This window comes from Mytilus trossulus, chromosome 4, assembly GCF_036588685.1.
Source record: "Mytilus trossulus isolate FHL-02 chromosome 4, PNRI_Mtr1.1.1.hap1, whole genome shotgun sequence".
Taxonomy (NCBI): domain Eukaryota; kingdom Metazoa; phylum Mollusca; class Bivalvia; order Mytilida; family Mytilidae; genus Mytilus; species Mytilus trossulus.
Window position 1 is genome coordinate 77,334,175 of NC_086376.1, and position 72,089 is coordinate 77,406,263.

At 31.7% G+C, this 72,089-nt stretch overlaps 5 protein-coding genes and 1 long non-coding RNA gene across 6 annotated transcripts in view; 1 reads left to right on the forward strand and 5 right to left on the reverse strand.

The window, feature by feature from the left end:
- LOC134714201 (uncharacterized) overlaps positions 1 to 1,175 on the reverse strand; it is a 3,652-nt gene extending 2,477 nt beyond the window's left edge. The window contains exon 1 of the long non-coding RNA XR_010106510.1: positions 976 to 1,175. This is a non-coding gene — a long non-coding RNA (uncharacterized LOC134714201). The remainder of the gene's footprint in view (positions 1 to 975) is intronic.
- A 3,434-nt stretch (positions 1,176 to 4,609) lies between these two features.
- On the reverse strand, positions 4,610 to 14,337 carry LOC134714204 (sulfotransferase 1C2-like). The gene is made up of 6 exons (XM_063575444.1): positions 14,192 to 14,337; positions 9,473 to 9,676; positions 8,563 to 8,877; positions 8,129 to 8,235; positions 6,916 to 7,093; positions 4,610 to 4,784 (listed from the first exon to the last, which is right to left on the reverse strand). Exons 1-6 carry the CDS (start codon positions 14,217 to 14,219, stop codon positions 4,672 to 4,674), a joined length of 945 nt encoding a protein of 314 aa, XP_063431514.1. The 5' UTR covers positions 14,220 to 14,337; the 3' UTR covers positions 4,610 to 4,671.
- Positions 14,338 to 18,713: 4,376 nt separating this feature from the next.
- Positions 18,714 to 28,140, forward strand: LOC134714205 (sulfotransferase 1C2-like). Its single transcript, XM_063575445.1, has 6 exons — positions 18,714 to 18,833; positions 20,732 to 20,935; positions 22,073 to 22,390; positions 24,819 to 24,925; positions 25,845 to 26,022; positions 27,372 to 28,140. Exons 1-6 carry the CDS (start codon positions 18,797 to 18,799, stop codon positions 27,485 to 27,487), a joined length of 960 nt encoding a protein of 319 aa, XP_063431515.1. The 5' UTR covers positions 18,714 to 18,796; the 3' UTR covers positions 27,488 to 28,140.
- A 2,042-nt stretch (positions 28,141 to 30,182) lies between these two features.
- LOC134716815 (ctenidin-1-like) lies at positions 30,183 to 30,581 on the reverse strand. The gene has a single exon (XM_063579825.1). It carries the CDS (start codon positions 30,579 to 30,581, stop codon positions 30,183 to 30,185), a length of 399 nt encoding a protein of 132 aa, XP_063435895.1.
- Positions 30,582 to 44,048: 13,467 nt separating this feature from the next.
- On the reverse strand, positions 44,049 to 51,823 carry LOC134714206 (acanthoscurrin-1-like). The gene is made up of 2 exons (XM_063575446.1): positions 51,691 to 51,823; positions 44,049 to 44,858 (listed from the first exon to the last, which is right to left on the reverse strand). Exons 1-2 carry the CDS (start codon positions 51,745 to 51,747, stop codon positions 44,481 to 44,483), a joined length of 435 nt encoding a protein of 144 aa, XP_063431516.1. The 5' UTR covers positions 51,748 to 51,823; the 3' UTR covers positions 44,049 to 44,480.
- A 19,192-nt stretch (positions 51,824 to 71,015) lies between these two features.
- Positions 71,016 to 71,507, reverse strand: LOC134716816 (acanthoscurrin-2-like). The gene has a single exon (XM_063579826.1). The coding sequence runs from the start codon at positions 71,505 to 71,507 to the stop codon at positions 71,016 to 71,018; it is 492 nt and encodes a 163-aa protein (XP_063435896.1).
- Positions 71,508 to 72,089: the final 582 nt, after the last annotated feature.

The following is a 72,089-nucleotide window of genomic DNA, read 5'->3' on the forward strand; positions in this document are numbered from 1 at the left end:
TGAGTTTGTTTGGAAAAAAACCCACATAACATGATGAAGTGAAGATTTGTTAATCTTTAAGAAGTATTTTAACTTAGAATGTGTAGGTAAAGATAGGTATATTTCTACTAATTAAAATAGTGTACCCTTAATTTTTTTTTTATAGAAAGGGGTGTGTGTTTGTGCAATATTGTTAACCTGCTATGGCCCTTTTCAAAGTGTTTTTAACTGTTATCTGAGATCAATTTAAGCTGTTTACTGTTTTCAACCCACTTTGTTTACTGTTTTCAGTATTTTTTGCATTTTTTGATAACTGTGTTTGCCAAAATCGAGGTGTTGTTAACATCATAACGGAACCTCTATTGCCCCCTCTTTATATAATCATCAAAAAGATTGGCATTGACATTTTAAAAGTTGGAACTCCTGAAAATCATTTTGTGCTGTTATCATCTCTAGTTGAACGTTATAATTGAAAGAAATTTGCTCACAAAGGGCCGTATTTGAGTTTATGTCATCACTTGGCGTCTATTGTCCTCTGATATCGTCGTCGTAAACTATCGCACGAATCTTCCTTTTTCTGATTCAGTTACTGTGAAATATAAATCCCTAAATTCTATGTGAATTTAGAGCAGTTAACTATGCTTTGATAAAACTTTGGCTATGCACTTTTTGTAACTCCGGCGATATAGGTTATGATTTTATAATTCCTGATTAATTTTGATGTTCTCAGTTGAAAAAAGAACGTAAATTATATTATGTAAGTGTTTAAATAGACCAAGTACTATGCTAAAGATGTCCTAAAATAGAATTACATCATAGATTTGAAATATATAAGTAGTAAGTTAAATTCTAGTTGCAGTTCAAGGATTTAAAAAAAACCAAGCTTATGAGTTCAGATCTAATTTAGAAATAGGTCATGCAAAAGAAATGCATTAAAATCATTAATATCACACTTCGGAATTTAAGAAACGGATACAAAATTTGAGGAAAACTCACCAAAATGATACTTTCCTTTAGCTATCATTTCCCACTTGTGAAAATAAGTATGTTCACAATTAATCAATCTGCTGTCATCCACTGACTTCCGGATTAACAAGTGTTTGTAACAGCAGTGTTGTATGCTGGGTAATTTAAATTTACTGCTTAAATTAAAATGATATTAAATTGTGTGGTAAAATGATCATGAATATTTGACTTGATAATGGAAAAACTAAAATGAATCCGACACTTTTGCGTTTTAATTGCTCTCTATGATGTTATTTGCATATAAGGGGAGCAAAAGTTAATTGGGGTTGTTAATATCTAACATGATTGACTAACATATATATATATATATATATATGCGAAAGCAAATTTACAGATCTAACATTGTTGGGTTGATGTTTAGACGAGTTATATATGAATGATAACTCCATCTTCATTATTAACTTCGAGCGTTTGCAAGTGTTTTTCTTTTAGTAATTTGAAGTTATTTTACAAATATTGTAAATTTTCATTGTGATTTGTCAGTTTGTTTCAAAATTAAAGTTTTATTACTCAGTTTCAATTGCAAAGCCTTTTAAGTTGAAAAAGTTGCTACGTGTCAATTGTAACTCAATTATATAAACTCGCTGTTTTGAACTGTAAATAGGCCTAAACAATGGGACAACTCCCTACTAAGAAAACATTTTTGGTTGGGTATGAACTTATTATTTTCGACTTTTTACATGTAACGGCTCCTTTTTATTAGTTTAGTTTTAATTTCATATGGCTTCGGATATATGCCTTAAGATGTTGATGATTACCGTTCATTATTAAAACCTATAAAGGAGTGCATAAGTTGAACTCATCCCTTCGAAAATTTGACGAAAACCATAACAAGTTGGATCACCGTTACTGAATATCCGTTTTATGTTCGTGTTGCTCAGTCTTTTTTCTATGTTCTGTTTTGCTTACTATTGATTTTGTGTTGGTCTTTGTTTTTAGCCATGGTGTTGTCAGTTTATTTTCGACTTAACATGTCCCGTTGGTATCTTTCGTCTCTCTTTTATAGACAACAAACGAATCAGTAACTGTTCATGTTAGCAAACTATTGTGATCACTTAGCTGGTGACAGCATCGTAGACGAAATATCAACTTACAGTTGTATCAACCGAGTGGTATACATATAAGACCATAACTACGGGAGCTACAAGGGTCGCCATAGTAGCAGTGGATTTGAAACTGATCACAGAAACGAGATATACATTCACAAGATGATCATGCTGGCATGTGTAGTAGTATTGTTTTAAAAAAGATTTACATGCATTTGGTATATAAATTGCATAATCCCAGTCAGTAGAATAATTTATACAATGTACAAGATGAATGTGATTGAAAACCGTCGCATTTTCATTGTCTACACTTATATCTTTTTGGTGACGGTGTACCTTAAATAATCATCAGTTACAGTTAAATTGATATAGGGAAGGGTTAGATTCATCTTAATTTATATGTGACTGACTTTATGCATAATGTTCCTAGAAAGAATGAAAAGATGCTAGCAGTTCCGCCAACTTACATTTACGCTATGTGGATAATGTCTTCTCAATAAATTATAAAAAGCTGGGTTACTATGAAGAACTCATATAATACATCCAATATTTCTCATACATAAATAAGGTCGTTATTTTTCTCGTTTGAATTGTGGTACATTGTTGAATGCCGTACGGTGACCTATTGTTGTTAATTTCTTGGTTTTTTTGTCTCTTTAGTAGAGCTGTTTAATAAGAAATCTTACCGCATCTTCCTTTTAACAATGAGTGTCGGTTGAAAACAGAAATTTATAACAAAAAGAGATGATTTCTTTGGCAGAGGACTGCTACTCACAAGGAAGCTATTAAACCTAAAATTCCTAGTGGTGAATCATACTCATTCCCTTAGAAATTGTACAGACGCCATCGCGAGTTAGTTGACCCCTTTTTTTCCAGAATGTGACCTATCTAGTTAGACTTATCCCCGGGTTTTTACTTATATGAACAAAACGACTGTTGCAACATATGCGACAGGATCTGCCTAACCTTCCGGATCAACTGAGATTACATCCGTTGTTTTGTTGCTCAGTCTTAATTTTCGATTTTGTGTTTTGTATAGTGTTGATTGTCTTTTTGTTGTTTTGGTTTTTGTGCAATGGCGTTGTCAGTTTATTTTTCGACTTTGACTTTGAATGTCCGCTTTATATCTTTTGCCTCTTTCCTGTCGATGTAGATTACCTAAAAATAGTTCGTCAATGACCTACTGTTTGTCAGAAGTGTTCTTAAAATGTCTAAAAGAAAGGCTAAAGGTACCAAAGAAACGTCAAAAATAAACAGACAACACTATGTTGATTGGTTGAATGTTAGTGTTTTAACGAAAAATTTTAATCGCCACAAAGAAGCCGAGTGCACAGAGAAAACCATTGACCTTTGATAGGAAAACTGCCGATTTAAGTCAATTAAGGTTTCAGTTGATAGCAACCGCACCAGCGGGTTCCGAATTGACAACTGCAGTGTTGACTGGCCAGTGAGTACAGTAGTAGAACTATTTTGACATACCAAGACAACTTTGCCACCGAGGCCCCTGGCTAAATAAGAAAAAAGTCTAACAGACAAACAAAAGTACACAAAACACAACATTAAAAAAAAACCTAAAAACTGAGCAATACGAACCCCAAACAAACACTGGGGGTGATATCAGGTACTCTGGAAGGGTAGCAGATACTGCCCCACATGTGGCACCAGTCGTGTTACTCATGTAAGTGCAAACCGGTAATAATCCTCAATATGTAACTCACATTCTGTAAAAGGGTTCGAAATTAAGAACATGTCCGCATTGATAAAGATGACAACTAAAAACGCAATCCCTACATCTCTTTTCCATTTCATAAAAAAAACTTATGTGCAGTTTAATGTTTCGTTACTTATTCCGTAACTTTAATTTTTACGGATTAAGAAACAAAATGTGGAACTGCACACAAGTCGTAGCTCTGAATTGGGAGTCGTCAGATCTTGCTGGAGTAATTTCTGGTGTACCACCGAGGACAGTCATGGATCGGACCATATTCTTTTTTTCTAGTATACATATACAAATACTACTAGACTACAATCTAAAAAATAGTCTGGTAGTCTCCAAGAAAATCTGATGCTACAACAAAATAGGAAAAAAACTGACTGATGGCTTCCCATCCAGACAAACGTGCAGTACTAGTAATAACCACATCAAACAAACAAGAAAAAACCAATCGAACACAATTGACTTCATAATGTAATATACATCTGGTAATGCCAAGACTTTAGTTTCATGTGTAGATTTATTTTGGTAGACTATTTATCTGTGCGTATTTTCTCGATGGTGCTGTCTGTCTTTCTTCGGCTGAGGGTTTTATTACACCTCATTGACACCTATACCGGGTATATTTCATATTAAGTCGTAATAAAGTTGGTACCTAATACCTCTATCTAAGATATGCATATATAAAAGTATATTATTATTACCATATATTAAATTACAATAGTTATTTAAAAATTCAAGATGTTTTCTATCTCGTTAAATTTACGTATATCCACTATATTTGTTTTCGAATCTGATAAAAGACACTAAAATAAATACTTAATCATCATAACTTCCAACAGAGTACATCTAGAAAAATGCTTTTACTGAAAATTTAATAGGAAATAGTAAAGTATCAGATCCTTTTTATAGTTCGTATGTAAAGTTTACTTGTTCTCCATTCATTTTTTTCTCCAACAGAGTTTCAAATTGTTCATTCTGTGCAACTGTAAAATGATTCTTCCAATCCCCAACAGCACCTACAATGGGCAAGAATAAATAGTTCAAGTACTGGTAAGATGACATATGTATTCAACATGATGAAGATCACGTGATAAAGATCAACTGTATCAAGAGTCATATAAGAATGATTGTAAACATATATAGATTCATGAAAACAAATTCACAGGTCGTGTTGACAAGTTTAATTCAAAAACCTTTCACTAGTCAAGAGGAACATGAGTCTTCATACGAGACTGATTTCAACAAGACTGAGTTTTGCATATACTTATTATAAGCATGTTTCACCGAACTTTGTAAAAAACGGTTGTTAAAAAATAAAAAAAACCCAAATAAATCAATTTGAGGTAAGAATATATTTGATAGATGTATTTTTAGCTCACCTGGCCCGAAGGGCCAAGTGAGCTTTTCTCATCACTTGGCGTCCGTCGTCCGTCGTCGTCCGTCGTCGTCGTCGTCGTCGTCCGTCGTCGTTAACTTTTACAAAAATCTTCTCCTCTGAAACTACTGGGCCAAATCAAATCAAACTTGGCCACACTCATCATTGGGGTATCTAGTTTAAAAAATGTGTGGCGTGACCCGCCAAACCAAACAAGATGGCCGCCATGGCTAAAAATAGAACATAGGGGTAAAATGCAGTTTTTGGCTTATAACTCAAAAACCAAAGCATTTAGAGCAAATCTGACATGGGGTAAAATTGTTTATCAGGTCAAGATTTATCTGCCCTGAAATTTTCAGATGAATTGGACAACACGTTGTTGGGTTGCTGCCCCTGAATTGGTAATTTTAGGGAAATTTTGCTGTTTTTGGTTATTTTCTTGAATATTATTATAGATAGAGATAAACTGTAAACAGCAATAATGTTCAGCAAAGTAAGATCTACAAATAAGTCAACATAACCAAAATGGTCAATTGACCCCTTTAGGAGTTATTGCCCTTTATATTCAATTTTTAACCTTTTTTTGTAAATCTTAGTAATCATTTACAAAAATCTTCTCCTCTGAAAATACTTGGCCAAATTAAATCAAACTTGGCCACAATCATCATTGGGGTATTTGGTTTAAAAAATGTGTGGCGTGACCCGGCCAACCAACCAAGATGGTCGCCATGGCTAAAAATAGAACATAGGGGTAAAATGCAGTTTTTGTCTTATAACTCAAAAACCAAAGCATTTAGAGCAAATCTGACAGGGAGTAAAATTGTTTATCAGTTAAAGATCTATCTGCCCTGAAATTTTCAGATGAATTGGACAACATGTTGTTGGGTTGCTGCCCCTGAATTGGTAATTTTAGGGAAATTTTGCTGTTTTTGGTTATTATCTTGAATATTATTATAGATAGAGATAAACTGTAAACAGCAATAATTTTCAGCAAACTAAGATCTACAAATAAGTCAACATGATGAAAATGGTCAGTTGACCCCTTTATGAGTTATTGCTCTTTATAGTCAATTTTTAACCATTTTACGTAAATCTTAGTAATCTTTTACAAAAATCTTCTCCTCTGAAACTACCAGGATAAATTAAAACAAACTTGGCCGCAATCATCATTGGGGTACCTTGTTTAAAAAATGTGTGGCATGACCTGGCCAACCAACCAACATGGCCGCCATGGCTAAAAATAGAACATAAAAATAAGTTAACATGACCAAAATGGTCAATTGACCCCTTAAGGAGTTATTGTCCTTTATAGTGCATTTTTAACAATTTTCATAAAATTTGTAAATTTTAACTAACATTTTCGACTGAAACTTTTAGGCCAAGTTCAATATAGATAGAAATAATTGTAAGCAGCAAGATTGTTCAGTAAAGTAAGATGAACAAACACATCACCATCACCAAAACACAATTTTGTCACGAATTCAAATGCGTCCTTTGTTTAATATTCACATAGACCAAGGTGAGCGACACAGGCTCTTTGGAGCCTCTAGTTATTTTTATGCAATCTTATCTTGGCCTCACACACAAATAGATTCGAAGATATTTGATTTCAAATGAAAATACGGGTATTTGATAGTTGACTTTAGTCAATATTAACATGGGCATTGATTTAAGAATAAAAAAAAAAGAAAGACGTTTGTGGTATCTGATTTGTTTTTACCAAATATTACATCTTATTAGTATATGACAATGTGTTATTCGTGCCCTCATACCTTTCCTGTACAACTTGGACACCTGATCAGAGTTAATTATGTCAGTTCCACTTTCTCTTAACTTTTCCATGTCTCGCATTTTGTCCAAACTACATTTCTCTTGTATTTCTTTTAAAAATGTTTCTTCGCGTGGATAACCTAAGAAGTCGGAAAGTGTGAACAAACTCTGAAGGGTTTTCTGTAAATGTACAAATAACATATACATTGTATATTTATAAAGCATGACTTTCAATCATATAATTTTAAGCATTTTACATTTGAGATCACAACTTTGTGAAGCCAAATTTGTAAATCATTTATTGGCTTTAAATTGATGTCAAAACAGTTAACTGAAAACGGTCGAGTTAATATTTAATAATTATATCCAAAGAGAGATAACCGTTAGTATTAATAGATTCTGAAAACTGCATGCATTTACATGCATTACAATAAAACACCTAGAGGTCCATATAATGCTTAATAATGTCATTTATATGAATCATTTAAGTAAAGAATGTCATATATTTCTTAGTATTAGTTTTGAACTTATATTTCAGTTTTATGCATCGTGGACCATTTTAATATTTGGATTATGAAAATCAAAATGATAACTAATTTTGGGTAAATTTTGCACTATTTAGCATTTTTCACTCAATGTGACAAAAAGGAAAACGCAGTCAAACATTTGAATTTGGAAAAAAAATCGAATAACACTTTTCTTTCTAGCCGTCTACACTGTTCAACCATGAAACAAATAAACAGAAACAACTTTTGGTTCATTTTTATTGAAGAAGTCTGTACGACTTAATTATTTTTTATGTCGATTCCTTGTATATTATAGTTTTACGTGTTGTTTATTCCTTAGGTTTTTATGTTGTGTCATGTTGTCAACGTAAATTAGTTCCACTTTACAGAAGTTCCAGTGGAAACTTTATCTGTCGGAACAAGTATTCTATACCATTTATTCCGTTAGAAACATCTACTGTAATATTTATTCCTGTGGAAATAAGAATAGTTTTTCCATTTGGAACTTATATTATGAAGGAACTTTCATTCCGTGTACAATGTGTACAATTGTTTTTCTGTTTGTCTTTTTATTTTTAGCCATATTAGTTTATTTTCGATTTATGAGTTTGACTGTCCCTTTGGTGTCTTTCGTCCCTCATTTACGCGTGTTTAATTTTAAGAGTTGTTATATATCATTTTGGCATATGCCGGAATTATCTAAATTTACCTGTTTAATGTCTTCATATCTCAATACAAGGCACGGGTTGTTACTTGATGACAAGAAATCAGACCATTTTTTTCGGTAAAAGAACCAATTGGAATTGATATTTCGATCTGCAAATGAAAAGTTCACAAATTTGCTAGTGTTTTGATACAATATCTGAATACGAATTACACTTATTTTAATTATACTGTAAATATTAGGATGATATTAAAAAGAATTTTAAAAGAACATTTTTTGTCTGATTTTTGTTTTAGACAAAATCACCTTCATGATTGTTATCAATGCATTTTCCGTCATTTTTTGACAAATATTGAATTTAAAAAAAATTATAAGGCATTGTAAAATAGGGGCAAAAGATGCCAAAGACATATTCAAATTGTAAGTAGTAGCTCGAAAATATGTAATAAATGTGCTTATTCTATGATCTCATAACTTACCATTTGTATATACACTTTTAAGAAAGTCTGACCATGGAAGTGCGATTTGAGGGAATAAAAGTTTCCAGTGGTGATACTGAGATGTAATAATATCTTTCGGGTTTCGTTCAATTATGATCAGTTTACACTTTTTTTCATACGCTTGTTTCGGTAAACATTTTGGTGTAAAATGAGAGTTGAATATTCTTGGCCTCTGAAAATCACTATATTCATCTGGTAAATGGAATTCCATTGTACAACATTCTTTAGCTTTCGAAAAGTATTCCGCCTTGCCGTTCACTATCATCTGTACCATTTCCCATAGCCAATGAGTACCTATATCAATATAAATGCTTTATAATGTCCTTTAGGTACATATGTAGTCGGTTTTTAGAGCTCTTCAGAGCTTATGTTTTTAATTGTATTGCTTATACAGACCCTAAATAAAAGTCCCTTAGATACATCTACATCTATATGGAAATGTTTATCAAAATGTAAATTCGGGATCAAAACTGTATCATATGCCCTTAAAGCTTAATTGTCTAATTTCAAATGATACACATGCCACATGTAAAATATTTTCCTAAGAAGTGTTGGACGGTTTTGATTCAATTAAGTGGTCATGTGCACATTTTGTACTCCGATTTATCTTAATTAATTGATTTATAGTCTTTTGCCCCAGTTCGACAAGAAATGCGTGACGGTACGACGAACATACAACAAGGACAAATAAACTCATCATAGATACCAGGACTAAATTTTGTATATACGCCAGACGCGCGTTTCGTTTACCAAAGACTCACCAGTGACGCTCAATTCCCAAAAAAGTTACAAAGGCCAAATAAAGTACGAAGTTGAAGAGCATTGAGGACCAACACACTCTTTTTCGAATATACGTTTATTCAAATAACATAACGAAAGAACTTCTTACCACATTTCATAAAAGCACAGATAAAGATATCATCATCAAAGACGTCCATTGTTTGAATTTGAGGTATCATAATTCTTGGATCAGGTAGTACACCATTATTTAAGAAGTCTATTCTTGTTTCAAATTCGTCTACAATTAAATGTTCCACTTTCATATCTTCTGATAAAGTATCTGTTACTATTTCATCCTCATTAGTTATTGGCCCTGGAAAAAATTGGAGACAGCATTGAAAAGTATACAACTTCATTTTTAGTTCTATTTATTGTATAATTGAAAGGTAAATGAAATTTTCTTTTTAATGTGCTGCAAAACATTGGTTTAGTTTGGTTTGGTTTAAACATATTTTATTTAAAATCAGAAAAATAGATTGGACACAAGTTTTAACAGCATGAGTGACGTCTCCCCTGTAAATTATTGAATTTGTTTGTCCATAAATCATTATACGTCAACTCTATTTGATAGTTATCAAAGGTACCAGGATTATAATTTAGTACGCCAGACGCGCGTTTCGTCTACATAAGACTCATCAGTGACGCTCAAAACAAAATATTTATAAAGCCAAACAATTACAAAGTTGAAGAGCATTGAGGATCAAAAATTCCAAAAAGTTGTGACAAATACGGCTTAGGTAATCTATGCCTGGGATAAGAAAATTCTTAGTTTTTCGAAAAATTCAAAGTTTTAATAACAGGAAATTTATAAAAATGACCACATTATTGATATACATGTCAACACCGAAGTGTTGACTACTGGGCTGGTGATATCCTCGGGGACGAAATGAAATATGAATTGTAAATAAAGCTGATTTAGAATTTTTTTTATATTGTATGATTTTGTTTGAGAATAACACATACCATGATGAAGTGAAGATTATTTAATCTTTAAGAAGTATTTGAAAAAAATAATTAAGAATTTTATTGGTAAAGGGAGATATATTTCTACTTACTTAAATGATGTCCCCCTAAAATAGGTTGTTTCCTTTATATAATTATTAATATGATTGGCATTCAAGTGTTGTAGGTTGGAACTCCTGAAAATCATTTTGTGTTGCTATCATCTCTAGTTTAACGTTAGAAGTGAACGGTAATTTCTTATTTTTTTACTGGCGACCAAAGGGCCCTATTTGATTTTATGGCATCATTAGGCGTCCGTCGTCGTCTGTCGTCGTTGTCGTCTGTAATCGCCGTTGTAAACTATTTCAAGAATCTTCGCCTCTGAAACTACTAAGTAAATATCCTCCAAACTTTAACTTAATGCTCCTTAGGGTATTTTTTTTATAAATAGTATCCGAAGTTTTGATTCATCAACAAACATGGTCACCATGACTACAAATAGAACATAGGGATCAAATGCAGTCATGTGTACAATTGTTTGTCTGTTTGTCCTTTTCAATTTTAGCCATGGCGTTGTCAGTTTATTCTCGATTTATGAGTTTGACTGCCCCTTTGGTATCATTCGTACCTCTTTTGGCTTATATCTCAAATACTCAAGCATTTAGAGCAAATCTGACATAGAGTAAAAATATTCAATAGGTCAATATATATCAGCCCTAACAAACCCATTGTTTGGTTGCTGCCACTTAATTGATATTTCGAAGAAAATTTTGCAGTTTTTGGTTATTATCTTGAATATTATTGAATATCAATTAAGATAACCTGTAACCACAAAAAAATTAATCAAAGCAAGATCTGCAAAATTGTCAGTGGTCTCCTTTAGGAGTAATTGCCTTTTAAAGACAATTTTACACAATCTGTTTATCATGTTTGCTAACATTTAAAAATCTATTCTTCTGGAAATATAGGGCCCATAACTTTTTAACTTAAATTGAATGTTCCTAAGGGTAACCGGTTCATAAAATGTATCCGTAGTTTTGATCCATAAACAAACATGACCGCCATGGTTAGAAATATAACATAGTGGTCAAATGCAGTTCATTTCTTTTATCGCAAAAACTATAACAGTCATAACAGTTATAGCAAAAGTGATATCAGTTAAAGTGATGAGTAAGTCAAGATCTATCTGTTATGAAACTGTTAAACCAATTGGACCACTTAAGGAGTAATTGCCGTTATATCCGTTATTATTTTACATTTTTTCGTGCAAGTCTATTACTTTTTCATAAATCTTCTTCTCTAAAACTACTCGACAAGATACTCCCAAATTTTAACTGAATTTTCCTTAGGGTGACTAGTTTATAATGTGCAATCGAAGTTTTGATCCATTCACAAACATGGCCACCAAGGCTAAACATAGAACATATGGGACAAAAGCAGTTATTCTATTATAACTCAAAAAGCAAAAGTAGTTAGAGCAAAAATGAAAGGGAATTAAAGTGATTAATGGGTCATATTCTATCTGGTATGGAATGTTTAGACAAGTTCGACAACCCATTGTTGGGTTACTGTTGGCAACAGTTTATTTTCATTCATTTTGACTGCTTCAAGCCTTTATTTTCTTAAATATTATAATAAATAAGGAGAAAGTAAAAATGGCAATAAAAGAGGGACAGTCAAACTCATAAATCTAAAACAAACTGACAACGCCATGGCTGAAAATGAAAAAGACAAACAGACAAACAATAGCACCCATGGCACAACATAGAAAACTAAAAATAAACAGCACGAACCCCACCAAATACTAGGGGTGATCTCAGGTGCTGCGGAAGGGTAGGCAGATCCTGCTCCACATGTGGCACCCGTCGTGTTGCTTATGTGATAACAAATGCGGTTAATAGTCTAATTCGGTAGGTAACATTCATGAAAGGGAAGGAGATTGTAGTTACGACGTAAGGAACATATCCGATATCATTTGTGAAACGGTTATTCCATAACGGTCAACCAACTCGTGATGGAGTCCGTAAAATTTACGAAGGGATGATTTCAACTTCACTATTTGGAACTCTTGGTTTAATAGCGTCCTTGTGAGCAGCAACCCTCTATCAAAAAAAAAAACCATGATAGGAAATTCAAGCACGGGAATATCGTATCAATTGGGAGATATATACCACGTATGCAAGTGCTGCTGGAATGTTGCTACTTAGAAATGGAATATTCACAATTGGAAAGCTGAAATCATCTCTTTTGTGGAAAATTTTTGTTTTCAACCGACCCTCATTGTCAATTTCTAGATGTAAGTCAAGATATGAAGCCGACTTAAATGTATCTGTAGTATCCTTTATCTCTAGTTCTATTGGATAGATGCGTTACAGCTAATTCAGATCTACCAATACGTAAAATGATCAAAGGTGTCAATTGACCCCTTAAGGAGTCTTTTTACATTATTTGTGAAAGTCTTATTTTCTTTTCAAAAATCTTCTACTCTGTAACTACTTGGCCTAATATTTTTTTTTAATTTAATTTTCCTTAGTTAGGGTATCATGTTTATAGACTGTATTCGGGGATTTGGACCTTTTAAAAACATGGCGGCAGTTTTATAAAAATATAACAAAGGGGTCAGCTGAGGATTTTGACTTTCATGTTTCTAAACCATTAAGAGCAAAACTGACATAGCTGAAAGTGTTTAGATCTACCTGTCAAATAATCTTCAAACCATTATGACAACTTATAGTTGGGTTATGATCCATAAAAAGTATTTTTTTTGTAAAATATACAGTTTTGGGTTATGTATTAACTTGAATATTATTAAAGAAACAAACAAAGTGTAAACGACAAAACTGTTCCGCAAAGTGGATCTACAAAAAAAGTCAAAAGCCTGAAACTGAAATTACAGGATTGCAATATCAGGCTCTAATGAGCCTCTTGTTCTTTTTTTTTATTATCATCACTGGTTTATTTTTATGTTTTATAGATGTCTGCTTGGTTTAACATGAATGTGACCTGCCATGAAATTTGTTTTAAAAATATATTTATTATTCATTTAGCTGAGGCTTATAAACTGTTACGCTTCGCATCATATATAGTGTATGCATAATAAATCTGAGTTAAAAGACAAATTAAAAAAAAGTCTGAACGCTTTTTTTGACAAATTTTTTACTAGCTTCATTACAACAAGTTTTCATTGAATGTTTTAAAAGAGAGTTGATGTATTGAAATTAATTTAATTCATTTGTAAAATTGTATTGCAATACGCTGTTGGAGATTACTGAACACCAATAAAATACAATAATTTTGTATTTCATTAATAAGTGCCTACGATGATAAAAGTAGTCATTGAATGGTCTCATTATGCCGATATTAGTTGTTATTTCAACACATAGGTCATAATAACATGTTTTTCAGGATTGTCTAGATTAGTATACAAAAAGGCAATTTTAAACCAGGTATCGCTACCAGTACATACATAGATATTTTATTCTAATATTCTTCGATTTGGAAGAATAAAATATCTTTCTATATGTATCGGTAAAGATATTACATTTTAACCCTTTCACACAAACAATTAATTTTCATATACATTTATGATAGTATAATCCATACTATGTCAATTTTGTTCATTCACTTGTACAATAAAATCATTGATGTGTTGTTTCTACCTTTCGGTGAATGAATGGAACAATGTGTTTCGTTTGTGATACGTTCTTTCTTGATGGCGATTTGCTTAGCTTCTGTGAGTTCGTTTCATAGCATAAAAAAAGAAATGTGCACCTGACTGCAGTTCAGTGCAATTACGAAATAACTTTTGTGTAAGCAAATGGTGTAAAATCATTAATATTGCACTTCTCAATTGAAGAAACGAATACAAAAATTGAGGAAAACTCACCAAAATGATACTTTCCTTTAGCTAGCATTTCCTACTTGTGAAAATCAGTATGTAAACGATTGATCAATCTGCTGTCATCCACAGACTATCGTTTTAACAAGTGTCTGTCAGATCAGTGTTGAATGCTGGGTAATTTGACTGCTCACATTAAAATGCTATTTATTTGTTGGGTACAATTTAGAATTTGATCATGAATATTTAATTTGATACTAAAAAAACTATAATGAAACGGTCTGTAGGTTTTTCAAAGGACGGCTTAATGTATTCAATAGATTATGACGATTATGAAATCAAAGAAATTTATAAATTTTGTATATATTTATGAAAAAACTTCGTGATACTTTAAATGATTTAATTGATGTACTATGCATTGAAATTTAAGTGCCATGTGGGAGTATGGAAAAGAAAACTACAGTTTTTGGAGAAGAAAGCACAATGATAGGATTTGACCCTTTTTGTGCTATCAACACAATTGAATTTGACTAGTTGACAGTTCCTTACTAAGTGTATTAGATATTGCAGGACAGTCATTTTGATCTGAAAATAGAAAAAAATATTATCAAAAACGCTGTCGATTTTTGTTTTTTACAGAAAATCACTTATAAGTCAAATTGAATCGTAGACAAATCTTTTTAGATCATTAAAACGATGTGATGAAAACTTTAAAGTCTCTCTTACTTCAACTGATGCCGTCAATACTAGGGCGTGACAAAAAAAGAAACCAGTTTCATTCATGACGTTTGTTTCAAAACAAATTGAGAAAAGATTGTAACTGACGAAAACGTGTCACTATATAAAGATCTGTTAAGACTACATAAGTTTGTAAGTGAAACTAGCAAAGCTGATTCAAATGAATTTACTGTACTTACCCATTTAGCAATATAAACTATGTGTCATTCATGTAAAGCAGAATGTAACATCCATGGAGAAATACTTGTCTACGAACTTGATATGCAAACTGGTAGTTTGCATTATGGACGATGTCTATCAGGATGTCAGCCTTCATTAATTTGGAAAACAAAAAAAAAAAACCCTAAAAAAACCCGTCCGTTGCTAAGATGATATATGCCAATATCATTCCAGCTTTCCAACTTTCTGATCGAATAGTTAGTGAAGAGGGTGACTCTACAAAGTATCTTGTCTCAAAAGGGTGTCGTAATTCATACTGTGATACTGGGTGATGGAGATTGCCTTATTGTAGTGCCGAATGAAAGGCTACTCAGACCACTTCGCAATTTCATAGTGATGTTTACAAATTTCTAAAAACTCAAATCATAGCAAATTATCAAAACGATTAGAAAATGCACTGAAATCATACCACATTAAACAGCTCTTTAAAGTCATTCTAAGAAGTACAACGGCACCACAAACAATATAACCAATTGCCTGTGTAAGACTTAACATAGTGTTAGCAACAATGGAATGATGCCGCACTTGAAAGATCCAAATTAAGCATGGAGATGAAAAAAGACACTTGCCATAGATTTGTCCCTACGTCACAATTTTACAGTTTATATTCAACCGAACTGTGTAGCTGTGACCTTTACAACTGCACTTGAGGAGGCTAGCGGGTATAAGATTATTAGCAAAAATGAAGCATTCGTTTTTCATTACAAATTTTATTTATTACCTTTAGTAGTTGTTTCTTTATCTTATGGTACAAAAATCATTCCACAAAATCAATTCATGTTGGCCCCAGGTGACATTTTAAATGTAGATATCATTGAAAACGACCAAGTTATCCCCCTTTGGTGCAAACATGCCATTTGTGGCATCAAAATTTAAATATATTGTTTAACTCTTCGGTAACCTATATTTTTTATTGTTGTTTTCAAATAAGCTTTACATAAAATAAATAAATGTAAAATTTAAGCGATTTCTGTAATTAAGTTCTTTTTTTATTTCGATATTATCTCTATTTCTCCTATTAGTTCAACAGAAAAAAAGGACATTAACAAAAATGTATGCTTCTTTCGTAGGCAGATTGTGAGCGTAAATGAATGGTGACCCCATTTTTTTAATTTTATATTTCTATTAAGTATAAGATAAAGTTTATTTATAGAGAAATATAGCGAAATCCTATTTTAAATAAAAACATTAATTTAGACCCGCGAGCCCCCTTAACAATATGTTGTGAATGGAATACAATCAAAGAGTGTATCTTATTAACAGTGGATTAAAGCTTAAGATCTTGTTTGCCAAAATATTGAAGGAAAAGACTGTTACAGAAGCCTTGAAAGGGAAAATTCTTTAATTGAAGCGGCAGATTTGCCACCATTAATTCACCAATATATCTTCATGTGTTCATTAGTCTTTGAAGATAAACAAATCACACCTGACGCAATAATTATTTACCAACGATGATTAGAAACTCGATAAGCCTAATATCTTTAAAAAGTGTTAAAATAAGAGTTGTGAAATAAATTATAAATTCCAACAATGACTTATAGAAAACATGTCTGTATATATTACATATCAAGTTAATAAAAGATATTAAATGATACACTATCTAGTTATTTCCAATTTAAACTTATATCACAATATGAAACATGTCTCTATTTACAAATATTTTTCTTGACTTGTCACTGGAAAAGTATGAGTTTTGATTTCATAGACATAATTATACATTTAAAAATGTTTTATTTTTATGTTTATTTTTAATGGATCTGGATATTGAATAAAAAGGATGACGTATTCACTTAGTTTTTATCATAAGAAGCAGTTGTTACTTGTACTTATAATTCGGATTTGTACTTGTAATCCATAAAAGGAGATATACTTTGTAAAGTTAAGAACATAAAACGTAACAAAGATGACATACATGTATGTTAGATGTCAATAGAAACATCAATATAATACAATACATCTTTGAAAACTAAACACTGAGCAACACTTATCCCAGCTAAAACACCGGGGTCATCTCATGTACTCCAGTTGGCTAAGCAGGTCCTGCCACACCTGTTGCACCCATTGTGCTGTTCATATAATTACAAAACCCCTGAATATTCTTATCCGGTAGATCACATTCGTTCGTGAAAAAGGACGTTATTGCAGGTACGACGATTTGAATATATCCGTGGTCATATGTGTATTGGGTATTCCATAACGGTAAATTAACACTTGATGTTATCAATTATAAAATTTTCGAATGCATAAGTTTGATCTACACCACTTGGAACTTTTTGTTTATTAGCTTTCTTGTGAGTAGCATTGCTATCAAGGAACTCATTTCTTTTGTCGTTAGCATAAGAATTGTGATATGTAATCGCCATGCAATTGGACAATTAAATAACATGAGCTATACCTTGCAAAATTATATGGATATTTTGTTTTAGTGCTTATTTGTCTTTGTTACAGTAGTCAGCACTGTGGTATTAACATAAATATCAATCATATGGTCAGTTTTATAAATTTTCTTGTTACAAAAGTATATTTTTTCAAAATACTAAGGTCTTTGTACTCGTTTGGCTTTATAACTATTTTGATCTGATCATCACCAATGAGTCTTATGTAGATGAAACGGGCGTCTAGTGTATTTAATTATAAGCCTGGTACCTTTGATAACTATTATTGATATGGACGTCAAACTGGTGTATTCAATGCCGTTGAAATAATGTTTGTAAATGAAATGCGCGCCTGGTATATTAAAGTATAATTCCGGTACACCCAGTGACTTATTCTAAGTGTTGAATAGAGTTCATACTAGGCTATAAGTACTGCAACAGAGTGCGTTCAGTAATCCGTTTTGGGGATACCCTGAAGAAAGCATATGCCGTGGAGTTTATTTCAATAAATAACAAAAAATACATTTTATCTGTAAAAAATAAAACATCACTTTTTCACCTCATTTTGCTGCATTATTATTAAATATGCAATTCTTTGTCCCGTTTCTCGGCCAGGCAAATAACTTTTTTGTCGTTTACTCTATATACAACAGTTTACGGTCAACTTCTAGAAAATAATTATGCACAGACCCGTGCTAGGCCGTCTTATACATGCAGTCATGCGAGAGTATTTGCTTCGTGTTGAGTTTCAATTTGACCTTTAGAGAATGATCACCTAAAAAGCTGTATTCTTTTGATTATGATATTGCGCGAAGTTAGCTATATTCTTTTGGTTATGATAATGCGCGAAGTAAGCTCTATGCTTTTGATTATGATATTGTGCGAAGTTAGCTCTATGCTTTTGATTATAATATTGCATGAAGTTACCTCTATCTATTAATCATATATTTATTTAAACAAAAAGGAAAAGAACCCCAAAAAACATCATGAAAAATTGTAAGTTTAAGTTTGAAATATTGGGTATTTACTAAAGGATACTCTAGGATAACTATGAATTTAACCATGTGAATATCGGACGATTTTAGATAGCAATTGTACTCACTTTACTAATAATCAAATTGACAAATTATTATTTAATACTTTACTTATATAGGTTAAATGATACTACCAATAAATAAATCTAATTACCACAAGAAACTGGTCATCTACATATAGATAGGAGGTAGAAATCAGTGACACTATACGATTACTTGAGGTCAAAGGACAGGTCAAGTTGAATCATTTTTCAAGGTACATTCTTTGTATACGTAGTATTTGTACAATGTCTAGCAAAGAGGAGAGGAAATTATTTGCTTATGGTAAATTTATATTATAAGTATACTGTTTGAAATATTTAATTTATTAAGATGTTAAGTGTTACTGATTCGTATGTGTTTCTTTTCTAAAATTTGCATCTGATATATAATGATAGTTTTTCTTTAATAGTAACTTGAACTGATCTGAAGGTAAAATAATAGATTATTCTAAAATTTGAACTGTCAGATTGTTCAAAATGTGGCTCTTTTGTTTTCTAATTAAATAATTACAGGTTATTTTGTTTTCTATATCCGAGCTCATATCGTTTAGATAACCAAAGAATTGTATTAACATAAAGTAATTGATAATCATTTTGTGTTTATCTCCAATGATAAAATGTGTATTTAGAAACAAACGTAGTTTATCAATGTTCAAATATGAAAAATGAAATATCAATATACGAATCAAGCTATACAAGGGAGAAGAAATCTGATGAAAAATAAACAGAGCAAGAAAAAGTGTCAAGCATATTTAGATAGCGTAAAAATAACATGTTAGGGAACAGGGCACGTTTAGTACTGTGACAGTACAAACGACTTTTCTAGTATCTTAAGATATAATACTACGACAATTTGCCTCTCATTGAAAGAGATACAGACACATTGTTTTGGTTAACCATTTCGTCAGCGGTGTTAACCATAACCCTGTGAAATGTCCATATCCTCAGGACCAGATGGACAAGTGTTTTCATTTACAGCAAACCGTGTTTACGATATCCGTATAATGTAAATATGCCTGATCGTAAGGTATCGATCGAGAAAAATTCAAACGAATACTCGGTGTTGTACTGTGAACTCAAATAAGATAAAAACAATGTATTCATTTATTTTAATTAATTGTAATTTATCCTACTATAAATATCTCGGTCAACGTATCGAGATTTATTTTGGTTACTCTGCCGCATGGTTGAAACGACGTGGAATTTCACGGTATATCTACAACATATTATTTACAAAATAAACGGATTTGACAATTTCAAAATAAATATTAAAACGCTTTTTTTGCTGATTTAAAGTGTTTTTGAATACATATTTTTCACTTTTTAAAAAGAATTCATTTTTCAGTTTTTTAGAGAATAAAAGAAATAAATGCATAATTTTTGTTCGATTGCCATTATATAGTTCAACGAGGAAAAGTTACAAAATTTTACCAAAATCTGTAACACCACGCTTTGCCTTCCGCTGTAACTTAACGTTGACTATATCCTTTATTACAAGTCAAGAATTTATTATCAACTTATGATGCGTTTTGTTATTTGATTTTGCCATGTGATCATGGACTTTCCGTATTGATTTTCCTCTGAGTTCAGTATTTTTGTGATTTTACTTTTTATAACAACAGAAATAATTTTAACTATTGTTAATTTTCCTTTTGTGAACTGTGATGATCAATCTGTCCTGTTGTGTATTTTTTTTCCATATCTTTAACTTTTTTGTGTTGACGTGACGATTAATATATATATATATATATATATAATTCTGACATTGATCTTGAACTTCTTTAAACCCGACTTTTACTGTACGTATCACTGTACGTTTGTATTTTCTACATTGACTAGAGGTATAGGGAGAGGGTTAAGATCTCACAAAACATGTTTAACCCCGCCTCATATTTGCGCCTGTCCAAAGTAAGGAGCCTCTGGCATTTTGTTAGTCTTGTATGTATTTTTTTTTTAAAAATTTTACATTAATATATATTTTTGAATTTAATACGAAGTTAACTAGTACACATGCTGTCTCTTTAACACAATTCCAATTTCCATTCTCAATTTTGAAATTGGTACATTATCAAGTCCTAAACACCTGTTTTCATATTATTATAGATTTGGTTACTTATCAGGTTGGAAATTATTGAATCGAATATCTAAAAAAAGTGTTAAGAACTTCTATCAATTTTGTAGGACCAATAACAGAAAAAGATGAAATTATCAACGTCGCCTTACCAGGTGGCGAAGTGTCTGAGTATCTCCTCACAGATGAATATGAGACCAGGGTAATTGATAGAAAGTTTGGATATTATCCTGATCCGAGGGTATTAATACCTCAAACTCAAAACATGGACGTTTATGCTGATGATATCTTTGTATGCGCATACCCCAAATGTGGTAAGTATGATTTAATTCTGAAAATTCAAAGCCGTCAATTGGTTTGCATATTTATGACAGCAAGGCCAAATACAATAATGAATCGTCGTTTAATACTTTATGTCCTACTAGTATTCAGAATTAAAGATTTTGTAAAATTACATAAATTTTTCAATGTATGTAAAGAGGTGTAAAATTTGTTATCAGGAAAATATCGAAATGAAATAAAAATGGGAAAGTCGATAAAACTGACAAAACCAAACGCTCAACTATATCAGTGAACGGAACAACGACTTAAAAACAACTTTACAACAATTTGTTAACAAAACAAATAGACATAAATGTAGTAATCAAAGGTACCAGGATTATAATATTGTACGCCAGACGCGCTGTTCGTCTACATAAGACTCATCAGTGATTCTCATATCAAAATATTAGTAAAACCAAACGAGTACAAAGTTGGAGAGCAGTGAGGATCCGAAATTCCAAAAAGTTGTGCCAAATACGGCTAAGGTAATCTATGCCTTGGATAAGAAAATCCTTTTTCGAAAAATTCAAAGTTTTGTAAACAGAAAATTTATAAAATGACCACATACAATTATAATAGGTTGTAATATAAAAAATATAAATAAAGTAATTGACATTGTGTTAAAACTTAATCCCTATGAAACAAAGCAAAGCAAAATGGCATATGAATAAGGCACATACGCATTGGTGGGATGCATACAAACAGAGCGACCCAAGATGACATATTCTTAAATGGATTAAACAGTAAAGGGTAAACCCGAAGGAATCTCGTGTATTTCATGACTGAGCGAGACTATTTTTGTTGAAAGGCTCTTTGGTTATGTGTATGAGTCTTCCACCTCAACAGTCAATAGACATTCGTGGTCCATACATATTCAATCTAACTGAAGTTAATATCCATTAGAAATTAATACAAAAATCCATCTTTATCAAAATTTCTCCGTTTGGAACAAACCTATGCACTTTCAAATTTACGTTGTAGATCTTATGTATATAAAATATCTTTGTAAAAGTTTTTGACTGATTTAGCATTCTAGAAAATAATCATTTATCATATTGAAAGCCATTGAAAAGTTCATAAATTTCATATACCATTGAACTGTTTGCAATATTATAGACTATATATTTTAGGAACCCATTGGGTGTGGGAAATGTGCCAGATGTTGGTAAAAGGCGAAGCTGAATACCACCAGAAGGCTAAGGAATCATGTATGATGGAATTTCATCTCCCAGAAGATTACAACGACTTACAGAGACCCAGAATATTCAATACGCATTTTACACCAAGATGTTTACCAAAGAAAATCCGTGATAAAAAATGTAAAATGATATTAATTCTACGTAATCCGAAAGACATATTTACTTCACTGTACCATCATATACTTGTGACGAAATCGATGGATCAAAATTTTGATTTTCCCCAATTTCTGCAATACACATTTGAAAATAGTAAGTATAAAGTCATTTTATATGGAAACATATTTTAGCCACAGCTTTAAAAAAAAAAGAAGCATAAAACAACAGCAATCAAAATCTGAATGTATCGAAGCATTGCCATATAACCGGAAGGTTCTGCTAAATATAAAAATAGGTTCAATCCACCATTGTTTCTAAAAATGTTTTGTACCAAGTCAAGAACATTGCAGTTGTTATCAATAGTCCGTTTCTGTGTATCCTGGAGTTTGTTGTTGTTGCAGTTCATCCTTTCTGTTTGTTTTTAGTTTTTCTCTTATAGTTAATGTGTTTCCCTCGGTTTTTATTTGTAACACGTATTTTGTTTTGCTTTATCGATTCATGACTTCTTGAACAGCGGTTATACTACTGTTGCCTATATGTATTATCGTTTCAGAAAAAAAAAATCATAATGTATCTGTGTCTCTTTCAATAGTAATATACTGCAATATAGAAAGTGATTGGCTGAATGAAAAAAAACCAATCAAGTCATGTGATTTACTATATTTTTGTTTTCGCATTTGATTACTTTGGTATTAGAATTTTACTCGGCATATCAACCTTTTTGATATAATTCATTGAAACTCTTCAATGATAGCCCATTTCTTATTTTACTAGCTGTCTGCAAGTATTCCGAAAAAAACAACATAAAGTTGCAAGAAAAACTTAATTTTCGAAAGTAATGGCCTTAAATTGCGAGAAAACGATGAGAAATAATATCCTTATTAGTCTCAACATTTTGAATAATTATCCAAAAAGCAATGGGGGATCCGCAGCGAGTGAATACAGATGTTCCTTTCCCCAAATGAACAATAATCTATATCAGTGGAATAACTATTTCATTTCAACGATCCCTTCTTTAATTCAATCAAAATTTCCTCAAATGTAATGGCTCCTCTCCTTTTTGAAAAAAAACTACAATGAAATTGCTCTGTCTGTTCAACTGCAGTCATTGGTTATTGAAATATAAGGTTAACAAAAATTTGAAATAATTGCGTGAATTACTTCAAATTCACTCGATTTGTATCTTCGCGTTTGCTCTTTAAACAACCAATACCAATCCATTTTGACCTACATTGATATACCTCTAGTGATTATATAATATACTATCGTTTCAACAACAAACAAAAAAATCTAATACCAATCCTCGCACGGTTTAAAATCTTGGTTTTGTCCTCCAAACGAATCAACCTGAATCACTGTTTGACAGCACAACAGCCAAAATAGGTAGTTGAATTGCAGCTTAAACAACATTTCGTAGCAATAATCAAACTGATAAAAAGAATTGAAAATTGAGTACCATGTTGCTTCATAACGAATGTTACATTAGTTATTTGATTTCAATTTACAAAACACAATATATTGATATATATATTTCATCTTTTCATTATAGAGAATCTATACGCGATCATTTAAAGTTTTGTGGCATCACAAATGTAAAGGGAAGAAAGTCGAACAAAATGACAAGCTTTAAATAATTTTTGGACATAATTGTTTCAAAGACTTTGTCAACACGGTAATCACGTTCCCTTTTCTTCGAAAGTGATATCACAAAATTAGCTTTAATCTTTAGTTTTCATTATCCTGTTTTGCAAGTCCTCAATGACCTTCAAATTTATACTTGTTTGACTTTATAAACATTTTCGATCTGAGCGTCACTGATGAGTCTTTTCATACTTATGTTGACGAAATGCGCGTTTAGCGCATCAAACTATAAGCCTGGTACCTTTGATAACAATTTACACCACTGGGTCGATGCCACTTCTAGTAGGCGCTTCCTCAAGGGTATCACCAGCACTTCATTGTTGACATGAAACTCAATTATATGGCCTTTATTTTATAAATTAACTGTTCAACTATGATTTATTTGAAATTTGAAAGATTCTCTGATCCCAGGAATTAATTACCTTAGCCGTATTTGGCATAACTGTTAAAAATTTTGGGTCCTAAATGCTGTATAACTTTATACTTTTTGGCTTAATAACTTTTTTGATCTGTGCATCATTGATGAGTCTAATTTTGACAAAACGCGCGTCTGGCGTATCAAAAAAAAAAAGAAGTAAAAACACAAAAATCCGAGGAATATTCAAAAAGGAAAGTCCAAAATCAAAATGCAAAATCAAAAGTCCAAACACATCAAACGAATGGATAACAACTGTCATATTCCTGACTTGGTACAGCAATTTTCTAATGTAGAAAATGGTGGATTGAACCTGGTTTTATAGCTAGCTAAACCTCTCACTTATATGACATATAATCCTAGTATTTTGTATAACCATTTATAATCTGTTTTTTCTTTGGCCTTTTGATCGATTTAGGATTTTTGCAAGGACGTCGTCGGCTTGTATTTGACTAATGACATTTCTCTGTGATCTTTATTCTCACTTTCATCCTTTTGATTCTTGTTATTTTTCTGTTTGATCAGATCGTGATGTTTGTTCAAATTGGTTCTTCTACAATAAGAGATGGTCAGAGTTTGTTTCATCTACAGATCAGCCTGTTCTAATACTAAATTACGAAGATCTTAAAACGGTAAGTAATTCAAGATTTTATAGTGTTAACAATCTATCCAACAGAAATTTGTCAAAACTATACAAACTTAAAATTGAGAAATGGGGAATGTGTCAAAGAGACAACAACCCGACCAAATAAAAAAAACAACAGCAGAAGGTCACCAACAGGTCTAGTTATCATTTCAATTCTAAAGTACAACATCAATTCTTTCCAGCTTTAAAATTAGTAAAGTGTCTTGGTCTTTTGCATAGACAATTTTTCTTTCATATGAATTTGAGTTTAATTTAGCATGAAGTAAATGTGAATCATTAACAAACCAACCTTCTTGTGAAGTAAAATTTGACATGTTATTGGTCTCTCACAACTATGAGTTTTAAATCAATCATATCAACCTTAGGAGCCTCTTTTGATACATTTTTCTAGAACCAAAGAAAGAGTTTTTGATATCTTAGTTGGCTTACGTGTAGTAGTGAGGAAAATTTAGTTTAGTTTTCGAATAATATGCCGACATTTTTGATTTACCTCTACCATGTTTGTAACAAATAAAAACAATACTTTGTAATTTTAAGCGTTCGAAAAACCCTATTCTGAATAGTTTAACCTTACATCATAATGACTTAGTAGTTTATGATGTCATGCAGGAAAAATTCCTTGAATGGGCACATACACATGTGGTTTTGTTGAAGATTTCTAACTAGTGACGGGCTCATTCACATACATGCGGTTCGGTATATTTGTTTTATATTGTATATTCAGGTTCGTCTTCATGAATGCTTTTCTTTGTCGAGTTAATTACCCCGGTATCAGTCCCCAAAACTAGTCGGAATGAAATGCTGTAACAGTTGGTTCTCTTTATATAAATATAAAATTCTTACCTATTGTATTATTTATGAAATGTACAAGAAAAACTATATATACTGTATATTGGTATTTTCAGAACCTTATTGAATGTTTATCAGAGATTGGACAGTTCATTGGTTATCCAAGGGATATAGAGTTACTAAAAGAAATAGAGGATAAATGTACCGTAAGCAAAATGCGGGAAGCAGAAAAAAGACGAGATAGTGGAACAGAGGTATCGACTGGTGAAAGGATTTCTAATTTATATAGAAAAGGTATATTCAATATTATTAAAGAGTGTGCAAATAAATCAATGTCTTTTGACACGAGGTTTTTGTGTAATCAGTTTGAAAACTTTTGTTTATTTGTTTTATTTGCCAACCTTGCAACCTTCTGATTTGTTTTAATTGGTAGATTTAGAGTTTGTTTATGTTGAATCAAATTCGCATTTTTAATTCTGAAGTTTACAAACCTATTTTATACGAAAATTTCTGTACAATATCAGAAATATTGCAACATTAGTTTTCATATCGCAACCTCAAAATGATTAAACATATCCAAATAGTTGTCTAGGAGTTCAGTATAACTTCATGAAGTCTTTTTTTTCTGGATTGATTTCTGCATATATTTGACGACGTTACTTGTAATGGCTCAAAACTTCAAAAGTAGAAGGCCTATATAGCAGATCGAGAATCTTTACCACGACCAATACTTATAGCTTAAAGAAAGCTTGTTAAATGGTAAACATGGAAGTTTCCGTTTTGCAGGTATTCATATATTTTTTAGAATGCAAATAACATTCATGTAAGTCATCACTAGACAAACAGTTACGCATACAACAAAAAAATAAGTAAATGAATAGACAGACGTTTTTTTTTTTTTTTTTTTTTTTTTTTTTTAAATGTATACATCAAAAGAATAAACTTTGACTGATATGAAATCATAGAATTTTTATCGCTATTCTTATGCCAGCTATTGAACCAATTCTCGTCGTGTGAGTCAGTCTCTATATCTTTGTATGTCTCGATGATGGAACTTTCTTGTACTTTCGTCGTTCTTTGTTTGTCATACCGTTGTTAGTTGGTTGAGTTTTTCCTTGTTTTTCGGTTCCTAATCACTTCGAGAACAATGCTTTATAACATTTAAAAGTTGAACTGAAGCATTTTTATTTCAAGTGGTGTGATTTCAGTAATTATAGAAATTGTGTTGTTAAAGTGATTGTTTGATTTTAATGATTGTTTTTTTTTATGTTTTATTATCGATAGAAGAGGGACGAAAGACACCAGAGGAACAGTCAAACTCATAAATCGAAAATAAACCGACAACGCCATGGCTAAAAATTAAAAAGACAAATTCTCAGACCAAGTTATCATCGATTTATCTATATGTATCAATCTCAAAGGCGTTATGGATCCTTTGATTTATGAATTAAAATCATTTTTTTTAATAAAAAATTTCTATGTACGTTTTTTTTTCCAACAATGTTGGCCTCGGTCATTACTGAAGAGACATACTATGTTAATATGTGCATCTAATGCAGGTATTGATACTGGTTATGTTATTGTATACACAACCTGTCATTTAAATTAAAACATATAATATCGAGTTGTATTAAATCTTGTAGGGGTGATCGGAGACTGGAAAAATCACTTTACAGTTGCTGATAATGAAAGGTTTGATGCATTCCTGAAGGAAAACATGGAAGAAAAACACTCTTTACAAACTTTTAAACAAAAGTAGACTTTTTTTTCGTATGCATGTAATAACTATGTATCGTCAGAGTTTTTTTATCAAGCAAATATGGAAAACAATGTTGTACTTGTTACTAAGTCGTTTTCTTGAGTCAATGAGAGAAAAATATTTCACTAGTACCTAAGTATTTTTAGTTAATAGTATGCTGTCTTACGAATAAATGCGTTCCTTAAATTTTGAGATTAAATGTCCATAGACATATTTATTGTCAAGACAGCATTAAATTCATGAAATTTTGCAGCTTGGTATTTATTGTCCCTTGAATGTAAAATGATATATATTATTTATCATTGATTGATATCAATGTAAGAATACTTCAAACTTCTATATGCCTTTACATGTCCTTTTGAAAATTTGTTATTAAAATATATGAATTTTGATTGAAGTTGTAAGTCAAGAAACATAAGTCTGTGTTTAAGATAGTGTATCAAAACTTATAATTGTATTTTCTATTTCTGTGTGTTGGAGGTGTATTACAAGTAATGTTCAATAAAACATTTTGTCGGGTGACATTTGTGAATTTAATACGACCAACTTCACATTTAAAAAAAGAGTTACCTATTTGTATAATAGTATTCCGATAAATCTTTGTGTAAATTTATCTGTTCTAATCATAAAAACTCCCTTTTGGTATGTAGAGAGCTGACCAATTCGTTGAATTTTTGGTTGATAATATCCTTGTCCGTTTAAAATTAAAACAAAATCATGCATAATTAATAAAGGTTATTGGATTAAATCTGCCTCTTGTTTTAAAATTCCACAAAGTTACTTTATTAGAACTGGACAATGTCGTGCTCTTATAAATCTCAACAAAGGCAGACTACACAATGCATCCCTATTACATGACACGAGTGAATTACTCTTAAGCATCTACTCCGAGGAACACCAAATACCGGTAAATCAGAATAAAGGACTGAATAATTTCATAAGTTTAAGTTCTTTAAGCTGACACTCAGAAACAAAGACCGTTTTCTGAAACAATATTTTAAGACCTTGTTTTTTTTTCTTTTTTATTCACTAACTGGCATTATACATTTAATTATTAATGGCGTTCTTTGATTAAACTAAAAAAAATGTTTCATTCCGCCACATGTGGATGTGTTTCACCAATGTCAGGTACCTCGTCTGTTGTTTCCTTTCTCATGTTTTAATGTGTTTAGAGATTTTTGTGAATCTCCCTCTGTAATTTTGCTCCTAAATACATCTTTTTTTTAAATAGTAATATTGTTTGCTTGTTGTATCATTAAAGTATAACCAACACAAGCTTATTTTAAAGTTGCATATGATTAGATATCAACTTTTAAAGAAGGACATTACTTGTTAATCGATGTCCGCCTTTTATCATCTAGAACATAAATGTAACTTAAGAAACTTTATGTAGCCAAGTAGAGTTCTTAAAATCAACAATTAATATTTATTTGAATAGTACATAAACAAGGAAAACAGGTATTGTCAAACACAAATTAAACACACACACACACCATCAACAATCAACACCATCTGCGGACCCGAGGTTTCGGATTTGAATAGTGCTTTTTTTCCAGTATTATATCTTTACAAAATAACTGGTCGGTGTTCTCGTTGACCAGGAGAGTCTTGCTCCAACAGCGTATAGGTAATCGGGAATGATTTGCAAACAAGGAAATGGAGAGAAAAGCTAATTGATATAGCATAGACATTCAAAATCAAAAGAAGAAAATAATCATTCAAAAGGGGGTCTTTATTCTTATTGTTATCTTGATATTCACATACGACACAAAGGTGAACAACCAGGTAAAATATCTAGACAATAATATGATAACTATCTTAAATAATTATATTTCATTCAGACCTATCATTTGGATTTTTTGGAAACTAAAACTAAAGGATAAGTAACACGAACTCTCTCAAAAACTAGGGGTGATCTCAGGTATTCTGGAAGGGTAAACAGATCCTGCTCAACATGTGGCACCCGTCGTGTTGCTCATATTATAACAAATCCAGTAAATAGTATATTTCGGTAGGTCACATTCACGAAAGTCGCAATTTTTTTTTTATAATATCAACGTCAAATCGATTCCATAAATTGTAGCGCATGAGTCAATTTACTTCTAGATTCGGGCTTTCAGTTCATTGTTTATTTTCAAGCAGATTAAACTTAATTTTATACTAAAAGTTTTTACATAACAAAATTCAGTTAAGATTTGTTTTATGTACCAGAAAGGATCAGTCAGAACTAAACCATGTTACCGGCTATTTCTTTATTGCAGTATAATATCCACAGCAATATATATATATGATTTACAATATAATTTCATTGTCTGTTTTGTAATTTCCAGAAAAGAACATCTTAGTATTTCTTTCCCCCACCATATTCTCTTCTAGATTTGAGGTTTCAGTTCCTTGTTTATTTACAGACAGATAAAACTTCATCATATACCAAAATGCTAAACATAGTAAAATGCGGGGTAGTTATTATTTTTGAGTAATAATAAAGATCAGTAAGCAATAAACCATTATGCGGGCTATATCTTTATTGCAGTATAATATTTACAGAAATATGTATAAGGATTACAATATAGTTTTTTGTCCGTTTTGTCATTTTGAGAAAAGAACATCTCAGTATTTCTTTCCACCACCATATCCTGCGCCATATCGATCCTCCTCCATATCCACCGAATCCATATCCTCCGCCATATCCACCTTATCTATATCCACCACCATTTCCACCTAATCCATAACCGCCATAGCTGACTAAACCACCTAATCCACCATAGCCCAAACCTCCTAATCCACCATAGCTGCCGTAACCGCCTAATCCACCATAGCCGCCGCCATACCCTTTGCCATAACCATATCCTCCACCATAACCATCAAATCCCCTGCCGTAACCGCCATAGCTGACTAAACCGCCTAATCCACCTAAACCGCCTAAACCTACTAATCCACCGTAGCCGGCCAATCCTCCTATTCCACCATATCCGCCATAATATCCGCCATCATAGCCCCCACTTCCATATCCGCAGCCCTTACCATAACATGGTCCATGGGCATTTATGCATACGGCTGACAATAGTACAACGAGAGCAATGGTGAGCTTCATTTTTAGCTAAAAATATCAAAAATATGTCAATTTTCTCTTTAAGAAAACAAATGGCTTATTCATAATAATACAATTTACTCAAAACAAGTGTGTAAGACTTTTCCCTTCCCTATCCAGGAACAGTGGTTCACCAGCACGACATATAAACAAATAAATAATTCATTGAAAAATCGGAACATATCCCCCCATAAAAACATTAAAAGCATTGATACAAGTCACCGATACAAGAGGACTCGCAGTTATTGAAAACTTGTTCAAGGTCAATTACAACTTATATATAGTGGTATTCCTGAGTGAGAGATCATTTGTCAGAAAGCTTTTAAAACAGATTTTATTTTATTTCACAACACAAAGTATGAACATTAAGCTACTTACAACATTAAGGCTTATTTCTTAACAAAGCATTTAACTATAAATGTCTGAAGACAGCAACTTTGACATATCTGTCAATTTTTTACTATATTTCCACAATATGTTTCAGCTACATATTAGTTTATATTGGTAAGCAATATCTTTTTATATAAAGTTTGACTATTTAAGCGTTCAGACCAGTTTTATGGTATGTTTCTTTTAATGTGTTTGCTAGTCTCTCTTTAAAATTGAATATGTAGATAAGGTATCTATTAAGATTTTGTAAACGATGCGTAAAAAATACAAATCGTTGTTTTCAATTAAAAAATATACATTCCTTTTATTTGTTTGATCTTTTGATTTTGCAAGGAACATTCCGCTTTGAAATTTCCTCAGAGTTCAGAATATATCTGATTTTACTTTATACATAACAGTATATTGGAGGCAAATACAAATTGCAAAATCTATGTCTTGATTTGAATAAAGGAGAGACGCAAGTTGTGACATTCTGTATTTCTAATAGAATGTTAAATATGCATATACTAAATTTGAAATCGACATGGTAGTCATAATTCAAATTGTTAACTAGTAAGTAACATACGAACGAATTATAAGCTCTGATTATAACAAAAGGTAAAAATGGCCGAATTTACTTTTAAAAAATTAATTTCCAAAACGATTTCCAATTAAAATGCAAATCTTTAATAGTAAATTGATTTTAGTCTTAAACGGTGAAATTGATCTAAATATGATTTGAAAAATCTGCAACTAAAAAACGTTAATCATTGTTAAGTATCTTAGTCAATCTTCATGAATTTTCTTATTACGATTCTGATTATATTCAGCCCTTTTCAAAATAAATAAAAGGATAATTTTCCTCTTTAAACTTTAATTACTATTACCCCTATTAATTTTCAATAAAATCTGAGTGTAAAAAAAAGATGTTTAAACAGAATACAAGATATTTAACTCACCTTTGGATGTGTCGAATTGTACAGATACAGTGTTATTAGTGGTTTATATACCCTATCACCAACCACAAGATGGAGATTAATATGGTTAATTCGTCAAACAGTAAAAATTTTCACAAAAATATACAATTTGTTATTATTTAGTTTTTATATCTTTAATGATGTAAAAACACCTTAAAAATAACCGCGCATTAAAACATCATTTATCAATATGATTTACAATATATTTCCATTGTAATATTAGTAGGTATTGGGTTTGGCTACTAGAATTTTCTACCGGATTATGAATTAATTTTAGAGGTATTTAGGACATCACAACTATAAACCTCAAGTACAATGACTGATTACCACACAGAAAAAAAAACATTCCACTTTTTCTAAGTGACAAGCTTTAATGTTCAATTGATTTTGAGACTTATACTACTACTTTATGCAGTCGTTCTCACTGTTTATGTTTTGCAAATGAAAAACTTTATATTTTTATTTTAAAAATTTGCTGAAAATGCATATAGTGTATTTTATTTTATTCTTTTTATAGTAGAACGAAAGTGAAAAAAATGAAAAAAAATGTTTGCAATTTATCATCAACAATGCTATAATCACGTGCATTGGGCATGACGGTTATTATTGTCACTTATATATTCATAAACACCTACATATGGCAAACTCTAAATGAGGGCTCAGATAGGAAGTTAGAAGGGTAGAGAATCACAAATCTAATGTAAGCAGACAATACCATGACAACAACAAAAAAACCGACGGAAGTACCAACATTTTAAAGAAAAGTAAAAATTTTGAGCAATACGATACCCCCCAAACAAACAGGGCTGACAAAGATGCTTTAGATCGGTGAACAGTTCGTGTTACATGAGTGACACTAACATTCCTTAACAGTCAGCTTATCATCATGGTATCTGTAAAACTTTCGTAGGATTATATCAACACTATCATGTTGAAATTATAATGCAATTGTTTCCGGGTAAGTAGTAGCATTCCATGAAAGAAAGCTTATTATAAGCATAGTAAATTGTAGATATATACTTCATAACCTATGTACACTAAAGATAAAAAAAAAAGTCTTGTGGTGCAATCGCTAAAGTGTTTGAACAATTATATGATATTATGTATTCTTAAGTGTCTTTTAATTGCAAGCTTGTCATCTGGGTTTGATTTTATGCAAATGGATATACATTTCAGTTGGGAAGAATAAAAATCATTATAGAAACATTAAAACAAAATTCTGAACTCCAAGGTTATTTTAAACAGGAGAATGTTAAAAAAAAAGTGACCAAAATCGTGACGTGAGACGTAATGTAACTAAAGTGTTGCTTGAATCAAAATCGATAAACATAAAAATTAGAAGGGGGTCATACAGAATTGGTGATAATACCTTCCCTGACAATTTGAATAAAACCACATGAATTTATATTAAAAAAAATAGGAACACTAAATCCAACGACTTCTACCGTCGTATCTATAACGTTTGCTAGTATGTAGCATCGCGAGCTGATTGTTATGGAATATTTGCTTCACAGATGACGTGACGACTTATATGTTTAAAACATTGTACCACTATCTCGTCTTCATTTTCTCCGAATGTGATCTAATGAATAAGACTTATTACAGAGTTGATACTTACATTAGCAACGGGATGATACCACACGTGGAGTAGTTTCTGCTGACCTTTTCAAGAATAGAATATATATATAAACTTTTGCTTTTTTTGTCATTGCCGGAACTAGTAAAACATAATTTCTATTTTTTCTAATTTTGCAATTAAAATACATCAAATACTAGAGTTTAGCTCCTCAAATTCCCCATTTAAAGCATGCATCTCGCGATTATTGTTTCCGTCAAACCCGTCGCTCATTATAGACCAGTCCATCTATAGATGGGTGTTCTTGGATAAACACATCAATGTAGTGTCTAGTTATGGTCATTGATCTGGTTATAATATGTACACACTATATGTGTATTCGCAAATCGATAAAATGAAATACAGACGTTGATTTTCTTGTAAAAAGTAAAATCACAAAAATACTGAACTCAGAGGAAAATCCTATCGGGAAGTCCATAATCACATGGCAAAATCAATTGACAAAACAAATAAAAAAGGAATGAACTGTCATATTCCTGACTTGGTACAGGCATTTTCAAATGAAGAAAATGGTGGACTAAACCTGGTTTTAAAGCGCAAAACCTCTCAATATGATTAGAGTCTCGTCAAATTCCGTGATATTTACAATGATACGTGAACTAAACAGACATAATTATAAATAAAATAGTCATCATATGGGTACAACAGTCATCTTCTTGTAACTACTTTAAAAAGAATAATTTAACAGAACACAAAAAAACATCTACAAACACATTCATTGATTCGTGTGTCTGACGTTACATACATTTGTCGTTCAATGTATATGTAAAATATAAAAAATAAAAATTTCAGATGGGAAATATTAGCATACAGGGTTAAAAAATCAAATTATGTAAGAATTTATTTCAGAAATAGACCAAGATGTAAAATAGTTCCACTACGCGATTGAATAATTTTGACGTTTGTGGTTCAACGTTTTTTATAATTCACAATACAAATATCTAATAATGACATATAATAGAACAATATCATATTGACGGGATCTTTTAAAATATAGAGTCACGTTACAAGAGCCAAAGAAACACAAAAAGTCGCATATACAAAACACACCAGCAAAAAATGAAAGACACATTGACGGGATGTTTAAGTACTGAGCCACGTTAAACAGATATCACATAAAACAAGCCAACAGTAAAAGTAATATTAATAATAGAACAAAGACAAAATACAAGAACAATGTAAGGCGGAGTCTTTTGTGAAACCCATGTAAAAATTGTTATATTTTGGAATTTGTGGGTATGAAAGAATAATTATTACGACAGCAGTTGCAAAAATCTGCATACTATGTCGTTATTCTATACTGTTATGGTGACAATAATAGGTGAAAAGAAAACAGTAATACTTTTAACGGCAATCATCATTATCACACACAGCTTCAAATAGGCTGTCGTTATGCAAATTGAAACATCAGCTCTGCACGATCAGTTGAAAACACTTTGGTTATTATTGGCTCATAATTTCTGTTGTAAAATATTTTCCTATTCAAATATAAGGAGACAGAATATGCTAAAGAGCTGATGTATTAGAAAATATGAAACTTGCAACGAATATTTGAAAGTTAATTACAAAACAACAGTACATATGGTCTGCAAAGTAGGTGATGGGATGAATGATGCTATTGGAAAAAAATGGGGTATCAACACATATAGTGCAGATGGTATGCTTTTGAATGGTATGATGGTATTAGATAGTCGTATGATAGGTAGGTACATTACAAATGAAATTATAAAGTTAATGTCAGTCGAGTAATATTTGTTCATGAAAAAGTTCGATGAAATTAGAAAAATATTTATCAAAATATATGTATGACAAGAATGATTTATATTGCATATTAATGTTTAAAAACAATTTGATAAAAATTTAACATATTCATAAAAAACCGCACATTTAGACATAAATTATAAAGATCATATGTACACCAAGGTTATTGTTGGATGTTAAATTACATCGGAGTTTTTGCTATTTGACGTATTTTTTTTCATAAGAAACGTTCGTGTTATATATTTTGACGAAATAAGAATAGAAAACCAACTTGATGTTACATCACGGCCGACACTCGGCTAACCGAGAGATGGGTCAGTTAATCTATATTGAGTATGCGGCTATATCGGCGGTGGGTCTGTTAATCGGGTTGGCTAAAGTCTGTTAAGAGTAAAACTCACAATTTAATGTTAAACTCTGTTAAATATACAGATTTTTTGGCATGTTATGAGAATCACACCAAAAAAAGAAAAGTGTCTGACAAAATGATATCTATCATAGAACATTTTGCACCATTGAAATAAATGCATAGCCTGCGCAATTTTAAGTAAAACGAAAAGGCGTCGCGCAAGTATGTGGTTTTTATGCTTGTACGCATAGCAATATTTTAGATAAAAGGCCAAAAAACATTTTTAGATATGATTTAAAGGACACAAAGTAGTATTTTGGTTCTAAAAAGTCAATTGCCGTTGATAAATATTTCAAAATTGTTATATAAGTTGAGTTATACCACATTTTAAGGAATATTAGGGGTTGGACAATTTAAATCGTGTCAGTTAAGAGTTATTTAGCCACGACAATAGTCTTACTACCTTGAGTTTATATTTTCACATTGAAAAAAATGAGATGTACTTGTGACGAAAAAATTAAAATACGTACGGTACAACAGTATCCTTATAGAAAGAGCACTTTTATTTTAATTTTTTTTCTCTGCATTTCATTAAAAGGGTGGGTCACTTCAAATTAGCGTTATATGGAATGATTGGCCGCTCGAATTTGCATGAATTTATTATTTACGCCAAGTTATCAATCAGCCATATTTTTTGGTCTGTTCAAAATCTGTAGCATGTATGAATCTGTCTTGTGTTGCAATGCAGCTGGTTAAATTTCATGCGTTTTCTTTGAAATACTAAGGCTTTTCTATCTCAGGAATATATTACCTTATGCCGGCGTCACACATTGGCGGATAGGCCGGCGTGCAACAAACATACAGAGAAAACTGACAAAGTCGGTATACGTTAGTTGCACGCCTTAAGAACGCTTAGCAGTCGTTAAAAGCACGTTGCATAAGTTTGAAGTACGTCGAAATAAAAGGGCAAATTGAGAAAGGAAATGGGGAATGTGTCAAAGCGACAACAACCCGACCATAGAACAGGCAACAGACAAAGGCCACCAATGGGTCTTCAATGTTGAGAGAATCTCACGCACCCGTAGGCGTCCTTCAGTTGACCCCTTAAAAATATGTATACTAGTACAGTGATAATGGACGTCATAATAAACTCCGATTTATACACATTGCAAGAAACTAAAATTAAAAATCATATTAGACTAACAACGGTCAGAAGCTCCTGACTTGGGACAGGCACAAAATTGCGGAGGAGATAAACATGTTTATGAGATATCAACCCTCCCCTATACCTCTAGCCACCAAATGAAAGTAAATACGCTTGATGAACGCTACAACCCGAGGAAATTTTTATGCAGCATAAAAACCATACAACATACGCCAACATACGTTTCTTCAACGCCGGATAAACGCTTAGCCTTAGGTACGCTTATAGTAGCCCAATACAAGCTTAAAGCTCGTTTATCACACGTTACAAACATAATTGACAGGTTAAATGCATCAAAAATTACTAGCGCATTGACAGCGTAAATGAATTTAAACACGCCGGAGCCATACGGTGAAGTGTGACGCCGGCATTAGTTGTATTTCCTCAATGCTTTTCAACTTCGTTTTTGGCCTCTTTTTAAACTTTTTTTTTCGAGTGTCACTGATGATTTTTTAGTAGACGAAACGCGTGTCTGACGTATATATAAGGCGTAAATATCAAATTTCAATTCTGGTATCAGATCAGATGAATTAGCTTTTGATTTCTTCCATCTATATTTTCTATTACTGTAATTTCTATGTTTTCTCTTCATACTTAAAACAGAGACATATATACACATGTGTATATATGTCTCTGCTTATAAAAAAATAGAAAAAAACAACAATTTTACTTACTGATGTTTTGTTACATTACGAAGTTTATCTCTGATTTATATACTTGTTAACTATGTAAATGACAAATAGGTGCAATTCATATCAATAAAACAGAATCCACATGATATATGCGACCATTCTTTGATGAAATTAATATTACTTTGATATTGCACTTTTTGAAACCATTTCTATTAATTTTCAGATTCCATTGTCTAAACTTATGTTTCAATGTTCATGTGTTGTTTCCATATATTCTAGCCACTAATCTTGAGCCTATCCCTTTATTCAGATAACACCCCATAAAGCAGTTATATTATACTTGTAATATCATTCATGACTCTTAACAGACCTATTAACAGACCGAGTTTTATACATCCGACCCATTAACAGACCCTATTTTTATCAAAAATTGATTTATGTCACCAAAATACAGTTTTTTTGTGTAGATTTTTCACATATTGATATTAATATGGTAAACAAACACAATGCCCGTCTTTTTTCGATGTTCAAAAGATTGCATACAAGTAAACTCAACCAACTTGTCATTTTTGTGTACATTTTGTGTGTGTAAAATGTGTATAAATTTACTGATGAGTATCTCGCCTTTTCATTTTATAGATCGTTTATTTAAAGAATTGCACCACTGGATTCAGTACTCCATATCATTTTGCCAGACATAAATAGTTTTTATGTTATAAGTATAATTTAAAAGTTATACAATGAAACATACTGACCTTGCACTGATTTTCACGATAACACCTGATTAACAGACTTTAGCCAACCCGATTAACAGACCCACCGCCGATATAGCCGCATACTCAATATAGATTAACTGACCCATCTCTCGGTTATCCGAGTGTCGGCCGTGTACATTGCCAAGTATTGAGTCGCAAACGGTAGGATGAAGTATCGTAAAAATACCTGATAGTCATGAGGTCCGTTTTACGCAATACGCAAAGGGCAATTCTTTATTATTTTTTATCCTGCAAGGGGGTGTTCTACTATACATTAATATTTTCCATTTCTCTAGTCGACTTTTGTCAGTTCCGAGATGTTGTTTCTCACTTCCAAATTGTAGTAATAAGTTCAAATTTGACATTTCTCAGTTCAAATTTGACATTTCTCAGTTCCAACTTGACATTTCCTAGTTCAAATTTGACAAATTTTATATCGTTTCTTACTCCCAATTTACACTTCCCATATTTCTCATTTCCAAGATATCAACACTATAATTTCGCAGTTTAATATTTAAAGTTAAAAAATATAAACTGGATTCTGAGAATGGTCACGCTTACAAATATTTTTTGGAAAAACACGTTTTTCATATATGTCAAACAGGAGTGACTTATATTTCATTCTTATTGCTTTAATCAATTTGAAACACACTTAACAGATTCATCAAGAAAAAACAACATATTCAAAGATAAATTATATAAATCCCACACACTACAAGGTTGTTGTTGATTGATTAAAATACATCTTATCGCTATTTGTTCCTTGGTCAGTATTTTACGTTACAAACGTCATAAATATCCTGTTAACAAAACTTTGAATACATATGTTCAAACTCTTTTAGTTCGTTTTTGTTAGCAATAAATAAAAAAAAACCCATTTCAATGGGACATGCTTTGATACTATATCTGCATGTGATTTTTTTCTAGATAACATTTTTGTTCGCTTTGGAGATTCCGTATATCGTCAGGTTATCGGAATCCAATGGGAACTTACTGTGCACCACTTATTGCGGACCTGTTTTTTGTATTGCTATGAGTTACAATTTCTGACAAAAATCAACAAAGACCCATCGAAACAACATCTGATACACAACTTTAATAATACTTTTAGATATTTGGATGATATTTTGGCTCTCAATAATGACGATTTCAGTATGTATACTAAAGAGATTTATCATGTTGAACTTACTTTGACTAACAATGACTACTGCCCTTTCCTCGATCTTGATATCTTTATCCCCTATGGAAAGCTTATTACTAATATTTATGATAAAAGAGATGATTTTTTTTAATTTTCTATCGTTAATTATCCAGGTTTAGATTGTTACGTTCCCTTGTCACCATCTTAAGGTGTTTATATATCTCAACTTGTACGATTCGCTCGTGTATGTAACAATGTTTTATATTTTAACGAAAGAAATTTATGTTTACTGAAAAAATATTACACCAGGGTTTTCGATATCACAAACTAGTGAAAACATTTACTAAATTTAATCATCGGTATACGGACATAATTCTTAAATATTGCTCAACATGCAGACTTCTTATGTGTTCAAGTTTTTTACATCCAAGTTTTATAGAAAATGTCAGTATTCACTTCGAAAACTAAAAACCTTTAAGATACTGTGGATTCATTTATTTTCGTGGGTATCAATTTTTGTGGATAGAAAAAAAAGACGTTTCGTGGTATACGTAAATTCGTGGATCGCTGATTTCAAAAAAAAAAAATCAGATACGTAATTCGTTGATTTCTTTTTGATTTAGGAGATCATATAACCTTCTTGGCTTGATCAATAATAAAACAAACAAAAAAGAAGGAATTCATTGAAAAAGTTTTGAATTGTCAAAATCCTCGCTTGGTCATTTTAGGTTAAAGTGTTCATTCAAAACTTCTATTACAATAATAGACAAAGACAACTAATTATTTGTTTGTTTTACAATTTATAAATGCTTGTCGGGATTCTATAAGGCAATCAAAGTTTTATGATTGAAAGCTCATTTCCCTTATCACGATATAATAAACAGACATATAAGTAAAAGGCGTGAAAATAAATGTACCTGTCATAAACAATATTACCTACGGGCTTACCCGTACTTAATCCAATTGATTTTCAATCACTAGTAAACCAAACTATGACACGGTAATTGACAACTTGCAGTTATTTTCCATGAACAGTTTTAATCAATTTTAAAAAGTAAATTACCACTGATATTCGATATATTTATTATTGATTTAATTAAAATACTTGTATCTTCTTTCAATAAAAAAACACGTGCTATGTTACAATGCTTATTGCTAGTCAACACTATACTAGAACTGCATAACGGAACCGGAAATAAACATCCGATTCCATACACATTTATCGGGATTATTCTTCGTTGAATTCTTAAATTCGTGGTTCGCTGTGACCCACGAAAACCATGGTATGCCACGAATAAAAATGAATCCACAGTAGACTTATTAAGAAGGGATACAGTTACGATACTGTTGTCAGGTCATTAACGGTGAAGTTGAAATCATCCCTTCATAAATTTTACGGACGCCATCACGATTTGGTTGACTTTTTTTTGGAATAACCGTTTCACATTTGATATCGGATATGTTCCTTACGGCGAAACTACAATCCCCTTCCCTTTCATGAATGTGACCTACCGAATTAAGACTATTTACCAGATTTGTAATCACAAAAGCAACACGACGGGTGCCACATGTGGAGCAGGATCTGCTAACCCTTCCGGAGCACCTGAGATCACCCCTAGTTTTTGGTGGGGTTCGTGTTGTTTATTCTTTAGTTTTCTATGTTGTGTCATATGTACTATTGTTTTTCTGTTTGTCTTTTTCTTTTTTAGCCATGGCTATGTCAGCTTGTTTTAGATTTATGAGTTTGACTGTCCCTTTGGTATCTTTCGTCCCTTTTTCATTAAAGATTGCATATTTTTGCGTCTTTGCATCGGAACTTAACACATTTATTTAAAACCAGTTGTTGGCATGTCACGGGTTATGTTTTTCTCAGTCTGGAGCTTGCATGTCAGTAAACTGCTAGTATTCTGTTGTTATTTATGTGTTATTGTCATTTTGTTTATTTTCTTTGGTTACATCTCCAACCATCAGACTCGGACTTCTCTTGAATTTAAATATGCGTATTGTTATGCGTTTACTTTTCTACATTGGCTAGAGGTAAAGGGAAGGGTTGAGATCTCATGAACATGTTTAACTCCGCCGCATTGTTGCGCCTGTCCCAAGTCAGGAGCCTCTGGTCTTTGTTAGTCTTGTATGATTTTTAATTTTAGTTTCTTGTGTACAATTTTGAGTTTACTATGGCGTTCATAATCACTGAACTAGTATATTTATTTGTTTAAGGGACAGATGAAGGACTCCTCCGAGTGCAGGAATTTTTCGCTGCATTTAAGACCTGTTGGTGACCTTCTGCTGTTGTCTGTTCTATGGTCCGGTTGTTGTCTATTTGACACATTCTCCATTTCAATTCTCAATTTTATTTGATTTTTCGGAAATCTTATATAGTAAGATTTCCGAAAAATCAAATAAAATTGAGAATCACAGGTACCAGGATTAAAATTTAGTACGCCAGACGCGCATTTCGTCTACATAAGACTCATCAGTGACGCTCATATCGAAATATTTATAAAGCCAAACAAGTACAAAGTTGAAGAGCATTGATAATTTTCCTGTACTAGGCAAAGATAACATTAGCCGTATTTTTCGCATTTTATTTGGGATTTTTGGTCCCGAATGCTCTTCGTTTGGCTTTATAACTATTTTGATCTGACTTCACTGATGAGTCTTTGACGTGTTAAATTATAATCCTGATAGCTATTTGACGTTCGAAGAAAACTGTCATCGCCAGTGTTAAAAAAAATGAGTGTGTTATAACGTCAATATGTCTGATGTCATAAAATATCGGTCCAAGTGTCAAGAATTCTTGGTACCAATAGGGTATGTTGCAGCACAGAGGCACAGACGTAGCTTTACTTGAAACTAAGAAACTTGTCATAGAAAAAGTAATATCACAGATTTACTAAACCCCGAGGAAAAATAAAAAAGGACGTTCCTAATCAAAAGAAAAATCAGAATCTCAACCATATCAAACGAATAGATGACAACTGTCACATTTCTGAATTGATGCAAGCATTTCATTAGAGAAAATGGTATATAAAACTGGGTTTTTATATAATTAGCTAGCTTAAACTATCACTTGTATGATCGTCGCATCAAATTCTATAATATTGACATCGATGAGTGAACAAAACAAACAGACGTTCAAGGTAAAAATGTTAAGAAGAGAAATATATCAGTCAACATTGTGTTAAACGTTATAATCTTATTCACAATAAAAGCAGGCTAATGTAACAAAAACGCACAAAATTGAATATAGACAAAGCGTATTTGCAAAAATGACAGACAAGAAAACACATGTGTTTTACAATAGCATAATAACGGAATGTATAAGTACAGATCCACGTCATATGTATCATAGAACAATAACACATCAGCAGGATGTACAAGACAGATCCAGGTCTATGGATTTCAAGCAAATAAAAATAGACCAAACAGTAAAAGTAATATTCATAAAGGCAAATAAAAGAATAGTATTACACGTTATTAAGGAGACTAATAACGTCAGTACCCATAATATATACTTCAAGACCATCGTGTATTATTTGTGAAGTTGATATGGATTAAATTAGCAACAAGGTATTGGAACCTTCAGGTGAAGTTTTAAAGAAAAATGACGAGAAGATCTTTTACGTAGGTGTCACTATAAGAATTTCGACCCCCAGATGCGCGTTTCGTCTACCAAACACTCACAAGTAAGAACAAAGTTTTAGATTATCAACAACCTAAACACCAGAAATGTTTTTACAGCTGAGGTAATCTATCCAAGAGAAAAAAAGTCACGAGTATGTTGACAATTCTAAGTTTATAAATAGACAATTTACTATTTGATCTTCTTTTGTATAAAGAAAAACTTTTACAATTGCTACATACATTTTATTCATCTATACGTGCTTCTTTAACTTTGAATATTAATCATCCTTAAATTCAAGGTCGTTTTATACTTTTCCTGCTTGATTTCAATCCTTCATTGGCTAAAATTCAATTATAAAGGCAAATATATTTTTGCTTTAATTTCATATTGTTATTGTTATGTCCAATTGATAAAGCATAAACATTTAAAAAAAAAGTAGGATTTTAGCGAGAAACAAAAAGGGGATCTTTATTCTTATTTGTTATCTAGATATTACAGAGGAGACTAAGGTGAAGAAATCAGATTAAACTTCTTAACAATAATATATATATATGATACCTATAGTAAATAATTTTACATTTCATTGGGAACTTTCATTTTTTTCTTTGCTCAATTTTTCATTTCAAATTTGTTTTTCGCGTATTTTATTTATTGGCCTTTGTGTACTTTATTGTAAAAAGGTCGACCCTGGTCTTCACAGTTTCATAAATTAACTCACAAAAGTTTTATTAAAAATACGAATGTCAATACATTATATCTATGTAATACGAATTATGGGTATCATTACTATAAATAAGTAGACAGGCTTCCAAAACAATAACAACAATAATGCTATACCTTTCAACGCTTGATACACTTCTCTAAAAAGACGTTGTCGTTGTGATCAAACATGAACTTATAAAACCCATTGTTTGAGTTACATCATATCTCTCAAAATGTTAATCCTGCATTTATTTGTGTAATATCTGTTGTTGCTGTTTCATATGAGTATACCTAACATTTCTTTTCATATCCAATATCTATATTTGATTTCATTTAGATATAAAGGTTTCAAGCTGCAAACATTTTCGTAATACAAATTTTAATCGATTCAATAAATAAAAGCGCAAACACCAGCAAATTCTCTTCTAGATTTGAGGTTTCAGTTCCTTGTTTATTTACAGACAGATAAAACTTCATCATATACCAAAATGTTAAACATAGTAAAATGCGGGGTGTTTATTATTTTTGAGTAATAATAAAGACGAGTAAGCAATAAACCATTATGCGGGCTATATCTTTATTGCAGTATAATATTTACAGAAATATGTAGAAGGATTACAATATAGTTTCTTGTCCGTTTTGTCATTTTGAGAAAAGAACATCTCAGTATTTCTTTCCACCACCATATCCTGCGCCATATCGATCCTCCTCCATATCCACCGAATCCATATCCTCCGCCATATCCACCTTATCTATATCCACCACCATTTCCACCTAATCCATAACTGCCATAGCTGACTAAACCACCTAATCCACCATAGCCCAAATCTCCTAATCCACCATAGCTGCCGTAACCGCCTAATCCACCATAGCCGCCGCCATACCCTTTGCCATAACCATATCCTCCACCATAACCATCAAATCCCCTGCCGTAACCGCCATAGCTGACCAAACCTCCTAATCCACCATAGCCACCCAAACCTCCTAATCCACCATATCCGCCATAATATCCTCCATCATAGCCCCCACTTCCATATCCGCAGCCCTTACCATAACATGGTACATGAGCATTTATGCATACGACTGACAATAGTACAACGAGAGCAATGGTGAGATTCATTTTTAGCTTGTCAAAGTAAACAAATGAAATGTGCAAATCAAATTATCATCTTTTTTTAAGATGTTAGTACTACTTGTATAGTTTTAGAAATGTGTAGAGTGCTTAAAGACAATTATTGGCTCATATGTCAATCCGCATTGATGTTCCGGTAACTATTGCGGTTGTCATGCAGCTCGAAAAGAGTGTTAGTGCAAAGATATTAACAGTTATAAGAAAATGTACCACCTTTACCATCAGTCAGGTATAAAATGAATTGGACTAGAATTTGAAACATTTCCTTCGAGAAAACAAATGTCCTTATTCATAACAATAAAAAATTACGAAAAACAAATAAAACGGACAATAACCTATGACAAAATGAATTACAGGCTCTTCACAGGCACATACAGAATGGCACGGGTAAAAACAACAAGTTTGATATAAAAGTCTTAGTTCTTATAAGAATAAAATAATAAGATTGAGGCTCTTAAGCAGTCACCAATCATTATCATTCAAACAGAAAAATCAAATGATAACATCATCTACCCCCTAACATTAAATGAAAAAATAAGAGTAATTGTCTAAAAATGTTACCCCGAAAAAAGACTTATAATTAAAGACCAGAAAAGTCATCATATTACCAAAAAGGATAATTTTCCACTTGAAACATAACTTTTATCCCTATTAATTTTAAACGAAATTGAGAGTAAACCAAAAGTGTTTAAGCAGAATACAGAATATCTAACTCACCTTTGGATGTGTTGAATTGTACAGATCCAGTGTTATGAGAAGTTTATATACCTTAGCATGAACCGCAAGATGGAGATTAATATGGTTAATTCGTCAAACAGTAAAAAATTTAAACCTATACACCTTAAGTTCGATGACTGATTACCACACAGACAAAGAAATTCAATTTTTTCTAAGTGACACGCTTTAATATGTTCAATTGATTTTGACATATATACTTGTATGTCGTTGTTCACACTCTTTTTGCTGTTGCTTTGCAAATTAAAATATATTTTTATCTTAAAAATTTGCGGAAAAAGCATATACTGTATTTTATTTTATTATTTAAATAGTAGAACGAAAATTAAAAAAAAAAGAAAAAGGTTTGCAATTTATCATCAACAATGCTGTAATCACGTGCATTGGACATGACGGTTATTGTTGTCACTTATATATTCATAGACACCTACATAAGGCGAACTCTAAATGAGGGAAGAAGAAGGGTAGAAATTCACAAGTCTAATGTAAACAGACAATACCATGACAACAAATTAACCTACTGAAGGGCCAACACTATAAAGAAATTTTGAGCAATACGACACCAATATAAGAGACAACAAACAGGAGTGACAAAGGTGCTTCAGATCGGTGAATAGTTCGTGTTACATGAGTGACACTCTCATTCATTAACGGTCAGCCAATCAACATGGTATCCATAAAACTAACGTGGGGTTATATCAACACTGCCATGTGGAAATTCTAATGCAATTGCTTCCTTATAGGCAGTTAAACATTTTATGGAAGAAATCTCGAAATTAAGCCCATTATAAGCGTAGTAAATTAGAGATATATACTTCATAACCTATGTACACTGAAAATAAAAAAGGCTTGTGGTGCAATATCCAAATATGATGAACAATTTTATGACCTTATACTTTAAACCGATTGTAACTATACATTTAAATTAATATAACCTCTATTAAAACATTTGAACGGTTGATTGGTTATATTCTTTTGTTTTCTTTTTTTTACAATATATATGGAAAAATAGGAATACAAGTCTGAAATTTATTTATACATAAAAAATGATTTACAACGAGTATGTGTCGTTGACTGCAATCTATTACATTGGTTTTTGTTCGTTTTTTTTTTTGTCATTCAGGTGTTTTTATTGGACGTGTTTCATATGTTGTCATGATTTATAGCTGGCTTTACGGCATGGGGTTTTCTCATTGTTGAAGTATCTACGATGACCTTCAGTTGCTTTATTCCACGTCACAGTTCGTGTTGCTTAATATTCAGTTTTCTATGTTGATTCTTGTGTACTATTATTAAAAAAAAAATGTTTGTTCTTCTCTGTTTTTAACCTTGGAGTTGTCAGTTAATTTCGATCTATGAATTTGAATGTCTCTCGGGTATCTTTCGCCCATCTTGCTGTATATGCTTTTTTTTTTGCATTTTTTTTTCAGTGGCAAACTTTTTTTCAAATTAAACAGAGTATGAAAGATTATTATACTCTAGCTGAAATTATTTAAAGCAGAATGTCGCTATATTTGAGACAAACACATTTAGGTATGGAGCATTGCAGATCCCAAATACCATAAACGTTGTGCCAAATACGGATTAGGTAATCTATTTCTGGGATAACAAAATTATTAGTTTTTCGAAAATCTCAAAGTTTGTAACAGGAAATTTATAAAAAAAAAAAGACCATACAATTGATATTCATGTCAACATCGAAGTGCTGACTATTTGGCCGGCGATATCCTCGGGGACGAAACGTCCACCAGCAGTGGCATCGACCCAGCGATGAAATAGTAATCAAAGGAACCAGGATTATAATTTAAAACGCCAGACGCGCGTTTTGTCTGCATAAGACTCAACAGTGACGGTCATATCTCTGGCACGCCGTTATTATATTTATTCAATTTCGAGATATCTTATTTAGTTAAATAAGACATTTTATAAACTAATTGAGATATCTTAATAACAAAATGAGATATCTTTTATATTAATTGAAATATCTGATTTATTAAATAAGATATCTTATTTAATATATAAGATATCTTATTTAATAAATCAGATATCTTATATATTAAATAAAATATCTTATATATTAAATAAGATATCTTATATATTAAATAAGATATCTTATTAAAAAATTTATAAAGATATCTTATTAAACATATAAGATATCGTATTAAACATATAAGATATCTTATTAACTATATAAGATATCTTTTATTAATTAATAGAGATATCTTATTAACTTATAGAGATATCTTATAAACTAATAGAGATATCTTATAAGCTTTTAGAGATATCTTATTACCTTAAAGAGATATCTTGTAAACTAATAGAGATATCTTATAAATTTTTAGAGATATCTTATTAACTTATAGAGATATCTTATTTAATTGGTTATAAAGATATCTTATTTAATATATAAGATATCTTCATAAGTTAATAAGATATCTCTATTTGTTTAAAAAATATCTCTATTAATTAATAAGATATCTTATTAAGTATGTATTTAAAAAATATTTTTATAAAGAAGTAAGATATCTTATTTAATTTGAAAGTAAATCAGATATCTCTTTTAGTTTATAAAATATCTCTATTAGTTTATAAGATATCTCTATAAGTTAAAAAGAGATCTCTATTAATTAATAAGATATCTTATTAATTAATAGAGATCTCTTTTTAACTTATAGAGATATCTTATAAACTAATAGAGATATTTTATAAACTTAAAGAGATATCTGATTTACTTTCAAATTAAATAAGATATCTTATAAAAATCAAAGATATCTTAATACTTAATAAGATGTCTTGTTAAATAAATAAGATATCTTCAAATTTGAATAAATATAAAAACGGCGTGCCATACATATCAAAATAGTTGTAAATACAGAATTAGATACGAATACATTGCAATAAATATGAAACCGGAATCATTCCCTGTCTATGGAAGAAGCAATTCGACAAAAAAAACTTTTTTTTATATCAACGAGCGATATTGTCTTATATCAACGAGTTGCATTGGGGGAATAGTTATCAAAGGTACCAGAAAATTTCAGACGATTGTTAGCATTTGTACGAAGAAAGGCAGATTTCTGTGCATAAAGTAATGACTCTTTTCTTAAAACAGGGTGACATAAATTTAACACAACATACGTCTGGTGTATAATTTCCAAGAATTATTTTATTTAATAACAAACAAGGTGTATTTAAACGAGAAAATTGAATTGTTAAATAAATGGAACATAAATACACGATTTATTATTTGTAGATGTACACATTCTATAAATATCAAGTAGCAAATTTAGTTGAATCCAATTGAGATAAATTCTATTGTTTGCTAAACCAAATCGCCTATAAGTCAAAGATACTGCTATATTTTATTATATCAATGCGATATTTGTCTTATATTATAGCGATGAGTTTTTGATATCAGAAATTTATAAATGCGATACTTTTCTAATGTAACTGCTATAGCTTTCTAATATAAAATAAGTACGATGACACGTCACAATGCATGTCAAGAAAACTTCAAACATAATTCACAAACTTATATTACGACCGGTTTAATGTTTTAGGATCAAAATCACTAAAATTTCAAAACTGTAAATTAAGGCTTACATGAACTTATCATTTTGAAAATGTTGCTTGACCCTATTGATAGTTGAAAGTGTTAACAACCTGTTCAGTCTATTGTTTTCAATCACAAGGTTTAACCGACTAATTCTATTTGAAGTGAAGATGCAATGGCGGAATTTAAATGCGGTTGCAAATAGTCAACCGACCTATTAGATTCTAATATACTGGTCACACTGCTATAGCAAAAAAATATCATTCAAACAATCCAATCCAAAACAGCTCAAAATTACAATGAATATTCAAATGGTAAAATAAATAATCCAAACAAATAAAATGTACAAATGCTGATGTCCCGAACTTTGAAGATCCTCACTGAGTAGCCTCAGATTACAACGAAAATAAAAAATCTAATCAAACAGAACATGTATTTATTATTAACATAGAAAAAAAAATTGAGAAGGAAAACTCGTCTTTTTTTATATCAAAGACTTTTCCCGTTGGTAAATAGATATCTATATGAACATAATCAGCTCGCCGCGTTGACGCTCTTTTACATCGCGATGACTGTGAGGACATTCTGATGTATTGTTGCCACAGAGATTTGAATTTCGTTTTTGACTAGTTACCGATCGGATACATACGAGAACATTTCTCAGTGCAAAATAACAATACGTATCGCTTGTTATAAGTTCATTTCTTCGATGAGTACAAAAAAAATAAATTAAGAACACAAATAAATAAGATGTTAATGTCTTTTGACGTTATAAATGTGTATATATCTTTTCTATATTTATAAATTTAGATCGTTTGGAGGAATGGAAAGTAGTTAATTAGATATAAAAAAAAATGATGCATCAATTCGAATGAGACAACTTTCATTCAAAGCAATAATTTGTTTAAAGTAAACCATTATAGATCAAAGAAGAACCTATAACACGAAGCCTTGGGTCACAGCGAACACCACAGTATATAGGAACAAAAACATTAATAGTGTTAAACCATTCAAACAGGAAAACCAACGGTCTAATATGTATAAAAAAATGAGAATCAAAAGTACAGGTCAGATTTTGTCGAATCAATCTGAAAGATGACAGTTTGATTCATCTTTGTCACAAGTTAGCTTCATTGTAATCAATAAAGAAAGTCTTCCATGCGTGCCTTGCGAGAATATCGGAAATGTATTATTTCGGTGCGTTCATTATAAAATTTGCTAAATGTTATTTATGTGAACAGTCATTTTAATACTTAGCTATTTGATCACAACATTGTTTATTAAACCCTTATTTGATAAGTTTTGCTTCCAAAACCAATTTGGAAATTTGTAAGATGTTACCAAAAGAATTTTGAATTTAAGCAATGGTCTTAAAACTGCTTATTTACATACGTTACTACTAAGAAGTAAAATCACATAAATATTGAACTCCAAGGAAAATTCAAAACAGAAAGTCCCATATCAAATGGAAAATCAAATGATAAAACACACCAAACGAATGGAGAACAACTGTCATATTTCTGACTCGGTACTGGCATTTTCAAATTTTGAAGATGGTGGATTGAACCTGGTTTTATAGCGCTCAACCTCTCACGTGAATGGCAGTCTCGTCACATTCTGTCATATTTACAACGATGCCTGAACAAAACAGACATAATAGGTAAAATTGTCAAAATATGAGTACAGCAGTCTTATATTAATACTAATAAGTACTAATATTGATATAACTAAAACACCGCTATGATATTTTAAAAGTATCGCATTGATATAAGAAATAATAGCATTCGTTTATTTATGTATATAAGAAAAACACAGCACTTAAAATTTTACACGGACATAAACGTTAGCTTCTAACAAACTTCTGAATGTATATGTAGACTCAATTGATTTTTTTTATATTTGAGCAATAAGTTTTTAAGTTAGTATTTTCTTAATTTTTCGTTGCCTTAACCAAAATTGTCCGCATGGAATGTCTGCATATTTACAATTGATATTAGACAATATCGCTATGTGATATAAGAAAAGTTTTTATCGATACGCTTCTTCCATAGACTGAATCCCAACTACATAGTTTTTTTTTTATATCAAATAAGTTTTCCGCATGTAATTTATCAAGGTAAGAATGAGGAAAATAACAGAACTGAATTTCGCTCAATCATGTTTCCCAAAGAAAACAAAAATAGAAATTCAATAGTTCTATGTGAATGTTTTTACATTGATAACATGTTTCCCTTAAAATTGATTAGTTAACTTCAGCAAGAGTCTTTTGTTCATTAATACTAGAACTCATTAATTAGTCAAATCAGCACGAATAATGTTTAACCGGAAATACAGGTAGGCATGTTTCTATAATTAGGTAACCTTTAACATTCCCCCATAAACTATATTGATAGAGAGAATACTTATTTTGGGTTTTCATTCATTTATCCAACATCTTAATGAGTACTGAGACCCTTCAAAACAAATATAAACAGAATCCATGATACAAAAAATAAAATCTACACCACATATCTGAAAAACAACTTGAAATTTACTTACATATAATTCTAGTAGCTCATTAGTTTTAAGTAAAAGACCGTCAACAAAATTATCCATATTATCAGCAATCGGTACCTTATTATTTACGCTGTTTTATCTCTGTGTGCATTGATTTTTTCCCCAGTCTTCTTTGGAAATCTTTTACACTTACACGTTGTCGCGTATTGACAATAGGTTGATAATACCCTCACAGCAGTTGTAAAATCTGTTTAAATAAAAAATAATATGATATCAATGTCATTAAATTTAAAAATAAAATGCTTTACGTAAATATAAGTTTGTCAAATAGATTTGTTAATACTTATACATACAGGATATCTTCATGTTACTTCAACTTTCTTTCTGAATTATATAATATCAATTTTGAATTTTATTATATATATACCCTGAAGACAATAAAAACATAAATTTTCCAACGTCCCACTGGTATATATATAAATATCCGGTAATCCATGTTGAATCTAGTGTCCGGTTTAAAATTTAAAAAAAAATTAAAAATTTAAATGCGTGGTAATAAAATTCATGTTACATGATACAGAGTCATAACAAAAAATGTAAACAAAAGACATCATGGGTCTGAATCGCTCTAATGGAGTTTATAGTCAATTGAGTATTATTCATATATATTTATTAAGTTCTTCATCGAAACGATACTTAGTTATTGGCTGGCATTTTAGATTTCTTTTTTTAGATGGTTCTTTATCCAAAAATATGTATTACAGAGCATTATAATTAACACTATGCAAAGCTTCATACTTCACCATACAGTGATTAATTGTGCGAATATATTGGATTTATGCCACTGGACAAGTTCTTGTAAATATCTCAAAAGACACAGTTTTGATCATTCATGACATGTTTGACTTAAATGGAATAAATTTAGATACACAATTTTGATAATAAAATGAGGTATATTTAGAAAAACATATTTTATTGTTCTACTTGAAACAAAATGCGCTTTAGTGATACTTATGTCGCTGGAACGGCCTACTTACTCCCCTAAATTAACTGTCTGTGTGGGGTACGTGTTGTTTATACTTATGTTTTCTGTGTAATGCGTTGTGGAATGATTGAGTTTTGTTTTATTTTATTTTGGTCACGATGTTATGTATAATTGAAGATGTGAGATACACGCATATCTCAATAAACCAGCTTTCAACTAAAAAAAAAAAATCAAAAGGTATAGAAATGGGAATATAAAGTATTAAACAATAGACAGAATAATTGTCCACCTGTCTTTGCCTTATAGTTTGAAACTTTTTGAATTGTTTTTATGAGCCCTCCCTTAGCCACCCATCCCTGTGTATGACAGTTGTTTTTTGGTTTAAATGTCTTTAATTTTTAACTGCATTAATTATCATTTTTTGGAGGTTTGCCACTGATTCGAGCACCATTAACGAGGTCTGACAGAAGGTGCGTCAGACGTTCTTAATTATAAGCCAAGTATGTGTGGTGATATTTTATTGTTCCCATTTCAGTCGCTTTAATTACAGTTTGCACGCGCGGTTGTAAAATCGCTCCCTTACAAGAAAAAAATAAATATTATTCTTAAGAGTTTTACAACGATACTGATAAATACATTTATATACAGGTTATGTAGGAAATATTTTTGTTTAGGCTTTCTGAAGCTTTGATAAATATATTTAACGGACAAATTGCAAAAAGATGGGATTTAATTCATTGAGCTATCACAAATAAGCACTAAAAAAGACTGTTTTGATATTGGTCACGTGCGTGGTCAATGAATACTGATACAAACAGCGATGCTTGTCATCAGGGGGTATGAAATCTTTATAAAGTGTTCATTACAGGTATGTATGGTTAAACGTATTTTTTTAAAAACATAGCTCATTTTATAATCAAATTTGTATATCTAAATTTATTCTATTCGATAGTTATTTTATATCAACACAAATGTGTACAGCATTCATGCATACTAGAAAATAAAATCACAAAAATAATGAATCCCGAGGAAAATTCAATCGGAAAGTCCCTAATCAAATGGCAAAATCAAATGACAAAATCAAATGACAAAACACATCAAACGAATGGACAACAACTGTCATATTTCTGACTTGTTACAGGCATTCTCAAATGTATAAAATGGTGGATTGAACCTGGTTTTAAAGTGCTAATCTCTCACTAATATGTAGTTTTATTCTACACAATAACTACTCTTTGTTCCTGTGGTAGTCACGGTAATGTAGTACATTTAGTTATATTTGGTGTATTGTCATAACTTACATTTTTTATTTTTCAAAGTATCATAGATTTTGAATGGTGAATATAAACATTATTTGAAATTTTTTACATATCCTGATATTTTATTTTAATACACTTATTTCCTACTTTTCCTGAAGTTTGACTAGGTTGATGACGTCTCTGCGTAGTTTTTTTTTATGTGTATACAAGGTTTGTTTTTTTAACTAAGGTCTTAGTTGTTCAATTATTCCACAAAATCTATACAAAACACTACATAAACTGAATCACGCTGCCTGATCCCTTCGCAGGATAAATAATCAGGAAACAATTAGTTAAATGAAACAATTTACGCATGCATTGTGACAGCATCGTACAATTAAAACTGCGGTTACAGAAATTGTTATATTTTAATAATTCACAAGGACTCTAAATTCTACGAAAGGGGGAAATTGAAAATGTAGTACGTGTTTTTGAGTTCAGGAATTTGTTTAGATCTTTATTATCACTTGTGCATTGTAGTTTAAAAGCTGCTGTCCTATATTAATTTGATGTTATTCATTCATAATACTGGTTTCAACAGTTCAGCAAATAATAGTGTAAATGACCTGATTTCAAACGGGAAGACTAGGTATAACGTGATAGGTATAAGGTTACATATTATAGGATTTAAATGTATAAACTAGTGCATTGACTTTTAATATAAGTTCTAGCCTGTTTAAAGCTTTGTTAAAAGAATGACGATTTCTTTTGTAAGGTAACACCAACCTACACATACGTAATCTCTTAATATGTATTTCGTAGAACTTCACTCGTAATCATATTGATAAAGATTTAAATATGTTTAGGTTATATAAAAATCTTCCTAGTTACTCAATGGAATATGTTATTTTGTTAAATTGCATTGGAATAAACAATTTAATAACAAACAATTATGTTGGTTTTCCCTTCTTTCTATCTCTTTCACTGAATTTTCTTAAAAAAGAAACTACTTTAAAAAAAAATTCATTAAACTTTTTAAATGTATTTGATATTACTTGATTTATTTCACTTGACGGGGCGGAGTTTAGCTAGTTCGTTCATTAAAGATCAGTCCATCTATAGACAGGTGTTTTGGGATAAACTCTTTAATGAAGTGTCAATGAGGGTGGGTTGAAAACAAAACTTTACGATAAAAGAGATGATTTCAGCTTCCCAATTGTGAATTTTCCATTTCTATCTAGCAACATTCCAGGAGCGCCTGCATACGGAGTATATATCTCCCAATTAATACGATATCCAAGGGCTTGTATTACCTATGACGATTTCCTTGAAAAAAGGATTGCTGCTAACAAGGAAGCATTTAAACCAAAAGTTATAAATGGTGAAGTTGAAATCATCCCTTCGCAAATTTTACGGACAACATCACGAGTTGGTTAACAGTTGTGGAATAACCGTTTCACAGATGATAACGGATATGTTCCCTATGTCTTTACTATAATACCCTTCCCTTTTCACGAATGTGACCTACCGAATTAGACTATTTACCGGATTTGTAATAACATAAGCAACACGACGGGTGCCACATGTCGAGCACGATCTGCTTACCCTTCTGAAGCACCTGAGATCACCCCCAGTTTTTGGTGGGATTCGTTTTGCTTAGTGTTAAGTTTTCTACGCTGTGTCTTCTGTACTATTATTTGTCTGTTGGTCTTTTTATTTTTAGCCATAGCGTTGTTAGTTTATTTTTAATCTATGCGTTTGACTGTCCCTCTGGTATCTTTCGTTCCTCTGTTATGGTCATTGATCTGGTTAAAATATGTAAACACTATAAGAGTTTTTACAAAAAAGATAATGAGACACAGTCGTTGATTTTGTTGTAAATCTGCATAATATGTAGTTATTTTATACTGTTATGGTGACAATGATAGGTGATAAGAAATCCGTAGTACTTTTTAACGGCAATCATCCTTATCACACACATCATCAAATAGACTGATCACTCCCAAATTGAAACGGAAGCTCCGCCCAATTAGTTTAAAACACTTTGGTTAAAATTGGCTCATTTCTGCTCTCAAAGATTTTCCTATTCCAATACAGATTTTTATTGTTAAGAAGACAGAATATGCAAAAGAGGTAATAGTCCGGCGGCTACAAGCATATTTCAGACGAATTGTGCACATCCTGTTACAAGCATGAAATTTGGCATAGACATTCCTCATTTATTACTCTTTTATTTCAGATAGGGAGGCATTTGAAAAAAATGTCTCACTTCCGGTAAAATCCAAAATGGCGGACGTTATACTTAAATCAGCCCAATATCGAAGGCTAGCGTGTAAAAATGTCCTATTATCATGCTACTATCATAATATTTGGTACAGATCTTTGTGTTTTACTACTTTTGGATAAATTAAATAGATTAGATGTCATCAGAAACCCCACTTCCGGTTAAAATCCAATATGGCGGACATTGTGCTTAAATAAGCTTATTTTTTAGGGAGGGTAATTGAAATGTGTTTTAACGTATTGCTACTATAATTAAATTGTGTATGAACCTTTCTTTGGTGCTTCTGATGGAGACAATGTATAAGACATATGTCTTAAAAACCCTTACTTCCGGAAGTATCCAAAATGGCGGACAGAGAAATATCAATTTTTTATTCAAATTTTCAACTTTTTTCAAAATGTAAAGAAAATGATTTTATTTTGTGCTGGTCATTAAACTTTTGGCTTAAAGTTATCCTCAAAACCACTTATTCTAGCATGTTGTAAATATTTAGATATAAAGTTGACACTTCCGGTCAAAAATATGACGTAAATTTCAAAGATGAGTCTTCAATCTATTTCTTCGATTTAGAGTTTTGGATAGATTGATTAAAACAAAATAAAATCACTATAGTACTAAAAATTATTTAAAGTTATTACAATTTGGCCAAAAATACATGTTTATTCACAGTCACCATGACATGCACACATCGTAGTGCACGGGATACCCGATTTTCCACATTAAAAATGACCGCGGAATCCTTTCTTACATCCACAATGTATAAGCTTTTGACAAAATGATGAGGCCTCAAAAAGAGTTTTTCAAAAGTTATCCTCTTTGTCCCCGCCTGGAGTGGGTAGCATAAGAGCCAATCCCAAGCTCGTCTCCCTAAACACCTGCCTAAGTATATTGCATTATTTACATGCTGGAAAAGACTAGACCAAGTTGAGGGAATAGCCTCGAAAAGCCGTCCCTGTTGCGCAAATAGTTATTTTCTTGCTTCGTTAACCATGTTATACCCATCTGCTAAGTTTGTGCGATCTTACAGTAAAACCCCGGTGATTTAGTCTGATTAATCATCATTCTTTTTGTTAAAGTCACATCTTCAAATGCAATCAATGTCTCCCACATAGTCTTTTCCCCCCTTTCAAGCAAAGAGAGAACCATATCACAACAGGTAAAGACATGGATAACAATAAGTGTTTCAGACCACTCAGAACACTCATTGCCTAGTGCATTTGAAAGACCATTGATAGATATTAATCCAAAGTCTTTTGCCCTCCCAAACACAACGTCTACCCCTATGTCATGGAATAGCGAAACAGTAGTGACAACATCATCATTAACGACTGTTCGAATCATGACTCGTTTAAATGCGTGTTTCACTGCATCAGACACATGCACCATGATTTTAGTGTCTGCCTCTAAATGTGAACTTGGTGCTGAACTTGAAATACATTACGTGGTGGATAAGATAGAATATCCTGACCCTTTGTTGCTATAACTACCATACGCATCCAAGACTTCCTCCACTTGTATTTCAGTTTCAAGGTATTTTATTTAGGTAAGGACATAATACCCAATCAGCATACTCAGTAGGCCGCAATTCACAATCGAAAAGCTAATTTCCAACATTTACAAAGACTGTGGTATTGTTTCTCACATCTTAATAAATTCTGCAAAAACACATATTTTCTTGCCTTGTTAACCTAATCTGTTTCTTTTTTTTTTTTTATCTTCCAACAAAACCACGTATCGTTTTCAATGACACTAAACATCAAATCCATATGGTGATGTTGGCTGGTAAATCATAATTCTAAATGCTATAGTCACATCTTCAAACTCCATTAATGTCACCGACGCAGTTCCTTTTCCAGCGAACGTGTTATCTTTTAATGCCTAGTGCATTTGAAAGGTCATTGATTGATATATATCTTATACTTTTCCCCTTCTAAATGCACACCAAAGTTTGTATGCCCTATGTCACGGAATAGCGAAACAGCAATGACATCAGTATCGACTGTTTGAGTCATGACTCAGTAAAGTCTATGTTTCACTGCATCAGATACATCTATCTTGATTCTAGTGTCAGTCTCTTCGTGTAAACATGGTGCTAAACTTGAAACATCATTAAGTGGTGGATAACACTAAACATCCTGAGCATTTGTTGCTTCAACTACCTTGTACTCAAAAGTGTATTGAGCAAGCTCCTGTGAATGAAAACTTAAAAGTTCTTTCTTACTGTCGTCATCTCTCAGAAAACTTTCCCATCTTTGAGGATGTTTTTAATCCTGGGTTCGTCTGTGTATTCCCTTTCCCCTAAATGTTGCCCTTGCTTCTTTTAGCAGCTTTCAAACTACCAGTATTTCGCTATTCTGTGACAAAGGGGCAGACGAACTATTGATTGTATTTGGGGAGGCAAAAATCTTTGGATTAATATCTATCAATGGCCTTTCAAATGCACTAGGCAATGAGTGATCACACACTTTTATTTCTGACCAATACCTTATGACGGGTTGTGATACTGTTTCCTTTGCTTGAAAAGGAAAAAAAAGACTGCGTGGGAGACATTAATGGTATTTGAAGATGTGACTTTAACATAAAGAATGATGATTGATCAGCCTAAATCACCGGGGTTGTACTGTACAAACTTATCAGATCTAACATGATTAACGAACCAAGAAAGTCAATTTTTGCACAAAAGGGAAATTTCATTTTAAGTTAGGCTATTCCCACGACTTGTTCTTGTCTTTTCAAGCTTGTAAAACATGTAATATACTAATGCAGGTGTTTAGTGAGACGAGCTTTGGATTGACTCTTATGCTACCTAGTCTTGTCACTAATGGATTGCGAAGGGACAAAGAGGGTCCCTTTAAAAAAAAACCTTTCTGAGGCCTCATCATTTTTTTCAGAAGCTTGTACATTATGGATGTAAGAAAGGATGCCGCGGTTATTTTTAATGTGTAAAATCGGGTCTCCCGTGCACTGCCTTGTGTGCATGTGGTGGTGACTGTGAATAAGCATGTATTCTTGGCCACATAGAAGTAGTTTTAAATATTTTTTAGTACTATAGTGATTTTATTTTGTTTAAATCAATCTATCCAAAACTCTACATCGAAGAAATAGATTGAGGACTCATCTTTAAAATTTACGTCATATTTTTACCGGAAGTGTCAACTTTATATCTTAGCATTTACAACGTGCTAGAATAAGTGGTTTTGGGGATAACTCAAAGCCAAAAGTTTAATGACCAGCACAAAATAAAATCATTTTCTTTACATTTTGAAAAAAGTTGAAAATTTGAATAAAAAATTGATATTTCTCTGTCTGCCATTTTGGATACTTCCGGAAGTAAGGGTTTTTAAGACATATGTCTTATACATTGTCTCCATCAGAAGCACCAAAGAAAGGTTCATACACAATTTAATTATAGTAGCAATACGTTAAAACACATTTCAATTACCCTCCCTAAAAATAAGCTTATTTAAGTACAGTGTCCGCCGTATTGGATTTTAACCGGAAGTGGGGTTTCTGAAGACATCTAATCTATTTAATTTATCCAAAAGTAGTAAAACACAAAGATCTGTACCGAATATTATGATAGTAGCATGATAATAGGACATTTTACACGCTAGCCTTCGATATTGGGCTGATTTAAGTATAACGTCCGCCATTTTGTATTTTACCGGAAGTGAGACATTTTTTTCAAATGCCTCCCTATCTGAAATAAAAGAGTAATAGTTGAGGAAGGTCTATGCCAAATTTCATGCTTGTAACAGGATGTGCACATTTTTTTACAAAGCCGCCGGACTATAATGTCTTGTAAAATAAGAAATTTTCCGATTTGACCTTTCATCTTGAATTGGCAGACATTGCGGCGAATATTTGATAATCAATTACAAACCAACGGTACATATATTCTGCAAAGTAAGTGATGGGGTGAAAGATGATATCAAAACAATGGGGGTATCAACAAATGTAGTTTAGATGGTATGATGGTATTAGATAGTCGTATGATAGGTAGGTAAATGAAATTTATGGTAAATGTTAGTGGAGTAGTATTTGTTCAAGAAAAAGTGCGATGAAATTAGAAATATATCTAGCAAAAAATGTGTATGAAAAGAATGATTTATATTGCATATTAATGTTTGAAACAATTTGAGAAAAAATTAACACATTCATCAAAAACCACATATTCAAACATAAATTTCTAAAAATCATATGTACATCAAGGTTATTGTTGGATGTTAAATTACATCATCGGAGTTTTTCTAACTGACGTAAATGATTAACATAAGAAATGTTTGAGTTATTTATTTTGACGAAAAACAAAAAGAAAACCAACCTGATGCCACATTGTAAAGTATAGGGTCGCAAACGGTTTGATGAATTTCGTAAAAATGCCGGATAGCCATGAGGTCCGTTTTACGCAATATACTCAAAGGGCAATTCTTGATTCTTTTTGTAAATTTCTGATTTCCTACGTCTAAATTGATGTTTTCCATTTCTCTAATCGACCTTTGTTATTACCGAGATGTTGTGTCTCACTTCCAAAATTGAGATTTCTCAGTTCCAACTTGACATTTCCTAGTTCAAATTTGACAAATTTTACATCGTTTCTTACTCCAAATTTACACTTCCCTGATTTCTCATTTCCAAGATATCAACTGGTTATAATTTCTTAGTTGAAACTTTGAAGTTAAAAAATATAAATTGGATTCTGAGAATGGTCAAGTTTGAACTGAGAATTGTCAAGTTTGAACTGAGAATTGTCCAATTAAAACTTACAAATTGCAATTTGGAAGTGTAAACAAACTATTATTTCAAAAAGACACGTCAGAAACAGTCCAAAAAGACTACTAAGTACGCAATGTAAAAAAAAATGTATTTTATTACTATAAATAATAGATAAATAAAAACAGTATGTCAGTATTGCTTCAAACTAAAAAAATATCAAAGGAAAATATTTAGACTCCCTTCTCCTTCCCGGAGTTTGTTGACGTTCAGGTCAATTATATTGTTGTCGAATTACCACACTTTTCAATTTTCTCTTATAAGTTTTACCGATTTTACAATAACTTCTGTTTGTGATTATAATTAAGTTGCTGTTTCTCTTATCATGCATTTGTTTTATTATCTTTTCACGAAAAAACTGCAAACTCGTAAGCTCTGACGAAATTAAAAATGAATGCAATGCAATGAGACTGCTTCATTATTTGCTACTTATCGACGGTTCTGTTCATATTATGCCTTGACCAATGCAAATTTAAAACGGAGTCCTATTTTCAGTCTTAAAAAAAATAAATTTATGGGTTGTATTGGTCGAAATGTTGTGTGTGTTTGTGTGTAAGTGCATGTGTTGTTATACCATACTATTATGTCTACATTTTTTATTTTCAATTTTTTTTTTATAATTGTATATGTCATTGGAAATATCGAGATTATTTTCAATTTAAGAAAACAAATTACTTTATTTTTTTACCATTTGTATAAAAGAGATTGCTTAAATAAAAAAAATTCATTGTAAAATGATGTCATAATAGCAATTTGATAATACATTTACCTTTAATGAACAAAATGATGAAACCATTTTCAATTTGTAACAAGCAATCGTTTCTAACTTACGACCTCTTCTTATTGTCATATGAATCGGATTTCCTTCAGACAGTTATCCAAAACAAGAAGATCATAGAAGCCAGATTATTTAATTTCACTTTCAGATATATTGATGATGTTCTTTCCATTAACAATCCGAACTTTTTTGATTGGGTTTCATTTATATATCCCCCAGAACTTGAAATTAAAGAAACAACAGACACGGCTTTCTCCGCCTCATTTTTAGACTTGTACCTCGAATTTGACGTATACAGTCATCTCAATACCATAATCTATGACAAAAAAGACGAGTTAGATATTGAAATTATCAGCTTCCCCCATCTTAGTAGTAACATACCAGCTTCACTTGCATATTGGATACACATTTCCCAACTTATTCGATTTTCAAGAGCTTAGACTTTGTCAAACGGCACCAGTGTCTTAGCAGAAAGTTGTTGAACCTGGGGTATGTCAAAGAACGTCTCGTCATATATTTTTTTAAAGTTCTCCAGAAGGTACCAATACCATGTTGATAAATATTCCGTATCAACTTCACAAGTAATACATGATAGTCTTGATGTAAAGATTCTGCGTAATGACGTTGTTTATCATCTAAACAACGTGTCATGTTGTTATTCATTTGTCTTTGTTCTATCTATTATTAAGAATAATATTACCTTTACTGTTTGGTCTGTGTTCTGTCATATCCATTTGACGTGACTCAGTACTTATACATCCCGTCATTGTGTTTGTACTATCTTTCATTTTTGCTGGACAGGTGTGTTTTGTAGGTGCGACTTTTTGTGTTTCTTTGGTTCATATGAAGCGACTCTGAACTTTAAAAGATGCCGCCAATGTGTTACTATTTTATTATATGTCATTACTTAAATGTTCTATAAAGTTGAAAATACTTTGAACGACAAAATTAGAAGGGTGGTTCTTGCTTGACGGGCGTCATATATATGTTCTGTATAAATTGTAATGTTGTACAAACTAAGACTTGCTCAGAATGGGGTATTGAACTCTTAAAAAATCTAAAAATACTTCTGGATGATTTTAAATCTCGGTCCGTTTCTGAAATAAGTTTTAACATACTTTTGATTGTTTCAACTCTGTATACAACCAATCCCCATGTGAAATTATATTTTTGTTTAAAAAAAAAACACTGAACGGCAAAAATATTTTATATTTCTTTATATGTGACGTTTACATTTTATGACGTCAAACGCGCGAAGCAATCAATGCATGTGGTTTTAAAATTTGATAGATGCTTTTAGTGCTTTTCTGTTAAATATTAGTTTGTTTTGAGATTTTGACACAGTGATGACTGCTGTATCCATATTTGACCTTTTCAACTATTATGTCTGTTTTGTTCACGCATTGTTGATACGATTGTCATACTAGTGAGAGGTTTAGCGCTTTAATTTTAACATTTGAAATGCCTGTATCAAGTCAGGGATATGACAAATGTTGTACATTCGTTTTATGTGTTTTAATCATTTTTTGCATTTGATTAAAGACCTTCCTTTTTTTCACACCCAAAATTTTTTGACGTCACAAAAAGAAACTGTCTGAAGTTCCAATTTAAAATGGTAAATAAGAAAAACACTTTCGGTTTCAATTGTTACAAAAATGCTTGCATCAACCAAAACAAATGGAGTAATAAAAACCCAACATAGCCCAACTTTCATACCTATTCCGTTGGAAAAAATCATACTAAACTTTTATTGTAATAAATAGCGGTTAAATTTTATTTAAGAATTGCACCGACAGTTGCTAAAAAGTCTTAATCTTATATCGTATATCTCTTCAAGGTGAATAACACCATAGTCATGATGGATCTTTTCAAAAGTTTGATAATCATTTACAAGTTATTGAACTCGTAATTTTCTGTCGACAATATAAAACACACTATTTCACTTTCACATCTATTACTATATAACATGTACTAGTCTAAGAACACTTAAAAGAAAAAGAAAAAAAAGAGTAAAACTATTTGCACTTAAAAATATTTTTTGGAAAAACACGTTTCTCATATATGTCAAACAGCAGTGATTTATATGTCATTCTTATTACTTTAAACAATTTGGAACACACTTAACATATTCATCGACAAAAACAACATATTCAAACATAAATTATATGAATCCCACACACTACAATGTTGTTGGTGATTGATTAAAATATACCTGATCGTTACTTGTTCGTTGGTCATTATTGTACATTACAAACGTAAAAACTTTCCTGTTAACAAATCTTTGATTATTTTAGAAAAGCTTAGAATTTTCTTATCCCAGGCAGAGATTACCTTATTCGTATTTGGCACATATTTTTTGTTGTTGAAATTTTGAGTCCTCAATGCTCTTTGTATTTGTTTGACTTTATAATTATTTAGAACTGACCGTCACTGATGAGTCTCATGTAGACGAAACGAGCGTCTGGCGTATTAGATTATAATCCTGATACCTTTGATAACTATTTGAAGTTCGAAGAAAAATGTCTTGCGCCTGTGTGATTTTTTTATTGTTTCATAACGTCCATATGTCTTCTGTCATAAAATATCGGTCCAGGTGTCAAAGAATTTGTTCAAGAAAAAGTGCGATGAAATTTGAAATTTGTTCAGCAAAAAATATATGTGACAAGAATGATTTATATTGCATATTAATGTTTGAAGCAATTTGAAAAAAAATTAACATATTCATCAAAAACTACATACTAGTATTCAAACATAAATTATGAAAATCATATGTACATCAATGTTATTGTTGGGTGTTAAATAAAAAGTAGAAACACAAAAATACTAAACTCCGAGGAAAATTCAAAAAGGAAAGTCCCAAATCAAACGGCAAAATCAAAAGTTCAAACACATCAAACGAATGGATAACAACTGTCATATTCCTGACTTGGCACATGCATTTTCCTATGTAGAAAATGGTGGATTGAACCTAGTTTTATAGCTAGCTAAACCTCTCACTTGAATGACAGTCACATCAAATTCCATTTGATTGTCAACAATGCGTAATTTGAGTTTTTGCTTTTTGACGTAATTTTTTTACATAAGAAACGTTCGTGTTATAGATTTTGACGAAATAAGAATAGGAAACCAACCTGATGTCACATAGCAAAGTTTAAGACGTATAGGTCGCAAACGGTAGGATGAAGTGTCGTACAAATGCCTGATATTGCCAGTTTTTAAGCAATATAAGCAAAGGGCAATTCTTTTTTTTTTGTAGATTTTTTATTTCCTACGTCCAAATTGACGTTTCCTATTTCTCTAGTCGACTCTTTTCAATTTCGATATATTATTTCTCACTTCCAAATTGTTGTAATAAGTTCAAATTTGAGATTTATAAATTATCGGTTCAGGTGTCAAAGAATTCTTGATACCAATAAGGTATGTTGTAGCAAAGAAGCAAAAGAATAGCGAAGTACCTTTACTTGAAACTTAGGAACTGTCATATGAAAAGTTATATCACCGAAATACTAAATCCCGAGGAAAAATCTAAAAGGAAATTCCCTAATAAAAAAAAAAAGTTAGAATTTCATACAGATCAAATGAATAGATAACAATTGTCACACTCCTGAATATAGTTATCAAAGGTACCAGGATTATGATTTGGTACGCCAGACGCGCTTTTAATCTACATAAGACTCATCAGTGACGCTCAAATCAAAGTATTAATGAAGCCAAACAAGTACAAAGTTGAAGAGCATTCCAAAAAATTTGTGCCAAATACAGCTAAGGTAATCTATGCCTGGGATTAGAAAATCCTTGGTTGTTTCGAAAAATTCTAAGTTTTGTAAACAGGAAATTAAAAAAAATTACCACATAGTTGATATTCATGTCAACACCGAAGTGTTGACTACTTGGCTGGTGATACCCTCGGGCCGAAACGTCTACCAGCACTGGCATCGACCAAGTGGTGTAAATAGTTATCAAAAGTACCAGGATTATGATTTAGTACGCCAGACGCGCGTTTCGTGTACATAAGACTCGTCAGTGTCAAAATCAAATCAAAATATTTATAAAGCCAAACAAGTACAAAGTTGAATTGATACAAGCATTTTTTTTATGTAGAAGATGGTATATCAAACTGGTTTTAAAGCTAGCTTTAATTGTCACTTGAATGATCGTCGCATCAAATTCGCATCAAATTCTATTATATTGACAAAGATGTGTGAATAAAACAAACAGACATACAAGGTAAAAATGTTTGGAATAGGGGTACATCATTTAACATTGTGTTAGCATCCTTATCACAATATAAACAAACAAATATGTTACAAAGAAGCATAAATGGCATATAGAGCAAACAAATAAGCAAAAATTAAAGACAAAACATACAAATGTTTTACAATAGCACAATAACGGGATGTATAAGTACAGATCCAAGTCATATGTATCATAAAACAATAACACAATGACAATGATGTATATAAGTACAGAGCTAAGTCAAATGGATATAACGTAAATAAAAACAGACCAAACAGTAATTATAATATTCATAAAGACAAATAAATGAATAGTATTACACGTAATTAAAGTGGTATGTTCATACTTTGCCAAAACGTAGTATATATTGATACATGTTGAAAAATATAATAAAAATGATAGGTCACCGCGCATTTTCTCAAGCTACAAGACGGGACAAAATGACATATTTTGTATGGATTATACAGGAAAAAACACCATTTTGTGATTAGAAAATAAACAAAATGATAGAATTGTTAAATACTTCAGGAAAAGATAGCTATAAGACACTGCTTTGAGAATATCAAAAGAAAAGATAGGGTCATCGTATCTTTTTTCGGGATAAAATACATAATAGGAAAATTTCATGTAGTATCCTTCAGAAAATGCACTGTTTTAGAGTTACCTCCCCTTAAAATGTAAATTTTTTTTTTTTAAACAACCAAAAATAATTAACATTTGCAAAAATATTAATATTTATAAGTTATTTTCTTATAAATAGGTTCTTATAAATGAAAATTCACATTAATTGTCATTAAATGCATTCCTGCATCTGCTAACTTGATGGAAAATCTTGACCTTTGGTTCTCTGATTTTTACAATCCAAGATGAAGGAAAACACTCATACCACTTTAAGATGATAAATAACGTCAGTACCCAGAATCTATAATTCAAGACCATCGTGTATTGTTTGTGAAGTGGATACGGAATAAATTATCAACAAGGTTTTGGTACCTTCAGATGAAATTTTAAAGAAAAATGACGAGACGTTCTTTGACATAGATGTTACTATAATAATTTTGATCCCAGATGCGCGTTTCGTCTACCAAAGACTTACCAGCAAGAACAAAGTTTTAGATTATTAACAATCAAAACACCCGAAATGTTTTTGAAGCTGAGGAAATCTATACAAGGGAAAAAAAGTCCTGAGTATGTTGAAAATTCTAAGTTTTATAAATAAACAGTTTAGTATTTGATCTTTATCTGTATAAGGAATAACGGTTACATCCGTTTTATTAATCTATACGTGCGTATTTAACTTTGATTATTAATCCTTCTTTAATTCAACGTCGTTTAATACTTTTACTAAACAGTATATATCTGCTTGATTTTAGTCCTTCATTGGCTAAAATTCAATTATAAAATCAAATATATTTTTGCTTTCATTTCATTTTGGTATTGTGATGTCTAATTGATATAGCATAAACATTCAAAATCAAAAGCAGGTTTTTAGAGAGAAACCATTCAAAAAGGGGACCTTTATTCTTATTTGATATCACAGACGAGACTAAGGCGAAAACCCAGATTAAACTTCTAACCACAATATATATATGATACCTATCTTTAATAATTTACATTTCATTAGGAACTATAAATTTCATTTATTTTGCTTTGTTAAATTTTTCACTTCAATTTGTTTTTTTTTTGTTTTTTTTATTTATTGTCCTTTGTATACTTTGTTGTAAAAATGGTCGACACTGTTCTTGACAGTTTCATATATTTACCCACAAAAGTTATACTAAAAATACGAATGTAAATAACATTAAATCTATGTAATACGAATTAAAGGTAGCATTACTATTTCAAGTAGACAGGCTTCCAAACCAATAACAACATTTATATTCTAATTCGTCACCTCAAAAGTATATATAGTATTAATAAAATAAAACCAAACAATTGTTTCATAGGAATAGCTCGCCAGCATGTGCAGCTTTCTGTTATATTTTATTAAATCAAAATATTGAGTCCCGATGTCATGATTTTGGCAACAACGCTGCGTATTGCATGACAGCCTTCAAAATATAAAAAACAAAATGAGAATTCATATATACATATATATCTTAATAATCAAACAAACAATGTCATGCCGATAGTATAAATATCTATCTATATATGCGTGAAAACATTTCAAATGGAGGGGAAGGCTGGGGGGATGTCTTTACCTAACCTAAGCTACCTTTACTGAACGGTATGCGAGCTTTTCATTGTTGAAGGCCGTACGTTGACCTATAGTTGTTAATGTTTGTGTCATTTTGGTCTTTTGTGGATAGTTGTCTCATTGGCAATCATACCACATCTTCTTTTTTATATTCGAATGACAATATATCTTACATTACTTAAACAAGAAAACTATTCGCGCTTTAAAAATCCCGTGTTATTTACCTATAGAATATCAAACTCAATATATTTACGAAATGCGACAAATACTGACCAATTCGAAATATCATATATTTAATATACACACCTGTTTATTTAATATCAACTCCCAAAAATAACCACTATGCGGACTCACACTCACTTGTGATTGTTTATATAAAAGAAAACACGTGTATGCTCAACTTTAATAAATACAGTAATGTTATACTTTTCCATGCTTGATACACTTCTCTGAAAAGAAGTCGTCGTTGTTATCAAACATGAACGTATAAAACCCATTGATTGAGTTACACCATATCTCTCAAAATGTTGATTCTGCATCTCTTTGTGTAAAATTGAAAACAACACGTTTAATACTTTCTAGCGTCCGAAGCGCTTTTCTGATTTACCTTCATCGGGAACGCTCAAAGCTAAACATTTGAAATCTGAAGATGTATAAGTACCGAAACCGTTGAAGAGCCATATGTCAAAAATACTTAAATAAATAGCCAAATTCATCTAAAGCCAACTTTGCCTGAGGGAGTTGAAATCTTAGTTTCTTAATGATTTAAAAATTTAAAAACGGACAATTTTAATCAAGTTTGTTAAATCATGTCAGTACCATAGAACTGACTACTGGGCTGATGATACCCTCGGGGACTGATAGTCCACCAGCAGAGGTACTGACCCAGGGATGTATAAAATTGAAAACAACACGTTTACGTTAATAATTTCTTGCGTCCGAAGCGCTTTTCTGGATTTACCTTCATCAGGAACGTAATATTTGTTGTTGCTGATTTATTGGAGTATATCTAACTTTTCTTTTCATATCCAATATCTTTATTTGTTTCATCGAGATTAAAAGGTTTCACAAAAGCCGCAAACATTTTCATAATAACAAATTTAAATTGATCCAATAAATAAAAGCTCCAGCACGAGCAAAAACTTTTCTAGATTTAAGCTTCAAGTTCCTTGTATATCAACATGCAGATTTCAACATATACCAAAAAGTTTAACATAGTGAAATGTAGTGTGTTTATCATTTTTAGCTCACCTGGCCTAAAAGGCCAAGTGAGCTTTTCTCATCACTTGGCGTCCGTCGTCGTTAACTTTTACAAAAATCTTCTGCTCTAAAACTACTAGGCCAAATTAAACCAAACTTGGCCACAATCATCATTGATATATCTAGTTTAAAAATTGTGTTTTTTGACCCGGCCAACCAACCAAGATGGCCGCCATGGCTTAAAATAGAACATAGGGGTAAAATGCAGTTTTTGGCTTATAACTCAAAAACCAAAGCATTTAGAGCAAATCTGACATGGTGTAAAATTGTTTATCTGGTCAAGATCTATCTGCCCTCAAATGTTCAGATGAATCAGACAACCCATTGTTGGGTTGCTGCTCTTAAATTGGTAATTTTAAGGAAATTTTACTGTTTTTGGTTATTATCATGAATATTATTATAGATGGAGATAAACTGTAAACAGAAATAATGTTCAGCAAAGTAAGATTTACAAATAAGTCAACATGACCAAAATGATCAGTTGACCCTTTTAAGAGTTATTGCCCTTTATAGTAAATTTTTAACCATTTTTCGTAAATCTCCATGATCTTTTACAAAAATCTTCTCCCCTGAAACTACCGGGCCAAATTAATCCAAACTTGGCCACAATCATATTTGGGGTATTGATTTAAAATATGTGTCCGGTGACCCAGCATCAAACCAAAATGGCCGCCACGGCTAAAAATAGAACATGGAGGTTAAATGCAGTTTTTGGTTATTACTCAAAAACCAAAGCATTTAGAGCAAATCTGACAAGGGATAAAATTGTTTATCTGGTCAAGATCTATCTGCCCTGAAATTTTAAGATGAATGGGACAACCCGTTGTTGGGTTGCTGCCCCTGAATTGGTTATTTTAAGGAAATTTGGCTGTTTTTGGATATTATCTTGAAACTTATTATGGATAGAGATAAACTGTAAACAGCAAAAATGTTCAGCATAGGGGTAAAATGCAGTTTTTGGCTTATAACTCAAAAACCAAAGCATTTAGAGCAAATTTGACAAGGAGTTAAATTGTTTATCAGGACAAGATCTATCTGCCCTGAAATTTTCAGATGAATCAGACAACCCATTGTTGGGTTGCTGCCCCTAAATTGGTAATTTTAAGGACATTTTTGTTTTTTGTTTTGGGTTATTATCTTGAATATCAATATAGATAGAGATAAACTGTAAACAGCAATAATGTACAGCCATTTAAGGTTAAAAAAAAAGTCAAAATGACCAAAATGGTCAATTGACCCCCTAAGAAGTTATTGTCCTTTATAATCATTTTTTAACAATTTTCATAAAATTTTCCATTGAAACTACACGGACAAGTTCATTATAGATAGAGATATTGTAAGCAGCAAGAATGTTCAGTAAAGTAAGATGTACAAACACATCACAATCACCTAAACACAATTTTGTCATGAACTGTCTGCTTCCTTTGTTTAATTCACATATACCAAGGTGAGCGACACCGGCTCTTTAGAGCCTCTAGTTATGTAATAGTAAGGATCAGTAAACACTAAACCATTTTGCGGGCTATATCTTTATTGCAGTATAATATGTACAGAAATATATATATGGATTACAATATAACTTCATGTTCGTTTTGTCATTTCATGAAAAGAAGATCTCAGTATTTCTTTCCCCCACCATATCCTGCGCCATATCCTCCACCATATCCACCTAATCCATAACCGGCGCCATATCCACCTAATCCATAACCGGCGCCATATCCACCTAATCCATAACCGCCAGAGCTGACTAAACCTCCTAATCCACCATAGCCCAAACTACCTAATTCACCATAGCCAAAACCTCCTAATCCACCATAGCTGCCGTAACCGCCTAACCCACCATATCCGCCGCCATACCCTTTGCCATAACCATATCCTCCACCATAACCATCAAATCCGCCGCCATAACTGACTAAACCACCTAATCCACCATAGCCCAAACCCCCTAATCCAGCATAGCCGCCCAAACCTCCTAATCCACCATATCCGCCGTAATATCCGCCATCATAGCCCCCACTTCCATATCCACAGCCCTTACCATAACATGGTACATTGGCATTTATGCATACGGCTGACAAAAGTACACAGAGAGCAATGGTGAGCTTCATTTTTAGCTAAAAATATCATAAACATGTCAATTTAAACAAATGAAATGTGCAAATCAAATTATCTTCTTTTTTTAAAGATCTTTAAAAGACTATTAGTATAATTTTAGAAATGTGTAGAGTGCTTAAAGTTAATTATTGGCTCATCTGTCAATTCGCATTGAGATTCTGGTAAGCATGGCGGTTGTCATACAGCTCGAATATAGTGTTAGTGCAAAGATATTAACAGTTTTAAGAAACTGAACTACCTTTACCATTCAGTCAGATATAAAATGAATTTTACTAGAATTTGAAACAATTCCTTCGAGAAAACAAAATATTACAATAAAAATTACGAAAAACAAATAAAACGGACAATGACCTTCGGCGAAATGAATTACAGGCTCTTCACAGACACATAAAGAATGGGGCGGGTAAAACAAACCAGTTTGATTTGATATAAAAGTCTTAGTTATCTTCCAGGATTAAAATAATAAGATTCTTAAGCAGTCACCAATCATCATCATCCATAACCAAAAATCAAATAATAACATCATCTAACTCCCAACAATAAATTAAAAAATAAGAGTAATGGTTAAGAAATGT

Bases quoted from the DNA above. Each gene is read 5' to 3' on its own strand.
- LOC134714206 (XM_063575446.1), bottom strand. From the start codon at position 51,747: ATGGATAATTTTGTTGACGGTCTTTTACTTAAAACTAATGAGCTACTA. The intron at 44,859-51,690 runs GTAAGTAAATTT...TACTTTGACAAG, and splicing joins ATGAGCTACTAGAATTATAT to CTAAAAATGAATCTCACCAT.
- LOC134714205 (XM_063575445.1), top strand. From the start codon at position 18,797: ATGTCTAGCAAAGAGGAGAGGAAATTATTTGCTTATG. The intron at 18,834-20,731 runs GTAAATTTATAT...TCAATTTTGTAG, and splicing joins GAGGAAATTATTTGCTTATG to GACCAATAACAGAAAAAGAT. The intron at 24,926-25,844 runs GTAAGTAATTCA...TGGTATTTTCAG, and splicing joins ATTACGAAGATCTTAAAACG to AACCTTATTGAATGTTTATC.
- LOC134716816 (XM_063579826.1), bottom strand. From the start codon at position 71,507: ATGAAGCTCACCATTGCTCTCTGTGTACTTTTGTCAGCCGTATGCATA.
- LOC134714204 (XM_063575444.1), bottom strand. From the start codon at position 14,219: ATGCTAGCTAAAGGAAAGTATCATTTTG. The intron at 8,878-9,472 runs GTAAGAAGTTCT...ATATTGATATAG, and splicing joins CTGTGCTTTTATGAAATGTG to GTACTCATTGGCTATGGGAA. The intron at 8,236-8,562 runs GTAAGTTATGAG...TTTCATTTGCAG, and splicing joins TAAAAGTGTATATACAAATG to ATCGAAATATCAATTCCAAT.
- LOC134716815 (XM_063579825.1), bottom strand. From the start codon at position 30,581: ATGAAGCTCACCATTGCTCTCGTTGTACTATTGTCAGCCGTATGCATA.